The sequence below is a fragment of the Dermacentor albipictus genome, chromosome 4 (genome assembly GCF_038994185.2).
Source record: "Dermacentor albipictus isolate Rhodes 1998 colony chromosome 4, USDA_Dalb.pri_finalv2, whole genome shotgun sequence".
NCBI classification, from domain to species: domain Eukaryota; kingdom Metazoa; phylum Arthropoda; class Arachnida; order Ixodida; family Ixodidae; genus Dermacentor; species Dermacentor albipictus.
Window position 1 is genome coordinate 32293429 of NC_091824.1, and position 72089 is coordinate 32365517.

The 72089-nt window shown below is 45.4% G+C and overlaps 1 protein-coding gene across 1 annotated transcript; it reads right to left on the minus strand.

Moving 5' to 3' along the window:
* Positions 1–23626: 23626 nt before the first annotated feature.
* LOC135900183 (uncharacterized) lies at positions 23627–29636 on the minus strand. Its single transcript, XM_065429626.2, has 3 exons — positions 29563–29636; positions 27250–27424; positions 23627–24161 (listed from the first exon to the last, which is right to left on the minus strand). The coding sequence occupies exons 1-3, from the start codon at positions 29634–29636 to the stop codon at positions 23715–23717; spliced, it is 696 nt and encodes a 231-aa protein (XP_065285698.1). The 3' UTR covers positions 23627–23714.
* Between the last annotated feature and the right edge of the window lie 42453 nt (positions 29637–72089).

The window sequence follows — 72089 nt, forward strand, 5'->3', positions numbered from 1 at the left end:
TGTACTTATGGCAAAATTATTGTCGTTACTTTTATACCTCATTCTGCCTTACATTCTTTTTAACAAAATTATAAGTGCAGTGCGGGTACTCACCACACCTAAAGAACTTGCACCACTACATGTTTGAGGTAAAATTGAATAGCCCCTAAACAACGAATGCACACCAATTTGCAGAATACGGCAACTTACATATGAAACAGCAGGACGGGAGCGTAGAAGAAAGCGAAAACCAACGCTGCCACCTTTCAGAGTTAGCCAAAGATAGGAAGAAGCGCAACAAGAAAAGCGGCAGGAATGGTATCTGCGCCCGCACTCCGATTTCCCTGGCCCAGTAACATCTAGCAGCAGCTGCGCCTCGCTCCCTACTACGCCTTTCCTCGGCCATCCCGCGGCGACTCATAATCCAGATCAAGCCGATCTAGGTCCAGGTCAGGCTCAAGATCGCAATCCAGTTCGCATAAAAGAACATTGTTTGCAGATATTGTGACCTACAAAAGCACGAATAGGGAAGTCGAAGAAATGGAAAGAAAAGCTAAGGCAGGAGTTTCAAGCCAAGCTAGACAGTCAACAAACGTTCATAGGAAAACTTGTCCAACACTGCAAGGAACAAAATATTCCTAATCTTCAACAATCGTTAATATTATCAATATTATTGTTATTGATAATATCATCATCAAGGGTACCAGAGTAAAATCCAGTCACACCAAAATCTTTACGAAAGAAGAGGTGCAAGTGATGATCAAGACAGAAATCCAGCAAGCAATAGGACTAATTGTCCAGCAAGGCGCACAACAGCTACAGCAATGCAAAGCTCAACAGCTGCCACCAATCTAAGGAGCACTTCAAGATATCAGCAACTTCAATACCTAGGTTAAGTGCAGTTTTGCCACAAGAACCGAACTAGAGGATAAGCATTCACTACAGTAGGCGTGAACCGACATGGACGATTCCAACAGACAGGCCACAGGAACACCGACACGGGTGATGAATTAGAACAGAATGGGAAGCCAGATAAGGAAAAAGGCACCGAAATCACCCTCTAAACATCTGGCAATGAAACTGCAGATCGCTTCGAAACAAACTAACAAACCTTAAAGAAATGGCAAAACATGAACAGCCTGAGATCACTGCATCCCAAGAACGATACGGCAAAAACTTCAAAATCGAAGAATACGAGCCACATGCGGGCACATATCGCACTGCTATTCTCATCAAGACGATTTACACGGTCTACACGCACTTCGAGACACGATGAGTATGAGAAAGACGTGGCACAATCTCAAGTCGCTTCTACCAACAAAGCAAAGCAAGACAAAACAGACATACCATTGCCAAACTCATCCGCTACTGCCAAGTACAGAGCAGCAAGTACTGGAAGAAATCAAAAATAAGCACACGGGAGGAAAAACTACAAGCAAAAGTAATCCGAAGCTATAAAAAGGCACACCCTATCAAGGATTAGACAGATATTTTTTTCAATGCAGAGATCGGGAGGGCACTGGCAAAGCGAAATCGAAACACCTCGACGGGAATGGACAAGGTCCCTGTGAAGAAGTACTCACAAAGTAAGGAACGCAAGAACAGACGACAGTGCGTTGTCCTCAATAAGAGGAAAAGAAAAACAAGGGAGGCTTGTGCAGCGAATAAAAAAGAGTCTCGCGCTAGGGAGATCATTGGCACGCCGGCACGACAGGGCCGCAGATGCTATAGACCCCACGTCTACGAGTGAGGTTCACTTGACCGGGCGTCCGCCTTCAGGACAGAGAAAGCCTCTGGTCGTTGCACAGCACAAGACGTCGGCGCGGCCTGCTGCAACCTCGAACCCGCATCTACGCACGAGGTTCAGGAGAGCGAGAGTCTGCAATCGAGACGAAAAGCGCCTCGGGTCGTCGCCTTGCACGAGGGCTCAGATCGGCCTCCTGACATCTTGGAACCCGTTCCTACATGCGAGGTACCGTAGACCAGGCGTCCGTCATTGAAACGAGCGCCTTGGACCGTCTTCTTGCACGAGACCTCGGAGCCGCATGTTCCCGTCTACGGAGCTGTGGGTTGTCTACGTCTTCCTGCCACATACTGCTGCGTCTACTTTTCGACGCCGGTCATCACTCTATCAGCGAGTGTCCCAACTCAAAGATTCTACTAGTCTCACCACGCTCCGGACATCAGCCGCAACCTCGTGAGACTACATTGTTTTTCCTGTTTAGGAACAACCTTGTATGCGTGGTTCTAGTTGCAGATATTGTTCGTGTTTACGTGCAGTCTAATATAATTGTCATGTGTTTCTTAATCATGCACCGTCGCCTCCTTCTTCCTCGCGTCACATGCTTTGCAACGTGACGATCATAATGATCAGTCACTAACAACATCCTCCGAAACCTCAAAAAGGAATGGGCAAACAATCTACTAAACTATATGAATGACTGCTGGGAGAAAGGCGAAATCACTATGATCCCAAAGCCCAATAAACCTCTGCAAATAGGGAATATCCATTACGTTTCTCTGACATCATGTGCAGCAAAGATGATGGAGCACACAGTGCATGAACGCCCCACTCATAATCTTGAAGACAATGACTTGTTGCCCAAAAGATTGTTCGGCTTCAGCCAACACTTTTCCATACAAGATATGCTACTTGAACTCCCTGGGAAAACATCACAAGTACTCCATTCTGGCGATAGACGTTAATGGTGCCTGTGACAACGTGGTCCACGAGGCGGTACTCCGCAACCTCCAGGTGACCGGCTGTGGGGAGCAATCTTTTCGATACGTACAAGACTTCTTGTCAGGCAGAATGGCCACCATTGGGGTCGGCAACCTCAGAAACGAAAACTTCTAGAAGCCGATCAAAGGAAAGCCTCAAGGGTCATTAACCTCGCCTTTGCTCTTCAACATCACAATGATGCAATTGCCAAAACACTAAACGAAATGGAAAGGCTCAGTGACGCCTTTTATGCAGACGCTATAACCGTATGGACCAAAGCACTATCTACGGGCCAACAACATAACGCATTACAGCAACCAGTAAATTGCATCGAACTTTCCTTATACAAATGCTGATTACAATGCGCACCCTGAAATCAGAACTGCTGGTGATCAAAGCGAGAACTCGAGGCAGACCACCAGCCTATGAGCCACCCGACCCGAGTACAACACTAAACGGAATCGGAATACCACGAGTGGATTCGCTGCGAATATTTGGCCTTGTCATACCTAAAGACTGGTCGGGAGCCTCGACCCTCCCGAAGCTACAAACATTCGTCACCCAAGTGCGGCACCTCATTAAGAAAGGTAAAGACCAAAGACATGGCCTCAAAGAACAATGCATGCTGTGCATCGTACAGAGGCTCATCACGAGCCGGATCGCGTATGGCACCCCCTATCTGGCCCTGAAGAATGCAGAAATTGAGAAACTAAACATAATGATTAAAAAAGCTATAAAGGATGCATTAGGAATTCCCGAAAATAGTATCTACGGTACGATTACTCAAACCCAGCCTGCACAATACGTGGCAGAAACTCACAGAAGCGCACAAAACAAGCCAGATTGAAAGACTCAAATTAACTCCCACCGGGAGAAGCATGCTCCTTCGTCTGAGTTAAGATATGGAGGCAACTGCGAAATCGGACGAAAAATTGAGACTTCCAACATATATACTAGACCCAATCTTAGTGGCACCTGTAAACCGCAATATGCATCCAAACTTTCATAAGGAAGAAGATGGGCAAAATAAAGAGCAGCCCACAAGGAATTATCTGCAGACCCTAACACAAGATTCATGAACACAAAGGCCGCTCAACGATAATGGCATGAAATTCGAGCAAGGCCGAAGAGGCAGCAATAGCACTGGCCATCTCCATATGCACCGAAAATGCCGTAATACTGAGCGACCTGCAATCCGTATGTCATAATTTCTGAAAGGGCATGATATCCACCCAAGCTCTGAAACTTCTACAAGAAATATTGAAACGCACGCAAGTTCTCGAGACCTACGGCGCCTGGACCTCTGGCCAAGAGTCACTGGCGGGAACCGAAACGGCACAAGCTGAGCTTCCCAGCATGGGTTTTCCTGCAAGGTGGGTTCAGGAAGCCAACAAGGTCCGAGGGTATTCCCCCCCAAAATGTTCAGATCTCCTGCAGCACTACAAATTTGAAAGAAAGGTGCACCCTTACAGCGCCCCAATCTAACTAGAGAAGAGACAGTTGCTCTGCGGCGTCTCCAAACAAACTCCTATATACACTGTATTACAATGCATAGAAAGCACCCGACCCAATTCTCATACCTTTGCCTATGCTGTGGGGTGCCGGACACCCTTTGTCACATGCTGATGAGGTATCCTAATCATGCTGAGCCCAATAAGCAAGAAGTTCAATAAAGAACAGAAAATAAAAGCACAGAAGTTGACCTCCAAGAACAACGACAGACCATGCTCGCGGCGCCGGATTTGGAGGACCAGCGAAAGCTGGTGAACCAGGCCAGAAAAGCAGGAAGGGCCAATGGCTACCTGCACTGAGGAGGCCAGCCGCCTTGGATGAAGAAAGAAGTTTTTCCCACTGATTCCCATTATTAAATATTTGTTCTCTCTCTCATCACTACTTAAAGTACGTTGTTTTGTTTCAAGCGACAGCCTAAGTTTGCTTTACGATCGTTAGCCAATGTAAATGATTTTAACACTTCTTGACATCACGTACTCCCGGGCAGGATCACTAGTCCCACTGGGCCCCCTGCCATCTGTTTTTGTTCATGAAATCATGCAGATAAAGATATTAGCCTGAGTTTCCAGTTGCTAATGCATCCTGTATCATAATAATAAATTTAGGGGCGCTCACCAAAGGTAAACACAGAAAGCTCCTGTTTTTTAAATGCGAGGGTTAATGCCTCCGGGCATACAAGGGTATGGGATACGGGCGAATAAGGATGATTAAATGAATGAAACATGATTTGTGGATCTAATGAAGTCCAGGAGGAATAGACAATGTGGTGCCCGCGTCCTAACAGTGCAATTACAAGGATTAGGAGGTGAAAGTCCCGCTGCTACGACGTGCCGAAGCCTCGTCGGTTTCAAAGCTGGGCATACCTACAGCCCATGGTGGATGTCAGCTTCAGCCTTGCGTGGCTCGCAGACTGGACACCCAGGGCGGCGATATAAATAGCGAAAATGCCTCCACTTCCGAGTCGCAGAAGGAGTGAGGGAAACCCCGACCCGGATCCTCCGAAGAGCAACCTCCTCTGCACGGTTAAGACCGCGGGGAGGGTTACCGTAGACGGAGGTATGTGAGCGCGTGAGGGCACCGGATGTACTACTTTCTTGTTAAAAGGAGGGTGGCATCACCTTGGTTATGAAGCTGAGGCAGTGACAATGTAGAGGTATCGCAAATCCCCAAAAAGCCACCAGCTATTGCACATCAACGGACTTAGCTCATTCCCAGGAACAAGTGGATACGAAAAACCAGGTGGGATTCCCATTCTTAAAGCCTCTGCGACAATATTGGCCGGACCTCGTGGCGGGAGAGCCTCGAGGCCACGGCCGGTGCCGGCTTCCTCAACAATTGCCGATCATTTTCTCAATAATGGAAATCGCCGTAGAGGGGAGCAGCATATCGGAGGAAGAAATGGATATAAACAAGGAATGGAAGTAGGTTGGAAGGAGGAGATCAGACTGGGAAACCCCCCAACTTCGTGAGCACCTTGTCACCGACGCGGCTCGACAAGCGCAACAATAACCCGTGGAAAGGCAGGCTAGAGCAAATACGCAAGGCAAGCAGCATGCCAAATTTGCCAAGGGGGGATTACAAGATTGTGATCAGACCGCGTGAAAGACTCACATTATCCGAGCACAGTATAGTTCACCTCACAGCGGCGGTATAAGACGTGGCAGACATTCCTCGAGATGAAAGGAAGGAGAACATTGTCTGTCCCAACAATTATCAAAATATCCTGATCGTTAGTACATCGGATGAAGAACGTGCAAACAAATATCAGGAAGGAGCACGTATCAAGATTCAAGACGCGTTTTACAAGACCATTGCTTACGAGACAGTGCCCGACATGACGGCCAAAGGAGTCATCAGAGGAATCCCACTCGACGAGGGCCCAAGAGACATCACAGCAGCGGTGGTTACGAGCAAAAACCCAACGTCGATGGCATCAAAGAAACTCTGGAATACTACCACAGTGATTGGGCTCTTTGATGCACACAAAGTGCCCACGTATGTCTGATACAGAGCAGCCCTTTCCCCCTGTACAGGAAACAAGTAGATTTCTGCCACCAATGCAACAGACTTGGACACAGAGGATATGTATGTCTCAACCCCGACAACAAGATTTGTGCAGGATGTGGAACACCTAACCCAGATAAAGACCATAGGTGCCAACCTAAATGCCAGTTACGCGGCTAGTACCATCCGACCGCAGACAAGACATGCAAAGCCAAATTCAAGAAGCCCTTCATCGTGAAACAGAGACAATTGCACAGACTGCAACGAGAAGGACAAGAAGAACATAAAGATGCTGCCTCAAGAGAAGACAGAGCGGAGTCTCGTGGAACGCCTGCCCTCCCAAACGCCAGGGAAGGGCGCTCCAGATCGAGAGCAAGGTCTCCATCCACCACCAGATCCTTATCCCGGTCCAGCTCTAGGACACCGGGGACACGACCCGGATCCAAGTCCTGAACTAGGCCATCCTCTTCAGCAAACCAGACAAACATGGTGCGCTGGGCAGACGTGGTCGATGGCGTGCGCCCGGGGGATGGCAGGGAGACTGCCATTAATAACGACACAAAGCAACTAAAACATGAGAGCGCGCAGTTGAGGATTTTGCTAGCACGTATGAGCGATGAAATGAAAATTTTCAAGGAAGGAAAAAGCAAATAAATCAGGTAACTCCCGCTCTACACGCGAGCACGAAAAAGCCATATGAAATCCCGGACAATAAGATGGACGGAGGGGATGACCGCCTTCACTCAAACGCAAGGCCCAACGCAGAAGTGATAAACAAGATAACACAGTGGTAGATAAAGCATTAGCCGACATTGAAAATTCCCTAGTAGAGACACAGAAGTCAAATGAAAAACGGGACGGATTGAAGAATCAAATGGCTAAGGCAATAGCAGCAATTATTAGTAGATAATACATCCTTGAGGCAGACCAGCCACCAGGTAATGGACTCCCCTTCGTTGCATCATAAGCACCACAAACCTTACCCACTTCACTAACCTCATAATTATATAAGATCAGCTTCTCTCCAACCTCGCGTTTCCCTCCCATGGTCGAAACCAAAATGTGGTGGTAAAAGTGGGTTCAGGATATGACAGTAGAATTGTCGAAGTTACGAAAGCAGTACATAAAAGACGAGGATACACCGGACGTCATAATTCTGCAGGAAACACAGAGGATTGCAAAGCTAGCAGGATACAGATCTTTTGACTGTGCCGAAGGGGAGACCAGGGCATTAAACACGCTGGTAAAAAGAAACATAACTTTCATGCAACGCAACACAGGCATAACGCACATTGGCAATATTTTATTGGAACTGATCCCCCAATAAAGACAGGACGTAGCTTATTCATCCTCATCATTTATAGCAACCCCAGGCTATATAAACAAAAATTCAAGAACCTATTCCAGAAAACACTCAGATCTGCTGGAGAAAATACGGTAGCTATAGGAGGAGATTTTAATGCCCCACACACCATGTGGCGATACTTATATACCCGAGAATAAGGAAGGGACCTATGGAACGACTCGCTAGAATTAGGCCTCAAGCTCGTCACAAACCCCACCACTCCAACCAGAGTTGGCACGGCGCTAAACAGGGACACAGCCTGAGACCTAACCTTTACCAAGAATATTGAAAGGGGACGTGGCACAACACACTGGAAGATTTGGGTAGTGACCACCGCATATCGGAGTTACACGTCATAAAAGGGCCGAGTAGACCCAAGTAAATACAGATCAAATTAGGAGACTGGGAACTATTTTGTAGAACGCGAGCGACGACACAGCAACGATCAATCGTAGACATAAAACAATAGACTAAGGAGCTCAGTAATGACGTCAAAGCTGTCACAAAAATAACACCAGCTGAACCTAAGTTGGAGAAATGCGACTGCAGACTTCACATGTGGGAAGCTAAGCAGTCGCTTCAGAATAGACTTAGCGGTAAGAAGCGTAACAGAAAGTTAAGAAATTGCATAGCGCACCACAGTGGCAGGTAAACGCATCCTCGAAGAGCTGGGTTACCACCCTGTGGAATTCTCGATGGTCAGTACCCCGATCCCTAGGTGCATTCGAGACAAATTCGTAGTGGCCCCTGTAACCCGAAACGTCCATCCCGTCCACAGCGACGGCAGACGCAAGGCCAGAGCAGCAGCCATCCTCATACTAATCAAGCGACACGACATTAGGGCAAGCTTCGTCGACGCTGCGGAGTACAGCGACGGGAAGACCTTTGCCGTCTTTGTGGCCGACTCGAGCGGAAACATTTCCAATAGCGCCTCGATTCGCACTTCAGACCCCGGAGTCGTCGAGCAAGTCGCCATTGCCCTCGCCCTGCTAGACGGTCGTGGGTACAAAATCTACAGTGATTCCAAAATGGCAGTTAGGGCTTTTCGAAAGGGTTGCATCGCCAAGGAAGCTGTTCGTCTTCTTAGCGGCTCGAGTCCACATGCTCTCACAAACCATTCAATTCACTGGTTTCCCGCTCACGTGGGATCGGTTGAGGGTGCTCCCCCGAACCTCAATGAGTCTGCCCACGAGGTTGCGCGTGACCTTACCGACCGCGCTTCCTCTATAAGGAGCAGTGACTCCCCTCCTCTCTATGGCCACAGGGACGTTCCCGCTACTCACAACGAGATTATTAACTATTTCTACATGTCCAGAAGGGTCTATCCACCCACTCACCCCAAGTTGAATAGGGCGCAAGCCGTTTCCCTTAGGCTCCTACAGACCAGCACATATCCGTGTCTGTCCGCTCTCCACGGGGCTTACCCCGACGTGTATCGCGACGACGTCTGCCCGTCCTGCGGCCAGACCTCCACTCTACCTCACATGCTCTGGGAGTGTGGGTAGACATACTCCAAGTTCATCAAGGAGGAGTGGGACTCGCTTTTGCGTAGCCCCGTTCTAGAAAAGCAAATCCTGGCCGTCCTGCGTCCCCGCGACCGGGCCGGTGGGCTAGACTGCCGGTCCCGACGTGGGACTAGCCGCGTGGGCGACGAGTTCCCGTCCTCGCCGGACCTACAATAAAGTTTATTCACTCACTCACTCAGCGCTCCTCAACAAAAAAGCAAAACAACATGCAAAGCAATTTACCAAACAACAATGGGCCGAGATATGCAATTCCATGGATGTACAATTAAGCACCGCCAAAATCTGGCACATGCTCACGCTCCTGCTTGACCATGACAATAACAAAATCACATGCAAGCCATTATTAAGGTAATGCATGCATATCAGGCACAAAAGATGAATTTTTTAACGAATTACAGCATAAATACTTAGCACAGGCACCCCCTTGCAACTATCCTAGCTACAACGGGAATAAAAATGCAAAATTACATGAGGAACTGAGAGGTCCAGAAATCCGCGCGGCCTTACAATATGTTGAACACCGAATTCGCCCCAGGCCCAGACGGTATAACCAACAAGACTCTCAGGAACTGCGATGACGAATCGATAGCCAAACTAACAGAATACATTAACGAGTGTTGGGTAAGGGGAGAAGTCCCAGCGCAATGGAAGAAAGCGACAATAGCGCTCATTCCAAAACCCGGCAAGAAGCTTGAGATCGACAACCTCAGACCAATCTCCCTAACATCCTGCGTCGGGAAATTAATGGAACATGTAATTTTAAACAGAGCAGACAACTTCTTAGAGGATAATAACATATACCCAGTTAAAATTATAAGATTTCGCGAAAACCTTTCGACACAAGATGCGATGGTAGAACCTAAGCATCAGATCATCGATTATAAAACGTGCTTTGCAGGGGCCATCTTGGGCCTTGATCTTAAAAAGGCTTTCGATAATGCCAACCACGCAACCATATGGAAAAACATTGTGCGAATAGGACTAGGGCAACGGATGGATAACTACATCAAGAGGTTCCTATGATATAGGAAAGCAGTTATCTCCGTCGGAGGGCTCACGTCGCTCGTGATCAACATGGGCGGCGGGAGGGGGGGGGCACACTGCAAGGCATCGTCATCTCGCCGCCGCTCTTTAATCTCGTCTTGATGTCTTGATGGTACTCCCCGAACAGTTAAATCAGATAGAGCTTCTGAATCACACAATCTCCGTGGCCGATATTACTATCTAGACCTGTGATGGCAGCGATGGATCAATACGACAATGACTCCAGACTGCAATTATCACAGTAGAAGAACACCTTATAGGAACAGGCCTCACGTGCTCTGTAGAGAAATGTCCACTTCTCTTGTACCGCCCCCCATTTAGGGGCAGGCCTCCGAAAGGATACGACAGAAGCAAGGCTCATCAGGTAATCAAGCTACGCACCAAGAACGGGCGCAATATCCCAATAGTCAACCAGCTCAAGGCGCAGGTTCTAGTAATCGAGAACAAAGGCACAAAGGGGGAAGGCATTAAGAAGTTAGACGCAAAGGTAACAAACACCATAAGATATTTCAAATGAATTACTAACAAGTACCAGGGTGTGAAGGAATAAAACATCATACGGCTAATGCAATCACTCGTGGTCAATCTGGTCACATACATAGCAGCCTTCCACAATTGGTTTGCAGCTGAAAAGACTAAAATTACCAGCCTGATAAAACAGGCATACAACGTAGCACTAGGGATTCTCACCAGTACGAGCACGGATCTCTTGCTAAAGTTAGGACTCCACAATACACTCGACGAACTCATAGAAGCACAACAAACATCTTTTATTATTTTTTTTTATTCAGATACCCTAAAGGCCCTTGTGGGCATTACATAGGGGGGGGGGGTTAACAACAGGATATTTCAAACACAATTAGGGGGGCAAGGCAATATAGAACAACGTAGTAAAGATCACCGAATACAACAAGAAAATATAAAAAGAAAAAAAAGGAGAGAATTGCATACATTGATGAAAAAATAAAACCAACAACAACAACAACACTCCGTACAAAGCATGTAGATACACTTACATTGCGTCAAAGGCATAAATTTTTGCTTTTACGCAACATGCGTAAAACTGCGCTTCAAATTACTTACAAATGAGTCATGGTCACGTATAGAAACAATTTCTTTTGGCAGCTTATTCCAGTGATGAATAGCTAGAAAGAGCGGTGATTGTCGCAGGAGATTCGTACGCGCAAACATGGGACGCACTTTGAAGGGATGGTCGAGGCGGGCGAAAGTCTTTTGTGGGGGTTTGATATGGGATGCTGTAAAGGATGACGGGGTATGATACAATCTGTGGAAGTGGGAAAGTAGTGCTAACAGTCGTCGTGTTTCTAGAGACGGTAATTGGAGGGACTCTTTGATAGCCGTGATGCTGGATGTTCTAGAGTATGTTTTAGTGATGAAGCGTGCTGCTTTATTTTGTAAAGATTCCAGCTTGTTTATTAGGTAAGTCTGATTTGGATTCCATATTATGGAAGCGTATTCAATCTTTGAGCGAACTAGAGCTGTGTAAGCTAATAATTTAGTTGACTGATTTGCTAAATACAAATTTCGCCTAATGAATCCAAGTGTTTTATTTGCTTTCGAAATTATTTCATCAATGTGATCATTCCATGTAAGGTTAGAAGTTAAATGGACTCCCAAATATTTTAATGTAGACGCATTCTCTATGCATATGCTGTTCATAAAATATGAACTTAAGTGAACGTTACTGGCTCTGGTAAATGTCATTGTTTTTGTTTTAGAAACATTAATTTCCATTTGCCATTGCTCGCACCAAAGTGAAATTTTGTTTAGGTCGGCCTGTAAAATATTAGTGCCTTCAGAGGTGATAATTTGTCTGTAAAGAACGCAGTCATCTGCAAACAATCGAACTGTTGAGGTCAGGCTGTGACTGATGTCATTAGTGTAAATTAAGAATAAGATTGGGCCAAGTACGGATCCCTGAGGAACGCCAGATTTAACTTGTGCTAAAGCGGAAAAGTGATCATTTACGGAAACAAATTGGTAGCGATTGGTTAAAAAACTTGAGATCCAATTAACAATTTTACCATGTATGTTAAGCCGGCTAAGTTTCATTACTAAGCGAGAATGGGGAACTTTGTCGAATGCTTTCTTGAAGTGAATAAATATGGCATCAATTTTTATGGAATCGTGAACAGCTTGATGAAGATCAGTTATAAGTTCAAAAAGCTGTGTTTCACATGAGCGTCCTTTCTGAAAACCATGTTGATTGTTAGAAAAAAAGTTATGTTCAGATAAATATTTCATAACTGCGGAAGATATGAGATGCTCAAGTAATTTACATGGAATACTAGTCAAGGATATAGGTCTATAGTTTGAGGGCTCTGATCGGTCACCTGATTTGTAAATGGGAGTGATACGATCGACCTTCCAGTCATCTGGTACAATTCCTGTATCTATTGATTGCTGGAAAAGAGCGGCTAATACGGGAGATATTATAGGTTTAGTCATTTTAAGCATCTTTGTGCAGATGCCGTCTGGACCTGGCGCTGAGTTATTCGAAAGTCGATCGATGGCCGATTCTATTCCCTCTGGTGTAATTATGAGATCGTTCATAGATGAGTTAATTGAAGGAAACGTAAGGTCAGGTGGAATTGGATTTTCGTTTGTGAAGACAGAGCTGAAAAACGAGTTTAATTCAGTCGCAGCTTCAGATGGTGAGAGTAGCACACCGTTATTAACGATTGGTGTAGTGGATTGGGAAGAGTGCTTAGGGTTAATTACTTTCCAAAACTTTTTCGGATTGTTCATTATCATGCTGGCGATGTCACCGTTAAAAAACTTGTCTTTAGATTCTTCAATTTCAGCTTTACATTTATTTGATTGGTCTCGGTATCGCTGCCAATCACCATCCGAGTGGGACAACTTAGCTTTAGAGTAAAGGCGTTTCTTTTTATTTATTGCTCTCTTCACTTGGGACGTGAACCATGTGCTCTGTGTTGATGACGTGATTCTAATTTTGGGAACGTGCTTTTGTTTCAGTTCAATAAGCTTTCTTCGGATAGCGAGCCAGTTATCATTTGTATTGCGATAAGCCATGGTTTCCAAGAACCACACAGAAAAATATGACAGCTCTGTAAGAATTGCGTCGATATTTGCACGGGAGTAATCGTAAATAGATTTCGTTGCCTTTTCTGGTTTACTACTTTGTAATTGGTATTCACAGTGTACTACGTTGTGGTCGCTAATACATTCAAGGACGTGAACAAGCATATTTTCCGGTTCGGTTGTGAGGACTAGATCTAGAATAGCGTTTCCACGTGTTGGTTTGCAAACTATTTGATGCAGATCAAATGAACAAAGAACGTAGAGAAATTCCTTGCATTCGCTCTTCCTTGCGCAACCTAGGGGCGTACACGTCTGCCAATTTATTGTGGGGTAGTTGAAATCGCCAGCAAGGATTATAGGTGAAGTTGGATACTTGTCTTGGATTAAAGTTAGGGAATTATTAAGACTCTCGATGAATTCAGAAGTAGCATCAGGCGGACGGTAACAGACCCCGACTGCGCAAGTCACAGAGGGACAGACCTGAAGTGAAATCCACAAAATTTCAATATTTGACTGTGTGTCAACAACGCGAGCACATAGATTAGATTTCACGGCAGCTACAACACCGCCTCCCCGTGCGCCCACCCTATCATTTCTAAATATAGTAAAGTTTCTAGAGAGCGACAGCTCGTTGTCCCCAATATCTGGTGTAAGCCAAGTTTCTCTCCCAAGAACAATATCTACAGAACAAGCCTCAATAAATGCACATAGCTGGTCTTGTTTGTGAAACATGCTTCTAAAGTTACACAGCAGGAGTGACAATGAATCGCCTTGATTAGCATGACTGTGTCAATCATTCTGGTTAGTTTCGCCCCCTCGTGCGCCAACAGTAGGTTGCTCACTCAGCCGACATACTGCGGCTCCATTGCGCGTTGAAAGACAGGTTACATTGTTTTGCGATGAATCAAAGGTGTAACATTTGCTTCCAAGAAGAAGTTTATCGTAGACCACAGTATATTTTTCGTTAGGCTTACGTACTTCGCGTGCAAAATCTCTGAGTTTTTTTTCTGATGAGCTGAATTCGGGCCGAGAAATCTTCTTCAATCCACACGCGTTGCTTCTGCAGGTCCTTCAATTTGGAAGCATTTCTTAAAATGATGCTCTTGTCTTTAAAACTCAGAAATTTCACGACAATTGGTCGGATGTGACCTGCTTTAGGTCGTCCTATTCTGTGGGCTCGCTCAATTTCGCCTGCTTTGAAGCCTAGCTTAGTTAACACAAATTGGTTGATGATGCGTTCAGTGTCAACCCATGTTTCTTTTGGTTCTTCCGGGATTCCCTTAAATATTAGGTTATTTCTGCGCATGCGGTTATTTAGGTCATCAACAACCAGATTGGCCTGCTCCAACTGTTTAGTTTCTATGGTCTTCAGCTGCTCTTGCGATTCCTGAACGACTGAGTTAACGGTGGTGACGTCATGACACAGGTTATCAACTGCTTTTAGTCGCTCTTCGACACCACTGAGTCGCCTTTTGATGTCAGTGACGCTCGTTTGTATATCCTTTAGTTTGTTTGAAGTGTCTTTCTGAAATTTTTCATTTGACAACGTTAACTCTTTAACAAGCGCGAGAACTTGGTCCACCTTATCCGGGCCTGGGTTGGTCTCTACGTCGCCAGCACAGAGTATCAAATGAGCAATACAAAACAAAACCAAGGAACAGCGTCCACCCATGCGCCAGCAACTAGTAGCCAAGGCAGGCCTAAGCCATATTGGCGAACAACCACTGGCAAAATGGCCATGCGCTACAAAGCGGCCTATCCGCGCACGGTAAGTACACAGATCAATGCCCATGGTGAATCAAACGACACTCGGGATTTGCAGCCTAAACAGTACCGAAGTTGAAGAAGCTCTCGTCACAACCCACTCACCTATGATACATGAAACAACATGCGTGAGCTGCGAACAGTCGGCAACACTCCGACAAAACACTCAGACAAAATGACTAACCAAAACCAAACGGGACGACATATAGTAAACAAACTAGGAATGAATTACCACAATCTATACGGGGAAAACAGGACGATAATGAGAGAAATTCGTGACGAACTCCTAGTACGATATATACCCAACAACATGCATCCAGGCTACAACGGCAGGAGACGCAAGAGTAGAACAGAGAAAATGATCCGAAGCTTTGGGTCAGACGACAGAGCAACCTTCGTAGACGCGGCTGAATACCCACACAGAAATAGCTACGTAGCAGCAATCGTAGATTACACCCAAAAACCCCTTACAAGCGTATCAATTATTACGAAACATTCCGAGACAGCAGAGGAGGTAGCCATTGCACAAGTATTGGTCTTTACGAATGCTCAGTACATCATTAGCGATTCTCAAGCAGCCATTACGAATTATGCAAAAGGTAGGATCTCTCCTTAGGCATGGTACATCATCAGAGTCAATGAAGCAAAATTCTCCAACGCAGAGAAGAAGGGCAGGCAATTGCTGTGGTTCCCAGCGCATACGACTCCATGCATTCCCGCAACCAACCTGAACGAGGTAGCACACCAACAAGCTCGAGGTCTTACTCGCCGAGCTGAGCACAGAGTGACTTCCATCGGTCAGGCGAACGCGGAGGAGGAAATCTAGAGCGAAAAGGATATATTAACAAGATTTAGCGATATTACCAAATTCTATGAAAATCGGAGGCAAGTATTACCACCACCTCACACTAAACTGAACAGAGCTGAGTCCGTTACTTGGAGGCGATTACAAACAGAAACTTATTGGAGTTTCGTGCAACTAAAAACTTTCTACCCCAGTACATACGACAGCGATATGTGCAAACTATGAAAGTCTGTCAGAGCCCCCCTGTAACGCGTGTTGTGGAAATCTGAAATATACCAAGATAAAATGGCAGCCTCCCCGGAAAATCTACGGGCGCGGTGGTCGGCCATGCTGCTCAGCTCAGAACTCCAAGACCAACTTTGGGTCGTCTAGCGAGCCAAGGAAGCCGCACGGGAGCAGCAGCTCCCAGCGGCCATCAACGCGGCCCCAGGCCCGGGCCTCCCAATCGCCGGATTCCAAATAAAGTTATCCCACAACTCAGAGTTGGAATCGGTTGGCACAGGACAGGGGTAATTGGTGATCGCAGGGACAGGCCGTCGCCTGGCAGTGGATATAAAATCAGCTCATGACGATCGGATTCCCGCTAATATTCCGCACATCCACTCTAAGTATAGCTTAGTTTTATAGGCAGTGCACTTGACAAAGCACCCACATCACGAAATTACGTGCTGGAAAAATGCGACGACTTTTGTGTGTCCTCATTTATTCTGTCTATTTTCTTCTCCAAATGCGCTACTATAATTAAGTCATGAATTACCATCTAGCTTTTCAGGATGTCTTCAGCTTTAAATCAAAGTTCTCTAAATGATGTAACTCTACAAGGAGACTTTGGTGTAAGCAGATAACGCTTTTCGAGCGCATCAGTTTGCTCTAGTTTCTTTTCGATGCAAAACTTGCAGAGCAATGTCGATAGCAAGGTGAACATTCAGTGCAATATGCATTGCGATATGTAAGCTGTCCGTATACCATTGGAAGTGAAGATTAGTTTGTTGCTAAATTCCTCTTTAATATGTTGTCCCGTCGACTATCAGCATCTGTACAAATAAGGTTAAAATATTATTTATTAGAAAGCGGATCACACCCACACGAACAATTGACTAACGAGATTTTATTCAATTGAAAAAAATGAGCAAGTGACAAGTTAGGAAACGCCTAAAAGAAACCTCGGATGTCGGCGACAGTCCTGGCAATGGAAAATTGATGCGCAGAGTGGGAGACGGAGTATAGATATCGGCATCGCCAGAGGAGGAGGCTCTGTTCTTAGAGAAAACATCGGAGAGGGCTTGAACCCCCAAGACTGCAAAGTGTGCATGGCCACAAAGTTCTGTGCTCCATTTCCTTGGATTGAGAACGGTGTGGGGCGCATAAACACAAACATTGCATGAAATCAAAGCAGTGGCCGGTACGGTGGATAAAAATTATCATCGCCTGAAATGACAGGTAGCATAGATGCTAATAAAAACAATGCTATGCATCACATTTTGTTTTATGGCATTTAACAACCACTTCACGGCACATTTGCTTCACACAGTTTACAATGTGTGAACTTCATTTGTAGGTTGTTCTTTTTTTATTTGGCATCAAAGGTTTCAAGGTAAGATATTGGACAGGATTTGTCAATGTCAGGATTTCCGATTCCTGGATTTCTGCGCATACTGGACCTTGTACTGAAGTGCATGTCATGCCAGAAGTTCAAGTGCCGATACCGTCGGCCTAAGGCTTTAGCTTTAGCCACCTGTGAGCCCAACTAACTCAATTTTCAGAAGAGCAGGAGTTCTATAACACAAAACTATTCCAATGTGTTTATTCCCATTCCCGGATGTCAAACTTATGCAACCACCGACGCAAGCATTGCGCAGTGGCCCACAGCACAGTTTGAACAACCCAATAAAACGCTCTACTCGTTTATAGGCGGTCACATCTGCTTGATTTTTAAACGAATACCATTGCCTACATTGACGGATTCTTCTTATTCGTTTGGCGGTCAAGACGTGAGTAACACGTAGAAGTGAAAAGGTCTTGGTAGGCAGACCTAGCGAATGCAGTGAAAGTATACAACAGAGGGTGCGGCCGGCATCTGCTGTTGACCGGCTTCTCCTTAATTAGCTTGCGGTCGCTTGAAGAAAATCCGTCGTGCAGTGGTAGGCTTAAAACTCTACTGAAACGCATCCTCAGCGAAGAAGAGATGGGTGATGTCGTGTACATGTCGATAAGGCTTGAAAACGTTATACTGCCATGCAACATTTTTTTATTATGCGCAAATAAATTTCTGCTCCCTTGAAGCGCTGAGTAGCCAGTGCCAGAGTGATCGTCGGGCAGCGATATAATCATTTTTTTGAGAACGCGACAGTCCTAAGCTATTCCGAAAAAAAAATGTCACTTTTATGTGGCGTAATGACGCATCTTAAATGCGTACGCGTCATTTTGACGTGGTGAGCTTTCGCAGTTTTGCAACGTTGCGAGGTAGCCTGGCTAAGTGGGAGCAGCCCGAAAACGTTTTATCAATACAGGAGGGCTAATCACAGAAGAGATGTAGAATTGAAAATGATTAGTTTTCTCTTGTATGGTCTAATCATCCATAATCAGTGTGTACACGTAATACACGTCGTAGTTTTCGTGGTATCGCGCGAGAGACAGGCGAACTGCAGGGGGGGGGGGGGGGCGGGGTTGGACGAAAAATGTTCGTCTACTTGTGCAGGGATAACTGCACGATTGGAATAGAAATGTTTGGAATAGCTTTACGTCATGGCGCCCCAGCGCTCAACATTGCGCCTTGTGGGACATGAGGGCCGGCCAAATGAGCGCCATCTTCGGTTAGAACGAGAACAGACAAAGCTTGAGAGGCAGCTACCTGCTCAGAAATACGCGACCTTGAAGTTCTGCTACGTTAACAGCTTCGAAGTTAATCGGTGCAGTGCGGTAGTATTTCGGACAAAAGACGCTGTAAAAGACATCAGCGAACCAGTGAGGAAACTCTCGCGTGTTCATCGACCGAATTCGCACGTAACATATTAAATACGAGAAAGAGTCTCCGAAGGTAGGTGGTAAAAAGAAAAGCAAAACCAAAAATTGATATGAACGACATTAATCAAAGTCGTAAATACATGTCTACTTTCCCAACGACAGGGTTACACATTTTCATCAAGAAATTTAAAGGCGCCTGCTCCCCGCACAAACCAAGTTGTTTTCGTCTGTTTTTCTGAAATATCAAGTGAAAAATTATTGTGGCTTTAATGCAATGCACCGTGTACTCTCATGCACTGCAAGGCAAAGAAAGTATGTTTTACTTCAAACATTCCATGAGCCAGTTGTCCGACTATTTTTATTTTACCATATTAACTCACAGTAGAAGGCCCAACAGGGTTCTACATACAGAAAACTGAGCTCTATGGGAAAATTATAACGCAAAATTCGGACGCTATTAAGTCCAACTTTATTATCGCTGACACCGGTTGACATTATAGCATTCGATGGGTGACATCGCGAAATCAGGAACCATTGCTTTAACCATTAAAGCTGGCTGTGACTTTCAAGACTGCAATTTTTAAGGTAATTTGAAAAATGGTATTATCGCAAACACTAGTTTCAAGAGTGGTTCCTGTTACGCGAGGGAGCAGCTTTTCTAAACGCTAATTCAATTCGTCACTACTCAGTACCACTCGACTGCTATACACTTCAATTGTGGCATAAAAAAAGCAATACGAATTTTTACCGCGCCGAATACGCTGAAATTTTGCCAGCGCGATGTGATACGTGTACCGTTATGCATGCAATGCATAATTCAAGCTTGAAAATTTTGTAACCACCGCGGTGCTTAGTGACTAGTTCACAGGATCGAGGTCGTAGGATTGAATCCTGGCCATGGCAGCCGCATTTCGATGGGGCAAATTGCCCAAACATCCGTGTACTTAAATTTATGTGCACGCTAAAGAACCGGAGTCCCCCACTACGGCATGCCTCATAATCAGATCGTTGTTGTGGCGCGTAAAACCCCATAATTTAATTTCAATTTTGAAAATTTGATGTCTTGTTGCCTTTAAGAACACACTTTCTTCCACGATCTTCTATCTTAACACATGGGAACGGGGAACAAGTTTTTGTCACCTTCCACTGTACCGAACTTCATGATATTTGTTACATTAAAAAATCAAACCTTACAATCTGCCGACTGTGGGAAGCATGTTCTTGTATTACGGTGCCAATATTTCTACAGAAATTCGTTGATAACTACAAATACAAAGAAAACTGAGCTATCAAGCTTACAACTGAGCAGCGATGTCACAAAAGCGAATAAAATTGATTTCTGCGTATTGTACATTTCTTTGAAATCTAGCGTAGCTTTTGGGTAGGACATCTGAAAAAAACTATGGAGCTGCGAGATTTTCTTCTGTACCGAGCAGCGCCTGGAATATTCCTGCTTCAACTTTTAATTTAGGAATTTTTTCATTGTCTTTATCAGTAGTATTCGGTACTAAGGCAAAACTTTCCTTCCTACATTTACATTTCACTGCTAATTGTGACAAAACTTGCTCAGACGGCTTAAAAGGTTGTTTCTAGATAGCGATAGGAAGTTTGAGTCGAGAAATTGAAGTTGGCCTGGATCTAAAAGCTTTCTCTAAATAATGTAACAATTTTAGAAGTTTTGCAAGACCGTGAATCCAGCCGCTGCACTGGATGTATTGCTAAGGTGCCCTCCTGGTGCACACGAGCCCTATAGATTGATTGGCGTTGGCGTTTCGATGCGCCCAAAACTCAATAGCACTTGTATGCTTGTGAACCTCAAGTGGTTATAATAAATCCGGAGCTTTTCACTCCAGCGCCTCCGTAGTCCTGCTGTTCCATTCGGATAATAAATCCCCTTACTCACTCGCTCGCTCGCTCACTCACTCACTCACTCACTCACTCACTCACTCACTCACTCACTCACTCACTCACTCACTCACTCACTCACTCACTCACTCACTCACTCACTCACTCACTCACTCACTCAATCAATCAATCAATCATTTAATAGCTCAATTAAATGCATTCTTTTACTTTCTCTGAAAGGATTACTCATTCAATCAGTTAATGAACCAATCAGTCAGCCTGCGAGGAACACGGTGTATTTGATTACATGGCTTCGAATTCCAATAGACTTATTAATTCTACGAACTACTAGGCACTTCGTGTTCATCATCCCCTGTGTCACGTTATTGCAGAGTTACAGCGTCTAGTCTGACAAAGCAGATGAAGCCCGTACGCTGTCTTATACAAATTGCTAAATGGTTGCTTCTTGAGAGCATTTTGGGTTTTAAGTTGAGTACGCGCCGACTAGAACACCATACATACCACCGCCTTCTTGAATGCAGCAGAATTCTTTGTTTTCAAGATGAGACAAGGGTTAATGGCCACTTAGCGTCTGCGACCAATCGAAATGAGTGCTGCGAGCAGTTGCCTTTCAGTACGAGGTTGTGGTTATCAGAAATCGGAAAGATTCAACAGAACAATGTCACCGTTTCCCCATAACAACTGAGGTTATAGTCACCAGTCAGGCTTTCTGTGCACGAATTGATTAGATGTCATTGCTAAGTAATGGATTTACTTAACGCTTGCAGCGTCTGGACTACCCGGAAACACCAAGCTGAGAAATTCTGTGGTCCCGTCCCTCTGAGTGTGGTGCTACTTGTTCCCAGTATAAACCTGCCACGCCACTCTGCTCTGTTTGGGAGGCGTCACTGTCTGCGAGATTATCAGTTATCCACACAGTGTACATTTCTTTTTTTATTTACTTACCTTGAAATGCTCCTGCTGTGGGGTTTTACATGAGGAATTTAACGCAGGAATAATTCAACAACGGGAAGGAATAACTAGATACAAGAACGGAAAATAACTATAAATAGGAAATAAAAACAAACAGTAAGTACAACGCGCCTAGCATCAAACCAAATAAACGAGGACATGTGTAATATTTTGCGTAATAAAAAGAATATTACTTCCATTCATGTATACGTATAAAGATTTCAGTGCGGCGTGTTACAAGATGGAAAGAACGAGGAAAGCCTAACACCATTTAATAATGTTTGTCAGAACCGCTTTAAAGTTATCAGTGCTGGTGTTGTTTACAGCATTTAGGGGCAACTTGTTCCAATCCTTCTCACGAAAAATGAAGTCATATGCACAGACGTGTGGCCCCACTTGAACGGATGAATGACTTTGAGGTGTCTGGTGTGGAGCGATGGTCGATGAGCGGGAGTGATGACAGTGGGGTTAAACTGCGAGTGATAAACTTGTGAAATGTGGAAAGCCTCGAAACTTTGCGGCGGCATTGAAGACTGAAAAAGTTGGCCCGAGATTTTAGTGCTGTGACGCTACTTAGATATGAGTATTCTGAATAAATTAAGCTGGCAGGGCATGTTGGACTGATTCCAACATGTCTGAAAGGTTAATCAGGCGGGGGTCCCAACTACGCTGGAGTGCACGGGTTTAGGAGGCACCAGTGTTTGGTGAGCAGGTATTTTCACAGAGAAGGGGGTATGACGCAAGTTCCTCCATGAATAAGCGAAAGTGCGGTTAGCATAACTTCTGATGTTAACTACGTGAGACGATCATGTAATATCATGAGCCGGGCAGATGCCAAGATATTCATATGAGTGTAAGGAAGATATGCGGAAGCCATAAGTTGCGTTGTGAAATACGAGGACCAACGATGGAAAGGAATGAGCGCAGTTTTCATTGTGTTGAGGCACACCAACCACATGTCGCACCATTTTTCGACGTGAGGCAGTTAATTTTGGACTTTGATTGAGCAAAGGTTGTTGCTGACGCTGCGGTAACGAAGTCAGTCGTGGGCGAATAAACGAATGTTAGAGGAGATAGTATTTCGAAGAATATTTCTCAAAATTAGGAAAACTAAAGGACACGCAAACGGGCCCTCAGGCACGCCGCAGACAACCGGTGTGTTAAGAGAGGCACTGTTGTTAGCCAACACAAACTGTTGACGAATAACGAGGAAGTCACGCACACCGTTTAGGACAAGGGGGTTAAGGTTTAATTGCGATGATTTCAGCAAAAGGCTTTGGTAGGCGACTTTGTGAAACGCTCTCTAAAAATCTAGAAAGTGTGCGTTCTCCTTGTTTTAAGATTGATATTGCGGAAATATTGCATTGGCTACCAAGAGAGATCAGGTTGTGACATTCTGCCGCCACGTCACCCTGAGTGTGGTGTTCCTAGTTCTCAGTATAAACCGGCCATGCTACGCCGCTCTCTTTGGGAGACATGACATTCAGCGAGATTATCGACCTTCCACGCAGTGCTACATTTTCGCTGAAGACCGCTACTCCGGAAGCCTTGCCTAAAATCAACGGCCACTATCTGATTCGTATATGTAGCTATTAACGAAGTTTAATACAACCTAAATGGTTGAAAATGATTTCGTTCAACAGTCCTATAAAGCAGGGATAAGAGTAAAAACGTGAGGTGTTTGGAACGAACATATTGAACACATTCGAAATTTTATTGCTATTTTTTTAAATTTGGTGGTGGTGTAAAATGCCTCTCGTACACAGTAACATTAAAGGCCGGGAGCTCTCAATTGGCGTCCGTACGCATAAATATCATCCCCGCCTAGTATCGCGCAAATTACGTTGTCCTTTACACTAGGCAACTTTAAAGTTTTTTTTTTTTCGTGAGGTGCCCACCTATGTTATGAGAGTCGCCTTGCCGCACACCTTAGATAACCCGGTGTAGCCAGCCAATCTGTGGACGCGAAAACAGAAGGCTTGAATTACATTCACTTTCTTTATTTCTTCACGGTACTCTCAGTCTCTAATTTCGAAAACGTGCTGTGATCGATTCCAGTCCTGAATGAATGAGTCTGCAGAATTGATTATTCCAACGAATTCTTCCTCCCGAGTCCCACGCATGTTTCCACCAAGAGGCAAAGTCTCTGAAGTTCCTCCGATAGGTTCACAACACGGCCTCGTTGACATCGTCCTTTCCGCCAGCCACGTTGCCCGCATCCCTCTGCTCAGGTTCCGCGGCCACGGTGCCTTCAACGGGCTTCCCGACCAAGTTCACGTCGTCGTTGACTTCGGTGCCCACGACGGCTGCCTGCGTGAAGGTCCCAGCATCAACAGAGGGGGGCGCTTCTTCTTCAACTTTGGTAGCATCGCTCTTGCTGGTAACGGGGGCATCGCCTTCGGCCGCTGGCGGGACCTTCTGCTTGACTACCTTCTCGTTGACTACCTTCTCCTCAACCACAATCTTTTTAGTGGTGGGTTCGGCTGGTGTTGCAGCCTTTGTGGGTAATGTTGGGTAGAGCGGCACGCAGCTTACATTGTTAGCGTAGTCGCAAACGTTGAGAGCGTCGTTGAATAGCAGGCCAGCCGGGCACGGCATAAGCACGGGAAGTCCCTGGGGGTAAGCGGGAAAATAGGACATATTACGAAGACATGGTTATTATGGCGTGGAAGTGGTGCCATCTGAGGCGATACAATATGACAGGCTCCGACAGAAACACGGATTACAACATTGTAAATATGAAACAGTTTAGGAAGAGCACTTTAAGATACCCTCCCATGAAAACTCGTTGCAGATCTCAACAGCATGACCGAGTGTTCACAGGAGCCTGTTTGATGTAATCTAAAGTAGTAGTGCTGGCTAACTCGAAGCGCCGTGAAGTGTTTCAAGCTCAGGTAGTTAAGTGTTTGTAAAGGAAAGTTTATGGGCTAAAGAGAAATGTAGATTAAGCGTAATTAATATGTGCATGTCACATATGCCACAGAGAGGACCTTACTACAACATGTCACACATCACATACGTGGAAATATTTTCACTGGTAATCTGACGTTAGAGACGATCGCGTACGCATGTCATCGATCAATAATGAGCATGGCGAAGTTCTTCACATAACGCGACTAATGAGTAGAAGAAACGCGTGCTAGACAGCGCAAACTGTTGTGAATTTAGCCGACTGATGAAACTAGGCCATAATCCAATTATGGAGCTTAGATACAGACGTAGAAAGGACATGGTTTTGTGCGTGCGAAAGTTGCACTAACAGTAAAAATGTATAGTGACGCTACTTGATACTAGTCATGAACAGACACTGTGGCTTAGGAAACAAAGACAAAGGAAATTGATTTACTTAACTGGGAGAAAGTGCGCACGCACGATAAACGTTTTAATTGCTTTCACTTTGTTGCGAAGCAGTGTCTTCGTAGTAGCGAGCATCCCGAGCTGTTCTTTTTGATTTATGTACGGCCAGCCAGTAGTTCAGCCATTCCGTTAGGGTGGTTAATAAATGCAATTCACACTAATGCATCACAATATGCGCTACATGAGCAGCGCTGCGTAACAAACATGCGTCAAAATCCAGTACAAGCATATCAACACAAAAAATTAGATTTCACGTAATCAGGAAGGATTATACATCTTAAATAGAAGAAAGAGCAGCAAAATATTTTTCTAATAGAATCTCTAAAAAACGGTAATTACAAATTTTATTACAAGCTTTACAACACAAACCACTAAAAAACGTTCATTCCTGTAGTAATATTGATTAAAGTATATAGTTAAAAAAGTACGGGTCTGAAGAAAATGAGTATTACCACAGGAAGGATCAAATGAAATAACGCAAGAATATTTAGAAGAGCACCAAGCTGTCTAGTTATAGATCTTACTAGATTCCGTGTGAAAAAAGTACTAGCAGACAGTTCGCAGTTCAATATTTCTGAGTGGTTTGAAAAAGTACATAAATTGTTGGACTCGTCACCTCATCTGCACGCAGTACATTCCAGTCGGAGATAGTGCGAAGGAGGAATGAGTTTTTAAAAGGTTTCACTTTGCATGAGGACTCGGACATTTTTTCGGGGTCGTAAGAACATATAATGCGGCATGCTACACGTTCAATGAGCGTGTTTTTGTCAATTTCTAACATGTCATGGTGTAGTCGTTAGAGAAAATTCAGCCTGTCGTGGTACCGCCGCGTTTTGAGTTGCTCTAGCTAGGCAGTTTGCAAAAGCGCCAAATGTAGTGATTGAAAATAAACCTGCCTGTACACTTTACATCTGCGCAGTGTTAGTGTCGGTCAAAAGTCCCATACAGATGCCACATAGTCTAATATTGGTAGGATAAATGCTTTGTATGCTACAAGTCGTATATTTGGCGTAGAATCGCCCAATGATCTTCTAAGAAAGCAACATTGTTTTAATGCCCTTTTTTCTATAGACGCTAAAATTATATTATTGGGCTTTACCTGCCAAAAGCATGATCTGATTTTGAGGGACGCCGTAGTGGGTGACTCCGAAAATGTGAACCACCTAGGGTTCTTTAACGTGCACCGAACTCTGAGTAGCCGGATGTTTTCCCGTTTCGCTCCCATTGAAATGCGGCCACTGTGGCCAGGATTAAATCGCGCGATCACGTGGTTAGCAGGTCAACACCGTAACCACTAAGCAACCACGGCGGATTTTCAACATAAGCTACATGCTCGTTCCATCGCAGGTCAGACGTGATAATTACTCCTAAGTACTTACAGCTATGCACGACACTCAAAAGTTGACCGGTTAGGTTGTATGTGAAATTTAGGGGTTTCTTTTCGCGGGTTACTGCCATCGCCACAGTCTTTCGATTATTCAGAGACATTTGCCGCGCGGAGCACCACTCTTTTATTCTGGTCAATGTATTATTCAGTAATGCCTTATCTCGTCCCCAAGAAATTTCTTCATATAGTTCATATAGTATACACTCGCCTGCGAAAAGCCGGATTTTAACAGAGATGTTCTCAACAATGCCATTTATGAAAAGCAAAAAAGAAAGAGGGCACAGAACAAGAGAACAGACCCCGGATAAAAAGCGGACTTCAATGGAGTGGAATTGTAGCTAGTGCCGTGGATATTCGCACTCTCGGTGCGGAATTGATTTTTGTTATTTCTTTACTAGAGACACTCTATTTTGTGATTTCCATTTGCTCACCACTGTATTTCCCACTTATTTGTCAATTTCTTGGGTTGTAAACTTGAAAAACATGAGGTCACAGATCTGATTCAACGCTGTACCTGCCACGTTCGGTAAAGGTTTGGGTCAATGTACGCAAGACGGCTCATGTACAGATGTTTCAGCGCGTGTAGAACAGCAGTTGGCGAATTGAAGACTTATACACCTGGAAATACCTTGTGTGATGGAGGATGGCTACATATGATTGCGCTTCACTTGGGTAAAATGTGGGTTATTATTATTATTATTATTATTATTATTATTATTATTATTATTATTATTATTATTATTATTATTATTATTATTAAGCCAGTTTCTTGGGAGTGCTTCTAGCACCAGCAACAGGCTGGTAAAAACTGCTATTCTCTGATGGTATCGGTGCAGCACACCTGCTTTTGAAAATTTAGGAAGATGAGAATTTAGGATTTCCCCTCAGCGCAATCTAGCGAAGGAATGCTGTGTTATAAAAGCACATTATTGCCTGCCCAGAGCACCCACCGTATACCTGTTGGCACACGAAGTAAGAGGAGCAGTCGAGCGGGTTGGCGATATAAGTGGCGTTGGAGTCCTTGTAGTCCACGGGCGGGCACCCCGAGAGCGCCCGTGCACTGCCCAGCGATACCAGGGACAGGGTGACCAGGGCTACCGGCGACAACACGACACCACGCTGTGCCACCATACTGTTTAGAAGAGCATGGGAAAAAAAGTACATGGTTAGGTTAGGCTCTTCAGTCGGCGAAGGGCTTATTAACTTGGGTTGAATATAGATAGTCTACTAATAGTCTCTGACAGACAGCGTTCCGGCGATGCTGGATTGCTTATTATACGTTCATTGTGAGCCAGTATTCTTACGCTAGGCACTGCTGGATAAACAGGGCAAATATTTCAAAGCTGCACATGCGCTCTTTCTATCTTATAATGGTAACATCCCGAACGGGATGGACTTGTTACATGTCCTCTCTCCCCTCACCGAAGCCTTCATTTGGCATTATAGTTCAGAGAAAAAGCTTACTCGAGCCAATTACAGACACACCACCCGTTACGTTAGAGTTCAGGGGCCATGCGTTAAGTTAGAGCAGCTATAACATGACAGCTGCGGCAGTCGGTAGAAGTGCATTCCTCCGGTGTAACTTACTAACCTATGTGATACCTTCAAAAGTAATAAATATTGACCGAAACACCGAAACAAGAGAGGCTCCTACTGTATTTCAATGTGACAGCAGGAGGTACATTTAGATGTCATATTTCGCACTGTACATATATCCTAAAATCAAAGAGTACGCGTCTAGACGGTAATAATAATAATAATATTTGGGGTTTTACGTGCCAAAACCACTTTCTGATTATGAGGCACGCCGTAGTGGACGTCTGCGGAAATTTTGGCCACCTGGGGTTCTTTAACATGCACCTAAATCTAAGCACACGGGTGTTTTCGCATTTTGCCCCCATCGAAATGCGGCCGCCGTGGCCGGGATTAGATCCCGCGACCTCGTGCTCAGCAGCCCAACACCATAGCCACTGAGCAACCACGGCGGGTGCGTCTAGACGGTGGGCAAGGAAATGAAGAGGAATATTATAACTGTTAACAATGTGAAAAAAAGGCAGGAAAAAGAGCAAGGTTGTTAGAAAATACTATCATATTCCGTGAAACGAATTGGTGCTACCATTCACGAGGAATTTGGTACGCTAAACGGGCTCGTTAGGCAGGCGCCATCCAAACGAAACGTCGGACACTACAACGAAGGTAACTAGCTGATGACGAACAGTTTTTGCGAACAGAAATGTTGGCGAGCACAGCCTCTGGACATATCCTGACGCATCTTTAATATTTTTATGAGTATACACTCTTAAACATATGTAAAAATGTACAGCCTTTAGGTCGTATCTTGCCACACAACAACAATCGTCAGCGGTCTTGCTTGTTTTATTTCTTGAGAACACTGCGCTTTCTACTTTCCTGTCAAGAATGCTCTGTCATGCTGATATCGCGCGAGGTGTGAGCCGCACAGAGTCTGAGGGGGATGACAAAGCGCTGCTAAGGAAGGAGAGTTTCACTGAATGTAGTGCTTTTATTGATGTCGTCACTCTATTTCGTCCATTCAATTTTGATGGACATGCGTTTATTGAGATTTAAAATCGACAATAAATTTCCGGGCTTGACGCAAGAAAATTATGATATGGGGCACGCCATGGCATGGGGGGGGGAGAGGGTTTGGAACCTTGACTTATTTTGACCAACTGGAGTTCTTTAACGTGCACCCGATGCATGGTACACCCGTGTTTTTGCATTACGCTTCCACCGAAATGCGGCCGTCACGGCTGGTATGTGATCCCCGGGCTTATCGAGATGGCTGAAGGCGCTTGCAGGCACTTAAGAAAAACTACGAAATCGTACTGAACGCACAGTTATTTATAGCACCATTTAACACTGCGACTTAGTTCTAGTACTCTGTAAGGGCCTACTCACTTCCCCAACTTAACTTTAGCTGCACGGTAGAGGCGGCGTTACAGGCGGCCTAAAATGACCTGGGGTCGCCCACTATGGCATCCCTAACCATAAGATTTTGTTGTTGGCAAGTAAAGCCACAGAACTCAATGAAATTCTAATCTCTGTATCGAGACCTCTCTCTCTGTGTAGCACTCAGAACGGTTGGCCTCTGCGAAAGTAGCCCCAATATACTGCATTGCACATATCTTCAGCGAAGTGCAGGTAATGCACTTACCGATTGAGAAAAATCTGTGCACTGCATGCATCATTGCAGCGCACGTCGTGTGCCAGTTCGTGTCAAAATTAGTAAGCAAAATTATTTACACTCACCTGAGAGAGATATTGCTGCGAATGGTATCCGTTGAGGAAAAGCTTCTGCTTTTCTGCAGCTGAAGCTTCAGCATTGGGCGCTTTTTATTCTGCGACGTGGGGGAGACATCGGTCATGAACCCAACCGTTGCGCCAGAGACCCAATAAAAGGAACCGTGCTACAAGTCGGTGGGCTCGGAAGCTGCAATCTGGAGCAATATAGATCTACTGCTGCAAGAAGGCATTTACGGTTTCGGTGTGCTAAATTCACAGTGCATAAACCTGAAGTCTCTATGTCACGGGTGATACCGATGCTCAATATATGCTAACGAACACGTGCTGAAACCGTTGTTTCTCTAGAGCGCTTCTCAGGGGTTGGGGGGAGGGAGCGCAAGTGTTCCTACTACAATAGTCCGTCATAGCTGTGTCAGATAATGAATTGCGCCCTTGGACATTCCCGCGAATATTTACGAGAAAGGTCGCCTTGATAAGGCGAAAATAGACGTCTCAAACTGGGTTGAAAGGTCAGGGTCGTAAGAGTCTGCGTATGCAACACGCAAGAACAGCTCGCACTCAACCAAATGTAGGGGTGCGTGCATGCTTCCGTTGGTTTACATTTTTGTTAAGCTGCTCGCATTCAGCTTGTTTGCGTATCATCATTGTTAATAACTCGGACCTGTTTTTCATACTATTTACCCATGTGAATGCAGGCACGTTCAGGTACGTGCGGGATGCAAATATTCTCATTGCTCAGGATAGAAACATCCCGAGCCTCCGCCAGCCGGCTTAAACAAATAACCTAATACGTAACTTCTATTTCCAAAACGCATCACCGTAAGCAGTCCTTTGATAGCACGATGTTTGATTTTAGAACTACGTCGAACTATAAAGTTCCAAGCGTTGAACGTTGTACGGCTTTTGCACTCAGGAGTGGCGACAGCGTGGAGGCGACGGCTACGTTATCAAATTTCTTCTGCTTGCTTTGTAGGTTAATTTATTTGCTTTTCATGCCAGTTGGCACTAATTTAAGATGTTGAAGCAATATAAGTGTGTGTCCTATGCAAAAAAAAATAGAGTGCCATAGGGTATCATGGTAGCAGGTCTGTCTGTGCTAAGGATACTAAAAATTCACTATGCATGAACAAGTACCGTATCGGTATTTATTACTACATTTCTCTCGAATCCTAATTCCGCTCGCTCCACAAGCAATGTAGCTTGCTTTTTCCTAGTATGCGTGGTCATTAACGAAAGTCCACTTCACCGTTCTTTTTTCTCCGCATCAATGTTGACTCGCTTAAACACGAATATGAAATCTTTATAGCCTCCTTGCTAATGTAAAAAAATCCTTTTTAAGCCATACTTGATTCCGTCTACCTGTGATTCTGTTACCTTAATAACATGATGTATTTTTCTAATGTATGTATTTTTCTAATGCAAATTTCTTTTGTTTGCTTTGGTTTAAACTGAGCCGTTTAGCTAGGCCGGCATTGCCACCAGCGAGGGCAGGTTTGGCACCCGGATGTGTTCGACAGAGTGTTGTGCATTAAACCAGTCCAGCACGACTTTTTGATTTGACACCAGGCCGTTCGCTCCCCTAGAAGGCAGATTTGAAGGTCGATGGCCAAGACCTATCTCGTAGGTAAAACCGCTCACCCGCGTTTGCTGTGGAAGGTGTGATATCGACGATTGCGTTTCCACGACGACAAACTAAGTATCCTCATCGCGCAAGCCTCGTGCACACTATGGATGTGCTGTTCATTACCACAACAGCCACGAGAACAGAAAACGCCTGGTCACGCCAGCGAAATTCTTCGTATTTAAGGGAAATTCGCAAATCAGTCAAGCGCATTGCCGCACGCCGTCTGGTTGCGTGGTTTTCTATTTCCAACCCTTTCTTTTCACAACTACCGCTTGGTGAGTGGCCCTTACATGTACAACGATAAAGCTTTGACAGCTTCACACATACGGGTGCATCCACTCAATACCTGCTGCTATCAAGGGAAGGGCACTGCAGGACTAGCTCATGAGAAACGTTATCCTGGTTTTGTTCCCAATGCTTTTTTTACACGCTGTACTTGCGATAGCACATAATGAGGGAATGTAAATAGTAAATATTGTTATTAAAGAGAAGCTTTCCTTGCCTACCCACAAGTCTGGCATTGTTGCCTGCTGGGTCGCTCAGTGTCTCGGCCGATATATTTGGGCACTTATATACGAGGGCGTACCATTCGCTAGTATGACACGTAGTGCATACCGGGACCATATGTAGAGCAAACTAACGTGGAGTGGGATAAAACTAAAAATGTCTTCTTACTTTATTTTGTCACAGCAATTGTAGAAACCGAAAGTAAAACTCAATGCTCCGCTATATCTAGGCTTCGTGAAAAACTACCGCCATTAATCTGAACGACCTAACGAAGAAGTCCGCGTCGAGGAAAATGTGCTTCTATTCATAACGTGAACGGTTGATTGTCCAAGAGCGGCGAAACCAAAACATCAAGAATGCAACGAACAAGTTAGCAGTACCCTTTCATGCACGGAGAGTTTGCGTTCAAACAAAGAAAATAAAGAGTATCCCTTACTCTTTTCGAAGAGTGTGGACTCGTCACGTATACGACACACTTTGTGGGAGACACCCGAACTCTCTTTTGGCAGAGAATCCCGAGACTATCTGTGCTCGATAAAAGGTGTTTACGTGACTCCGTACACAAGTCATTCATACTGTGTTGTAGTAGTCGCCTATACCCTCTCAAAGAGGTTGCAAGACTAGTGCTGAGGGAGTCCGTTAACTATTCTAGATGAGTCAGATGACTCCAGCAGTGTGTGTCAAGTTACCCTTAGTGCGTGGTGCAGGACTCTTGCAAATAAAGTAATATAGCTAATCCATGTAAGTCGTTTCACTCTTGGATGGCAGTGTCGAGCCGCCTTTCAAAATGTGTCAAATGAAACCAAGACACTTCTAATTACTATTAAACTGGAATCAATAGCCAACCAAGCAAAACAGTCTTAAATAAATATCCAATATGTAGCCTGCAGCTGCATATGCATGACAGTGCAATGCCACTCAGAACCATAATGAGACCCGACAATATTATGCAACTCATGTAGAAGTTCAATTCACCACCGCACATGTCGCTTATATTATGTCAAAAGATTCATAAGTTCCACCTATTTCCCTGTTCTAAAAGACTTAACTTACGACTTGACATTCTAAGCAAGTAAGCTACGCATAACAAATAGGAAAGGCTGCACTTATGTACAAAGGCGACCCAGATAATGAAGTGCAATAAAAACAATATTTCAACTTACATTACACAATCTATGCATTATACTAAATTGCTGAAAACAACTGGTTGGCAATTGATAATCCAATCTAACAGTAAAAACAGCTGTCTTCCCTTATAGTACTCTTGCTGGCACATTTTCCCACATAATTTGTGCGTGTTAGCAAGATATGAAAATTGATCTGAAAAGCACCACATTTAAAAGTTGCGCATCAATTTTATTCTGTCATACAACATGCAACAGTGTATCAAAACTTCATAACTGACGAAATTACAAAAATAAATACAGCCACACTTGTACTTATCATTTATTTACGTTGAGAAACACACTTTAGCAAGACTAAGTATAATAGCTGACACAGACAATTTCTCAGGTAGGAAAAACCGCTAATACAAAACTTTCCATAATGCAAACTCATTGACAAAGGTAGTAGCAAAGTAGCACAGGTAGCTGTATTTTGTTATAGCGAAGATAGAGCCTGAATGATGAGGACAAGGGAGGAAGCAGAACACATAAACTACACCCAGCTGCATGCCTGCAGCTGTAACAATACACATAGTGCACAAAGATCCAAAATAAACAAAGTGGAATATATGAGCAAGGCTTCTTTTACTCATCACAAGTCATCCTGTAAGAGCACATTATGCACTGGCTGTAATCTATCCTCAGCACATACATGAATAAGTTACATTAGGTGCCACATTTACAAATCACTCATACAATGTTCTAGTGATTTTTCTTATTCCAAACTGTAACTTAGCAAGCATGACTGAGTTACGTAATGCCTCCCTGCAACTTGGCACATATACAGAAAGAAGTGTTTCTATAAACACCCTTTAAATTATTTTGTGCAGGTCATATAACATAGCATGGTTCCCGGCACACATGAACGATGCAACTAACCGAGCGGGTTGCAACCCTAACGAGCGGGCCAACTGCCTGGCGCGTGAATTCACGAACCGCGCCAGAGCTAGCAGTCCGGCTCTCCCGCAGGATTGCCCCTTCAAAGATAAACTTACAACCTTTCACGAAATTACGTCACATTACAGACACAGCAGGAGAAAATTCCCTCCCCCCAGTCCGAAACTGAACAGGGCTCAGGCTGTTACTTTCAGGCTTTTACAGACGAGATCGTACCTCACCCCGAGAGCGCTTAGTTGGATAGACCCGAACTTTCCGCAATCGTACTCCAAATGCGGTCACGCGTGCTGCTCCTTCGACCACATGCTCTGGCTGTGCCCGTACAACGCGGGCTCCGACTTTCATAACGAGTCCAAGTGGGACGCCTTGCTGAAGAGCTCGGATTTCACAAGCCAACTACAGGCCGTCCAGAGGGCCCGCGACGTCGCGGAGAGTCACCATCTCCCTGTCCCGTCGTGGGTGGAGCCACCAACTTGATCGGGGAGCCTTCGGTTGCCCCCTAATCAAGTTCCTCAGGACACTCCAATAAAGTTCTTGTCACTGTCACTGTCTTTATGATTATCTACCACAGTAGTCTTTTGTAGAGTGAAACACATCCAGGTAATACACTGTGGGCAACCAAGTGCGAATACCTGTTCTCGATTTCTACCTTTCTCCGGTGTCCGGCTAAGGTAAGAATTGGCGCAAAGGATTGTCTTCCCAACGTAGGAGCAGATGATAAGCCACATTATGGTGCGTGAAATAAAACATCTGTGCTTAACTTTCCACTGCCGCTCCAATCTGGAGTGATTTTTTTTCTTTGTTGTGTACTCTAGCACAGGTGCTACGTAGTCCCCTTGGTGCCCAAAGCAACTCTCACTCCACAGCAGGATGACATTTTTTCTTAAATTCTAAGCGAAACTCTGGTTACGGGGGACGATTGGGAACTTATATTTTTGCTTTGTATCTTAATTATGTTGACCTTTAACTTTAGCCACTTTGCTACTTTTCTGCAGGTGCAGACAGGCCATTGCACCAATGCTAAGTTTAGAAAACACCAGAGCAGGGTAGAAAGCAAGAACAGATATTTATAATTTGGGTGCCCACTGTGCATTGCGTGGATATGTTTCAATGAACGATAAAACTACTTGGTAGATAAACATATGAAAGATAAGAGAATTAAGCTCGAAGCCTATCAAATTAGTAACTGGGAATTTTATACGTAAATTAAATTTCGTGATTCCCAGTGATGAAGAAACACTTTTGAGAATATGTGCTAAGGCAACCAAGTCGCTCATACTCATAAAATACAACAGAACCAAGTCAACCAAGTCACTCACTCATACAAGGGCAACAAAATAAAAACAAGCAAGATCACAAGAACTTCGAACTTGCAACCTAAAGTAAGACACCTCACAAGACTGATTTATGCATTTGCTGAGCATAAATTACACCTTGCGCATAATCTGCTTGTACAAGATGACTAAGTATGAGGTACTGTTGCTTTCTCTCTGGGGCATTTCGCTCTTCTGAACAAATGCATATTGTATGGCACAGCTGCGTGGATGTAGCTGGGCATAGTTATGAGTCAGCATCAACTTGTTTTTATGGTCCTGCACTATTATCGTATAATTTATAATTAGCAAAAAGCCCTACTATCGGGTTGATCAGATGTATTTTAAACAAATCATACTGACAGATTTCCCTATTTCTTGCTAACATAAGGAGGCGGGTACATCATTTCAGATTTCAAGAAACAGCTCTGCAACAGAACAAATGCTGGAGACAGAAAGCCTACAATGACCAGTACCTGTATTATTAAATGTCATGTACTAGCTCTTTCTGCAATGAATTCCTCTATTACCAAAAATTGTAGCCTGAAAACATAAATGGAAAATATATACAAAAGTGAGAGAGATTAGAACTGCATCATAATTGCAAATGTCTTCTGATAAAAAAATTAAATTATGGGGTTTTACGTGCCAAAACCACTTTCTGATTATGAGGCATGCCGTAGTGGAGGACTGCGGAAATTTCGACCACCTGGGGTTTCTTAACGTGCACCTAAATCTAAGTACACGGGTGTTTTCGCATTTCACCCCCATTGAAATGCGGCCGCCGAGGCCGGGATTCGATCCCGCGACCTCGTGCTCAGCAGCCTAACACCATAGCCACTGAACAACAACGGCAGGTCTTCTGATAAAACATCGCAATAATTGAACTTTTATTAATTTCAGCAAAATGGCTGACATCCCATTATTGAGGCTTGTCAGTGCTGAAGGTATTGTTAGTTTGTAGGAGTCCTCAGATTGGCAGCTCTGAAATATTTATCGCCATACTTGGTGGAACATGCTTTGCTGTTGCAGATATTATTTTGCCACAAAACATTTTGTAAACCTTGTGGGACAAGCCTGTGTGGAGGATAAGCCTACTTGATCATTGCTTTTTTGGGGTTGTGTATCTCAGAACTGGTGCTAGTCTGAGTTCTTACAAACTAGACGCTATTGAGTACTGTAATTATATTGCCTGCCACTGCTATAAATTTCTGTTAGCGAAAATTGTCGCATTATCATGAAACAGTTATGTTCCATTTTTAGCTGCAGTCACTGCTGAAACACTCAGCACAAAACACAAAACAAAGATATGGAGTCAAAATGTAAATGTCGAACAAAGTTATAGTATACTCTGCACTTCACAGAACTGTTCTTTTTTTCTGTTGGTGTGTCAATACCAATTGCACATTCACAAACGCTTTAGTATTCCACTTCTAGCGAATGCAGGAAAATTCAGTGTTTAACGGCAGCCCCTGGAAAGACAGCCCAAAGTCGCTTCGCCAAAGGACTTGCCTTCAACTTTGCGTCACTATGTTGTAGGTCACTATAGCAAGGGGCATGTTTTGCTGATTGAATATTACTCGAAACAGTCCTATTATTTGTACTAGAGATTTGAAAAGAGAGCCAATTGTAGAGTTCTTCATGCAGATTTCATATATGTCAATAGTATTTTTTAGCTGCTTCTTGAGTTATGTCCTACACAATGGGAAAATGCAGTGATCTTTGCGGGCAGTTTCTTGTGTAATAAATTTTCACAAAAAAGCAGTGTGCTGCAGCTAACTCAGCTCTTTGTAGACTGCAAAGTGCTGATATCTATTCAAACAGCATGTAAAGCTGCTAGAAGTATGCAAGATTAGAAGGCAGGCAGACAGGCCTGCCTACTAATCTTCCATACTTCTCATGCTATTTCGAAAATAATTATTGAATATATTTCAATAGTTTTTTTTTCACAATAGCATAAGAATTTGGCATACGTAATCTTCAAGATATGCAGAATGCTGATATCTAATTGAAATTGCAATCTGTAAAATTATTTAAAGTGGCCTAATATATTTTGCAAAGTTCCAGTAATTGTACAAGCCGTTTGGATAGGTATCACCATTTTGCAGTATACAACTAGCTAAATAAGATACAGCATGAAGCTATTTCTGAAAATTTTATACACAAGAATGTGCCCACAAAAATATTTTGCCACTGTGTAGGACATAACTAAAAAAGAGCAGATACACAAAAATCAATGACAATTGAAATATAATAAAACACTATCTGAATGACAGTATATTCAAATCTCTAGTACAATTATATTAGAAATTGTTTCGAGGAGTATTTCCCCTTAATAAGTGGGTATCCGTGTAGGCTACCAAAGTTTTCGCAAATGCCTTCAGGCATACTATGGGGAGTTATATAAATAGCACAGGCACGCATCTGCCTAAAAAGCCCCACGCCCTACTTGCATTTCTTAGTCATTCTTGCACTCTGTTGTATGTCACCATTTGCATCCGTTAACATTGAGTGCGCAAAACCAAGAACAGCCTATTACCGTATTTACTCGCATAATGATCGCAGCGCTAAATTTTGTCGTCAAACTTACATTTTTTTTTTATTTCCCGTGTAATGATTGCACCCCAAACTTGCCACCGTGATGTGTGAAGTCTAGCTAATAATGATCGCGCTTACTATCTGTCGACTGCTATGCGAACGACTCTTCAAGACAAACCAAGCATTCTGCGCGCACGAAACATTCTTAACCAGATGCCCTATTTCGTTCCTTTCATAACTTTCTGCACTTCTATGACAAGAAAGCTACAACCAAATTTGCCTGTATTATGTGTAGGCTTTATAATGGTTGTGGTCAACAAAAACAAAAAACTAATAAGGCGCCTTTCGATTCTTCTCGTCTGCACTCGAGGGCACGCAACAAATCGCGAGCGCCAACGATAGCAGCCACGTTTACACTGATACGTTAGACGTGCACCCTGTTGGTACGCCGACGTTTGTAACACAGCTAAGATATTCGCCCACCCTTAGCGGAAACGTGCCATATTAGGACAGTGGTGAAGACAAATACCGCAGTTTCCGCAGCATGCCCGCCATGTGTTCCTATGTCACTGGCAGCTCAGCGCGCTGATCTGTTTCTGTCCCCTCAAAGTGGGCATGGCTATGTTAGTGCCGCACACTTGCCGATTCAAAGTGTTGTTTTCACTGGCTTTACTCAACAACAAAGTATAACAAAAACATAGACGTTTCGCCACCTACGCGGGTAGCATCGTCAGTACACAATGCGGGTGGCGAAACGTCTATGTTTTTATTATACTTTGTTGTTGAGTAAAGCCAGTGAAAACAACACTTTGAAGCATGACTTCCCCTGGCTTTTGGAACATTTTCTCACACTTGCCGATATTATTCATTACTGATATGGAAGAAACTGTATGAATGCACGTAATGAACTCACGAGAAGAATAAAAAATCGCGTTCGGCGCATTCGGTTTGCTCCGCCGGCCGCCATTTTTTGTGTGTGTGTGTGTCACGCACTACATACAGCGGCACCCGCCTATTTGTTGACCTGTTGTCATCCCGTAGCAAATGCCAGATGAATTTTTTTCTTTTTTCTGGAAACTTCAGCCGCATAACGATCGCACCCTTGAATTTGAGTCATTTTTTTGGACAAAAAATGCGATCATTATGCGAGTAAATACAGTAACACTCTGAATTTTTAACCTGTAAAGGGGTTGTATACAAATGGGGGCAGCCAACTCTAGCGTGACAGTAAACAAATATTTCTTCTCGCAATAATGAAACCAGTCATAAAATATAACCTCACAAATTTAGAAATAAATGCACAAAGAACCTTGCTGATTGTCCCATTAGTGTCCTAAACAAGATGATTTTATGTTTATAATTCCTGGTTTAATTCACTTTCTCTAGTAAATGGAGTCTGACCTAGAATACTCAATGTAGGAGAGTAACCCACACCTGGAAGCCAATATTTAAATCTGAAATAAGGACATTCAACCCATGGCCATGTCACTGCTATGTCATCAGAAGCTTGCATCCGTGGACATATAGCCAGTAAAATTATTTTTACATATGTGCTGTTACTCTTGCACTAATAAATTAGGAAATGCATTTGCAATTTAAAGCACTGCTGTAAACGTTTGTGTTTGAGAAATGCAATACTCAAAAAGTGTAACACCACCACAGTGTGCATGAAACCTACAATACCTTTGACATTCGTCAGTGTGGCAAATAGGCACTGAGAAATGCCAAGGGCATTATAGCTTTCGTGTCCCAAACCTTGTATGCGAGTATTACTGGTATCTTTGCAGTGAAACGAAGTCATATATTATCAGACCTATGAGGGGAACTCATGTTTCTCTAGTTTATTATTAGCTTTTTTGGGCTCCTATATTGTTGACTTTTCCAAAAATAAAGGGTGTTTGAAATAAGCACTCTATATTGCTCTTGAACTTTTCCTGCACGAGATCCCACGTTAAGTTACATTCATGAACACTTTGCGGGGCTGTAGGTTATCAAAAAGAAGAAAAAAATGCCGTAAGTTTGCATTTTAGCCTTCTGTATAACAAGAATTATGAACCTATCAATTACATACACAAGTACAAACGAACTACGGAAAACTGGGCATAAAGATAGACATACATTATAATAGCAGGAATCGATGGTGAGAATTCTAATAGAAAGGAACAACTAAAAACTAGGTACTAAAGACACATATGAATTATAATAATAGAAGCATTTGCTAAGAGTTTGGAGAGACATACAGAATGTATTTTCAAATCCCTCCAGCCCAACATTCATCCATGGTTCGATAAGTGACCACAGCTGGTGATGCTGTTTGGATAGATGGGTATTGAGAGACAGCTGTAAAATAAGTGGAACATGTAGAGGGGACACCAAAGGTTGCACGCTGGTTGCACAACAGGTTGCCTTGATCTCCGGACTCACTCGGCACTCATGCGTTGAGCCTGGTTATGCGTCGTTTGCAAGAGGCTGGGCCCGAGTGTGTGGCATGGCTTGGGTAAAATTTCGAGGCAACCTGAAAAGCACAGATCCATATCTATACGCGCCAAAATATTCTTCACCATAGGGCAAACCTGAAGTTTACCATCGGCAAAAAGCCGATAATGAATACAGACGCAAGTCACCACACTCGAGCTATACAAATCTGCAAAAGTGTAACCGAATGTGAAGAGCTGCTTATAGGATGAAATGTTTCCTTTTGTCTTTTGTAGATGAATAAGAGTATCTTAACATAAAGTCAAGTGTACATGGCCCTCCCTAAAAAAATTTAATTTAGGGGGTTTTACGTGCCAAAACCACTTTCTGACTATGAGGCACGCCGTAGTGGAGGAATACCGAAATTTCGATCACTTGGGGTTCTTTATAGTGCACCTAAATCTAAGTACACGTGTGTTTTCGCATTTCGCCCCCATCGAAATGCAGCCGCCATGGCCGAGGTTCGATCCCGCGACCTCGTACTCAGCAGCCCAACACCATAGCCACTGAGCAACCACGGCGGGTATAGCCCTCCCTATTTCTGTAAGTAGGCTATTCCATGCGAGCTGTCCCAACCTGGCCCACGACAACTGGAATTTTTTTTGACGAACTGGCAGCCCTTCAATATTGGACAAATGTTAATTTCAAGAAATACTTAACTTAAAAAGTTTTTTTACTGGCGCAAGCACTAAGTGAGATTTTGTAACTATGCATCAAAAAAGGCATAGCCGAAAAACTAGTTCCTTCATTAAGAGGGCCAAATTATTCAGGACAATAAAGAGAGGTCTTACACCAACAATTGAACTGCTTATTAGCCACTGCTCAGTTGATTATGGGTCGCTGAAATGCACAAAGTGGCCTATTAACATTATTTTCATAGAACTGGCTTACAGCAAAAGCTGCAAAGTTATGTAATCCACGTGTTTAGGATTTGTGCTGTATGCAAAAACTGGTTGCTGGAACATAAATTATGCAGCAGTGCACAGAAATGAGGATAAACTAGTAAAAATAGTCAGTTTTGGTGTAAGTTTATCGGCATACTTACTATTGAGGCAATCTTAGTAAATTTATGCCCAATATCATGCATGAGAGTACATTGTATTGCTTTTAAATTGCTAAAGCTTTATCAAAGCAGTTCTAATGTTAAGCAAGAAAAAAAATTGTGCTAGTGGTCTCCCACTTGTTTCAAAATTTGCATCGCATTTCGTCTAATCCACATAGCCTCTAGGCGGCTAAGACAAAATGCATGGACTTGAGCATTCCTGCACCGATAGCAGGGATAACTGCTTTGAATTCTTTCACTGCTGAGTGGCTACAAGCCACTACACTCAAAACGTTTCCACTTTCTTACATGTATTTACCCTAATCTCTGTCGGCTTCCAGCCTGCTTGGTGTCGTCACTAACGCTGCCAACTCCCTAGTGGACGTAACTGGGACACGGTGGTGGCAGGACGTAGTCAGGATACAGTGGTGGTAGGATGCAGGGGTGGGGCCGCCAGAGTGTACCTGCAGATAATTTGCACAAATGCTCTTAGTTCTACCATGCCCCAATTTACAAAAAAAATTCAGCTGCCTGTGTAGCATGAATACCAACACAAATAAACGTAAACAGTTAGGTCCTATAACACAAGTACAACGTCGACAAAGAGGAAATGGTACATTTGTTTATGAAAATCCCAGCAATGACAAAAAAGAATGCGCATCCAATCCGTGCATGGAGGCTCAGTGGAAGCGTGAGCTCATACCATCAAGTGACCTGCCAGTCAACTGCAAGCCTCTTAAAATATCATTGCATATTTTTTACATGCATTATGTTAAGCTGCATTAAAACAAGTTCAACATCTCTAAACATGGTTAAATCACTAAGCTAATTCAATATAATGAATTCCAGTGGTCATTATTGCAATAAAGTGCAAGCTCTGAATGAAGCTGGCTAAACTGGGTTGTGAAAAATAACGATGCGGTTCTCTATATCTTCTTTTTCTGGCTTTTGTTGTAGCATTAGAATACACAAGTTTCGCATTCCTGACATTTCACCCTGTCAATTTTTATTCCATATTGCATAATACTTCAGCAATAGCCATAATGCTGTGTTTTAATGGTAAATAGTGATAGAACAAGACATTTCACTGGAGCCACTGTTTTGACAAGAAAACTTATCTCTGAAGCAGCAGAAGCTTGATGTGGGCGAGTTCATTTTGCATACTTGATGAAAAGAGCGCTACGAAGACGCGGACTAAAAGAACAACATGTACGACGGACAAAGCGCCTTGTCCGTCGTACGTGTTGTTGTTTTAGTCCGCGTCTTCGTAGCGCTCTTTTCATCAAGTAAACTTATCTCCTTCTCTTCGATGAAACATTGGCTCCAGCGGTGCTCCTTGTTCTACGGCTCTTCATTATTTCAAGTCTGTCTTCCTTTGTACCTCTGTGCTTTCAACGTTGTATCGATGAAATTGTAATAACGGAGAATTGGCAAATGTAGCTGATGAAGAACTTGGGCTTGTTGTTAGATAACGACAGAGTAACTGCGCAACATTGAGATACGGACGAAGGAGGCTTATGTGTGTCGTCTCCTCCAGCCATGTCTCGCCTTGTGGCAATTACTCTATCTCGATTTAGAAGTATTACCCTTCTATAAAGGCCAGGAAAGTGGACACAAAAATTACAACAAATAGCATCATATGCATGCTATCATCATAGCATCATATGAGATATGCGAAAGTGTCTGCTACGATAATAGTAATAATATTTGGGGTTTTACGTGCCAAAACCACTTTCTGATTATGAGGCACGCCGTAGTGGAGGACTCCAGAAATTTTGACCACCTGGGGTTCTTTAACGTGCACCTAAATCTAAGTACACGGGTGTTTTCGCATTTCGCCCCCATCGAAATGCGGCCGCCGCGGCCGGGATTCAATCCCGCGACCTCGTGCTCAGCAGCCCAATGTCTGCTACGATCTGTCGCACCCATAACATGCTGGATAAGATGGCGTCTTCTTCTGGATGTTGCCCCCCATTTCTTGGATACCTAAAATAAAGTACATTTCAAAATTACAAAAATACACAGAACAGCAATAACAGATGAGATAACGCATTGTTTAGTAAAATAATGTAAACTAACATCTGATACACGGCAGACAAATTTCCTTTAATAAATTAGTAGAAAAATACACAATTCATTTCATTCAATGCTCTTAGCGTTACTTGGTACAAGAAAAAAGGTATTTCAGCATGAAAACAGTAAAACAACCATAGCCTTCTACTTTTGGAAAATACGCTATACCGACTAAGCCAACTACAGCTGTATATACTTAAAATTGTTATATGCATATTACCAAGAGAGGATAAACTTCGCTTCACATGCACCCGCCGTGGTTGCTCAGTGGCTATGGTGTTGGGCTGCGCAGCACGAGGTCGCGGGATCGAATCCCGGCCACGGCGGCCGCATTTCGATGGGGGCGAAATGCGAAAACACCCGTGTGCTTAGATTTAGGTGCACGTTAAAGAACCCCAGGTGGTCAAAATTTGCGGAGTCCTCCACTACGGCGTGCCTCATAATCAGAAAGTGGTTTTGGCACGTAAAACCCCAAATATTATTATTATTATCGCTTCACATGCAGCTCACCGGGAGGTACGACTTTGCGATCAACTCATTTCTGCTTGCCAAGTATATGCACTAACATAAGCCTACAAATACAAACACCGTTTTCTCATAAAACGCCGGACCCAAAATAAAGAATCCAGTAGCAATTCTCCACATAACATAGCCAGGTTTTGTAAGCCTAGTAGGATTTACTATACAAAGGTTGCAGCAAATTCATGCTTTTAAATATTTACAACTGTGAAAATAAAGATTACATAAAAATAACAACATTATAGATCGGCTTAGATTCTGAGCTAATGTGTTTGCGACTTGCAGCCAAATGCACATTAAATTTGTTCTGCTTCAGCACTTTTAAAGCGTTGTGTCTGTTCGCTTGTGCATGCAGCCGCCTTACAGGTACGAAAATATTTGTGCTGCCACGTCGCCTGACACGCAATAGAGCATTGTAGCGCTTTCATTATTCGCGGTAACATGCCTAAAGCACTAGTAAATCTTGAGAATACAGCAGCTCTCTTCAATGTTTTCGACGACCTGTCTTCGCCAGCGAAAGTCACACTGGTGCTACTATCCTATCTAGACTTCAAACTAGGCAGTACTTGATATTCTATGGATTTTTCGATGCGACAGGCGATTCGTCACTAAAGTCGTTAAGAATGGTGTTTCCCCTGGCAGTACAGCTTTGCTGTAATTTCAGATGCTCTCCTGAGGCTTCCGTGTGCCAGTAGTATTTTCACATACATACGCGCACGCATGCCTAATCAAGGTCATCAAGATCTTACTAATGGCTAAGAAACGGCTGTGAACTGCCAAGAGAAACGTGGCGCAAAACATTGCCATACCGGAAGGGCCGAGTACGCGCCATTTGTAAACTCCGAACAAAAGCTGATATGCTGATCTGAGACATTAGGAAAAATATGGCACAGGTCACTCTCCGCTTGTAGCCTTTCGTATGCATCTGGCCGTCTCTGTGCGTTGCGATCTCTCATATCGCGCATGATGTGCAGTAAGTCTTTCTCTGGCTTACACGGTATTTGTTGAGATCAGCGTGCGCAGGTACACACGAAGGAGTCTCATATGGATAAGAACACGGAATGTTTTGCATGTATGGCGCACTCCGGCCGCAAAGTGGGGAGACGTAATGATTTTTTTCCGCTTGTCTACTTATGCTTTACAGATCTTACTGCTAGATTGTCTTAAATGTGCGATGCTTTACCAGAAAGAGCATGGGCCTGAAGAGCTAGGATTGGCTGACGCGTTATGATTTGCGGAAGCTTGGCAGCAATGAATAATAATAATAATAATAATAATAATAATAATAATAATAATAATAATAATAATAAACAGCCCCGAGCTGAAAGAACATAAGCGACGCTAGTTGCAAAAAGCGAGAAGGAAGTTCCCAAATCAAGAAAAAAAACAAGCCCTATATCTCTCGATTCCACCAGTGGTCCCGCGAAGTACATGAAGCACCAGGATTACATTTCACTTTCAGGGACCATATAACATGCTAAAACAATGAGTGGGCACAAATCACTGGAAAATGAACGTATCGCTTTTTATTTGCTTCAAATGTTGGAGTGCCTGAGCGCGCTTAAATTTCGTGAGTTGTATGTTTCGTGTAACAAACCCTTCTAGCACCCTAAAATAATTGGAAGGCTGTACTAATCGAACATGTTATGCTAACAAGTACGCACATTTTGACAATTCTCAGTAAACTTAATAGTAATGAAACTTCAGTTGGCACTCTAAAATGGAAAACCGACTAGCCCGAACCATCACCCTTCTAGGACCAAAAAGGATGTTTCGACATCGAATCAACGCCCGAGGATGTTTACTTTTGTGTGTAGCGTAGCAATAGGAGGTTTTACCGCGACGCTAACAGGGAGCAGTGCGCAGGTGCTGAACATGTAAGGTTAAGTGGCTTAAAACTGTATAGGTTTCTACCGCAATATTTTGTTGTATTTTGGCGTTTCAAAATGTCTATTTTCTGCATTGCGTACAATCTACGCTAGCTGTTTGTCCAAACGTATTTAGCACATAAACCCTCTAATAAACGCCACTTTTCCAAGAGAAGTGAACTCCCCAACAGCACTGGCACTGACTGACAGTGAAGTGAGCTTCTAAACTAGATTCTCCCTGCTATTAGCGTTCAATCCCACCTCGCAATTGTGATTACGGCCAGGTATGTGCGTACGACGGACAGCTTGGAACGTATTCTAACCGCCGTTTTACGGTTGGCGTGCACCACCCCAGGCAAAAAGGACGCTCGAAAGGCCCTGCTCAACCAAGACGGAAGATGACTACCTAATTTGCTATGGTTGTCCCGTGGGATAGCCGGTCTGGCAGGCGCCCAGAAGTGATGGCAGGCCCCTTTGTGTGTGCGACCAAGGGGAGAACGCTTTCCGCGAACCAACGCCGCCTACGATCACCGACGCACGTATAGCCGCCAGCGGACAGAAGCACGTGCGAGCGTCAGTAGGGACAGGGATAAGCAGCCCGTGCACAACCAGACTCAGTGCCAGTCACGTGATATCGACGGGAGCAAAATCCCGCATACGGTTTTTGAAGGCCTATTTAAGCGGCCCCGCAATGTGCTTTTTCAATTCCTTCTCTACTTATCCTTTACGAGCCATTGAATAAACAGTGCAAGTTTCGCACTAGAAATCGTCTGGTCCCTGCCTGGTCGCCATGGTTTACCGAACGCCTGCAGCCCGCCGACAATGTCACGCTACCCATAAGTAACGCTGGTTAAGCGGCGAGAAACAGGCGTCGCAACAACTGTCGGCAGCGGTGGGCTACGCTACCATGGATAACGCAACAACTGGTGGCAGTGGTGGGATACGCTACCCTGGAGGACGCAACACCGCACACTGAAGGCAGGTGAACCTTCCCGGGATGCGGCTTTTGCGGAAAAGCTTCCTGCTTACGGATGCAACGTATCGTTCAGATCCACTGAATTCATCGGTAGTAACCGGAAAAAAATATTAGGCGATCATTTGAACTTTCGCCTAAATGTTCGCCGGGCCTTAAGGCGCACTGTGACACTCCTCCAGACTTTTTACCGGCAAGGCGAGCACGCTTGTCTAATCTACAGGAAGCCTGTAATACTGGATGTGCTAGTGTTCTTGCAGAAGAAGGCGTACATTAGCCGCGTTTGGCTCTATACATGTGCAGACGCTGCATTTGGGTGACGACTGCACGTGTTAAGTGTTTGCGAAGCCATGGATATTGCATTTTCGTTTAGAGGTTTATAGCACGCAACATTGCGGCGTCCATAAATTCATGTGCACCAAACATGTATTGTTCTAAAAATTATAATTATACGTTCAGATGTAGGAACTCGTGATACAGTTTCTGCGAACACTGCTTTCTCCTATGCCAAGCCAAAACTACGCTACTATAGCATTAGAGAGTCTTGGCTGAGCGTTTAAGACCACACGGCCATGCATCTCAACAAATTGTACCCAGCTACACAGCGGTAACGCCAATGGAGGTTTCCTATCGTACCCGTACTGGAACCAGTGCAAGTTTACAGTACCTGCACATGTGCTTTTGCGCTGTATTTACACATTCACTAGCCTGACGATTCAGTATCTCTTAACGTTTGCTGTTTTCGTGAATTTCGTCCTATACAGAACTGAATAACTAATAAAATATCACAGCCATGAGTGAGTGGAGGGCTTCTTTTTCTTAATGCCATCAATGTAAAGTGGTTTCACTCCTCGATTTGTTTCTTCTAATGTGCTTTTAAGTAGAAAATAGGAGCTCCGCTCGCTCACGAGCAAGAAACATTCACATCTCAATTGGCTTTCCTTATAAGCTGTAAAATATGCGGAGCCTCGCTTGCTAAAGACCTGGTTATGCCAAAAGCTTAACAAAACAAAACAATGGCAAGCACTATCGAAACTACACTTGAAGCCTTCAGAAAAATAGTGCAATGTGGATTTTTGAATGTGCAAGAGCCAAACTATCACGAACGGGTCATAGTAACAGAGGAAATAAATCATGCATAACTCTCTACTCCAAAAAATGAATTTTGTCATTGTGCACACAAAATATTCTAAAGCTTTACGGGCTAATATTTATTTGGATACAACCATTTAGGGAGCACTTTTTGCATACAGAAACTACGCTGAACTCAAGCGTTTAGGCGACTGCGACGGATCTTTCATGCTCGCGTCGCGGACACTGAATAAAACATTACTCAACATAAACTTCCGCCGTGCCAAAGCTCGCGCGCTAAAGTGAGCTTTTCCTTACGCTATGCAGGAAGCACTGCGTACGGGACCCATCGAGCAGTAGTGGATGTACGGGACGCAGGATCTCCCAAGGAGCTGAATTCTGGCGAAGCGCTGTTCCACAGCCTCAATTTAAGCAATCCGCCATGTAGTAGCCTTCGCCACCTACACCATGATTCATTAAATTAGAAGTGGCGTGCCTTGACAGTGCCGCAATTCACTTTTGTACAGAAACCGTATCCCGTAAACTTTTGCTGTTGATGTGCGGGCGCATCTAGCATGTGGTCGATCTTGAGCTTTACAGAGAATCGAGGCGAAAGTTCAACGCTATATAATAAAGACGGCTTCGCACATTGATCCAGCTTTGTCGCCTTGTATAACTTGCATCCCCAGTCGCAATGCAGAGGCTTTTCGTCGGATGGCGAGAATGCAACAGTGTCAGTGTCGTTCGAAGACAGTGTCTTTCTTTACGAGTTGCGCCCCTTTCTCCTATTGGGTATGTCTGTTTAGAGTCTCTTGCATCTCCGTGGGGCGATCCAAATTATAGAGTGGTCTGTAGTGTGACGAAAACGATCACGATGATGAACCATATCATTTATTGAGAGCCACGCTGATGATGATAATTATGATGAATAAGATGGCGACAACAACGGTAATTTGGATGGATATGGCGGTTATGATGGCGTAATGGTGATCGTGATTACGAATGCAATAATGTTATCTTGTTATTATGACTACGTGCTTCTATTCTTTTAAGCTATTTCTGTGCCGGATCCTGCAATTCTTTCTTCATTGATTTATTTACCATGGATCACGGCAAAAGCGCGAGAAAAAACATCAACTGGAAGTACCTGGCGAACCAAATTTCTAATACTGTTTTGGGCTTCCCCCAAGTTAAATTCCTATTCTATCGCTTCGACCCTAACCGCACTGCTACTGCCGCCTACGTTTAGCAGGCTGAAGCACGCATTATTGATGCGGTTTCCCTTCTAGAGTTCGACCAGTTTCTACAACAACCCTGGTCCTCAATGTGGGTACAAATGACTTGACCTCAACTACTGGATGCGTAACCTTCGAAGACTACCGTGCCTTGCTGGAGATCACAGCCAAAGAACAACCAGATATCCGCCATATCTACGCTTGCCTTATCCTGCGAGAACTTCAGATCGACATCGTTGGAAGCGAAATGAAGTCGCCATTCACCACTTCAATCGTGAGGCCTGTACATTCAACAGCCCGGTGCTGAATTTTTGCCGACATTCTAGGTGTGTGAACTTCATCGACCACGGGTTTGAATGGTTGACTTCTACTCGCGTTCTCTCTGCTGATGACGTCGAGTTAAGGATTACCCATCTGAAAACACTGTGCTTTAGGAGAAACAACGCTTTTTCTTCCTTTTGGAAAAACACTTCTCCTTGCCTGCCGATCCAGCAAAACTACTCTTGGCTGTCTGTAAGACAGCTGTCCAACGTATCAACCTTTCCGTTTCCAAGCGAATTCCCCGCAATCAGTGGACGAATGGTACAGGAACAGCCACCAGCGTCATTTTTGTCCAGAACTCATTTTTCAACGAGCCAGCTGGCCAACTGCCCAAGCTTCCCACCAACCGGACAACGTCCCATGGACCAGGCCCCGACAGTGCAGCCATCGGATTCCGTCTCTCTCTCGTGCAACATGGAGTCTTCAACAAGCCTACAGATAAATGAACCAGACTGCGTACTCGACCGGTACCCATGAGTACAAATAGACAACGAAGCTTTGAAAAGCGGTGAAGCTTAGCAAAGTAAAAGAAAAGCGCATCCTAAAGGAGCTGCATGCATCTACTCATAATGCATACTTAGCAGCTCGTGCTGCACCTAGGGGACTGTCTTTTAGTAAAAGAAGGTGCCCATCAAACGTCCGATAAGAATATTGCTCAATTGCATGAAACTCAAAGAGCAACCTGTTTAGATCTTACGCGTATCAATATTCACAATCATTATCAGCATGCTTTCAAGGAGTCACTAAACACCGAACGACAATTGTGCGCAAGTATGGACTTCAGTTCGGATGAAATCGACGAGTTAGAAACTTACAAATAAAAATTTAGTGACGTTTCAGTTCGTGAACACGGGTGCCGCGCAAGCGTATTGGTGCTATAAGTGCACACTTCGCAATCGGAATTCGGTGCGCTTAAACGCCTACACTGTCCGCATGGCAAATCGTATTCAAGACAGGGCTCACGTGGCCAAGCCACATACAGCAGCCGCAGGAGTATAACTACCTTACTAACTTACTAAGTAAATTAACTAGCACGGTGTCAGCACGCACAGGCAAACTTTACCCTGGATAACCGCGGACACTCGCTGTCAGAACACTGGCCTGAGGAATTGCGGCAGCAGCCACCGAAGTGACCCTTCAACGGAAACTGAGGGATGAAAACACAGCGTAGGCAAAGCTACGAGCCGACTGCCCACTCAAATCAAATCGCTTTCAGGATAAAGCCTGTGCGAACGCGCGCGCAGCCCAAGTACAGCGCGCCGTTTCTTTCCTTTCCCCCGGTGCCATGCACGCGACGGAAGACGGTGCGGCTCGTTGCTTGCGCACGCGAGATTGAGCCGCCATCTCCGGCTCACCGTCGCACGCTTGCACTCGCCCACACAGTGTGCGGCGCGCGAGGACGATATTATCTCAGTACGTCTGTATCGCAAAGAAAAACCTGCAACAACTGCCAGAGGAGGTCAACCCAAGCTTGCCTCTGCCTGCCTACTAGAGTGCACTCTGCCTACCTTCGTCTTCCGTGACGCTTCGCCTCCTCTGTCATTGCCCCATTGAGACACCGTTACCTATGATTTCCTCTAGGTGGCGTTACGTTACCACGCGCCCTTGAGTCTATATATGTTCCCACAGGGAGCAAAGTTGCGGTCCGGCGTTATGTTCCAGTTCTGCAGTGAAGCCACTCCTCGCGCGCGCAGGAGGCAAATGCCGCGAGGACTTCCATTTGATTTTTTGTCTGGTGGTCGCGAGCTACGTGCCGCAATAATTCGCAAGCGCTGAGCAAGGTGAGCCTTTTTAACTGAGGCTACGCTCGAATGATTGGCGTAGCCGAAGGGGTGCCAACCCCCCAAAAGTTTTAGTTTATATGGACATATACACACGCACATATTGAAACACACGCACGAACGCACTATAAGAAGCAGGGCCGCCCTCGATACCTCGAAATAAAATCCTGACTACGCCCGTGCCTCGAAGAGCTCAAAAGTTCGTGAGCGAACGTTACCTTGTAACAAAAAGCGGTGTGGTTTTTCAGCAGGCATATGAAGTTTTCCCGCGGTGGCAAGAAATATATTAAAGGGTGTTTAAAAAAAACTTCACACACGTGTCTTCGACAATTATGTGAGCACATTTTGGCTACCGAAACCAAACGAATAATGATTGTTGCCAAGAGAAATATTGCACCCGCAATTACGTCAGGGACCGTTAACCGTGACCGTCGTTCATCACTAACCGTTGTTCACAGCAGCTGCACGTTTTCGATATATGCGGTGCAGAGAGTTAGATTTAAACGCATTTCAAATGTTCACATGCGCACATTTTATGCATGGCTTATTTTTTATTATTCATACCGCAGACTTAATAGCAGCTTCGTGATCTGCAAGAGGAAAAAGATTCAAGATGGAAGAGCTTCTGGTCAAATTTATTTCGTGCAAGGGAATGGATGAGCAATGGCTGATGGCAGCCGCGGATGAATATTGATTCTTGGAACCTCGGAGGGCACAATTTAAAGCCACCGGAAAGGCAACAACTCATTAAGAGTAACAACAGGGTATTTTTATTGCACTAATCACATAAGATGGCAAACTTACAAACTAATTATTCACACATTGCAGACTGTCATATGACAATAGATTTTTCTTCATCTCTTGACATTTCTCAGGTTTATTTACTACAACACAGTGCTTATGAAACGTACAAAAGGAATTTTACAGTCCTCACGTCGACTAAGGCTGGTTGAACAAGCAACATATTGCGGGTGGCAAAGCCTGAAGTTATCACGGCTGTCTTATAAGCGGGAGCACACGATGTTTTCGCTTACTACAGAAACAATGAACACCAGCACATCAATCGACCTAACATGAAAAATGAGTTCGCTGACAAAAAATTAAAAAGAAACAGAGTAGAGAAAAACCAGGGTGCAGCGGGCTAATTGTATCTGGTAGTGTTTACTCTGTTTTGAACAAACTGTTCTAGAGCCGCTTAGTTAGCAAAATCGTACAAGCAACACAGCGATTTGGGCGAGTTGGTAAGTTAACATTCTTGACCTATAGGCGCAGCGCGACAGGGACGTGTCGTTCATTCTTTGTAGCGCGTCTGTGTCGCGCTGCACGTGTACAACAAAAATTGCACAATTGAAATACCTCTCATGCCAGGTGTACGCATTATCAGCGTGTACAGGAGTCTAACTCGAGATAAATCCTGCTTTAGTGCAAACAAGCCGAACTCACCTCTGTAAACAAGGCGAACGCACCTCGCATATTCTGGTTCCTTGCGGACTCCGCCGGTCTCGTCCGTCTGCATGGCACCGCGTAAAAAGCTTTGCCACCTTCCGTTTGATCTGTGCAGTTTGGTGCGCCGCGCCCCGTCATACTGGAATACAAGTGTCAAAATGATGCGTTGCCTATCACTTCACTAAAGTCATTAACTTAATATAGTCGAATACCGTACCTGCAATCCTGAGCCGATTGGTGCAACGCACTCTAGATGGTCCGCTGATTGCAACTGAGATAGCACTGATGGAAATGAGTCGGCACCGCACCCGTAAAGTTGGTTTTGCAGCCGTGCAGTCGAACATTTGGCGTCATTTTACACCACGTGATAGCGCTCGGCAAATAACAGTGCGAGCGGCGCCTGAAAAGTTATGCGAAACTCTGCTCCCTGCGGGAGTATATACAGTGTTGGAACCGCACCGATGTCACCAGCTGTTGGAATCCCACCGATGGCACCGGCTGTTGGAACCTCAGTGCTGACGCCCGTTATTGCAACTGGGTCGCAAGCCCCAAGGGTAGCGTTGGCCTGGCGGCCTGGGGCACACTGGAAGCATCCGAAGGTCCCGGCAAAGCATGAGTAGACTGCTAACAGAACAACTAGTTTATTCTAGCATCGCAAAAGAGCGGCCGGTCAGGTCGACCGAAGTGGAGAGACGGGAGAGCACGTTACTCAACAGAAGAAATCGGAGCCTCTCTCCTGGCGTCCGGGGGCAGCTGCTCTTATACTCTTGGCGTCGCGGGCAAGAAGGAAGGTCACGAGATGACACCACGTGACAGCGAGGCACGGACGGACTGAGAGACATGTAGAGACGAGTGTAGTGACGCATCAGACGGGCCGGCGCCGGTCAGGCCTCCTCGCTTCACACTTGGGGAGCTCCTCTCCCCGGCTGCCGCGCTTTGACAAGCGTGCGCACACACACACACACGCACACACAAAGACACGTGGCACTGAAAATGCCGGGACGCGCTTGGCGGGGATGCGTCGCGGCCGCTCCGAACGGGCCAAAATGTCCGCCGCTTTGAACGAAGCCCCGGGGTCCGTTGCATCCGCGCCGGCTACACCGCGCGTCGTAGGCGAAACGTAACAACAGGAATACTCGTGCTCCTTCGTACTCCCCGGCGCACGATTTTCTTCATCCTCAGGCGCCTTCCTCATTGGCTTGTTTCGTTGCTTCAAACTTATATTCGCTGATTTGGCGAGCTGGCCAGTTGCGCTTGAGCGTTAAAAGCTAAGCAAGATTTATCAAACAGACTGTAATAAAACCTAAGTGTCTTTCCAATCTGTAAAGAAGGATGACCAGCGAAGCTGTCTATGTATTATGGGCACCTTAATGCCAAAGTGCACCTCCACCAAGGGTCCGCCCAGTATTGCACTTCTCTTCGGGATCGGCCCATGTATGGGCAGCGCTTAATGCCTGCTTCACCTCCGCCGCAGGTCGGCCCGGCATTGCACAATATTTGGGACCGGCCCACGTATGAAAAATTGTTGGTCTACGCACGGACGCGATCCCCCAGACCCTAGCCATAGACAGCTTCGCTTTAAATGTTGCTCCGTGATGGAGGGGACCGCTTGTTGTTTCCAAGGCAGCTAATAACGGCGGACCCGATGAAATCCTTTCCTAGGCTAGTGTACAGTATGCCGCCTCCTAACGTGCCGAACCTCTCCCATGTAAGCCTACCTAGGTATGACCTTCGCATTCTATCGCGGGACTTCAGCCTTTGTCCTGCAACTGGCGAATACGATGCTTAATATTACACTAAGAATTTGGACAGCTGTTCATGTAACATCCGCCTACGATAATTTTCGCACGATCATCCATCGACTGCGGTAACGCAGCCATTTATGCCTTCTAGCAACCGTTGCACCCCTCTGGACCAGCTTGATAAATACGTCGACATGTATATCGTCACCGTCCAAGGTGATGTCTTATATAGCTTATGCAAAACAAAATTCATTTAGAACAAATAACTCCTTAGAAGAAAAGAAACCTATCACGTCATTGGCCAAACGCGGTGATATCGCCATAAAGCCAGCAGACAAAGGCGGTTCCTTTGTAATCATGAGCAAAACGTAATATATAGGCGAAGCCCAGGGACAGCCTAATGATCAGGCTTTCTATCAGCGTCTAGACTGTGATCCTACACAGATTTTAAAGCGATTGTCCAAGATACCATAAAAGGTATCGTAAAAAGTAAGCAATTAAGCGATAACGCAGGAGTTTCACTCGTCGCACTCAGTCCCATCTCTGGCAGGTTCTATTTTCTGCCTAAATGATACATGTCGCGGACTCGCCATTGTGATGGGCAATGGCACTGTCATGGAGCGACATTCGCGTTACGTTGATGTAAAAATCAGCAGCCGTCCATGTGCTTTCTCATCCCATCTTAAAGATAGGAAGCATTTTTGTTTGTCTGTCGACGACCTCCTGATATCAGGTAACTCCCTGCTCGTGACATCAGATATGGTTTCACTCAGTACGAACATCCCCCGTATTAATAGCATTCAATCAGTTGTTCATCCATATGACAGATCGTATCGTGAAAAACAACCGGTGGTAGTGACACACTGTCCAGATTATTGAAATTATTTTAGAGCCCAATAATATTGAATTTGATGGACCTTCAAATAATCGGCGCATCAATGGGCACTAGCATTGGACCTAATTATGCTGGCATTTTTGTCTGTTCTGGAGAATGACTTTCTTAACAAGCGCGAACTAAATCCTCGTCATTATAAGCGGTTTATAGGTGAAATTTTTCTGATATGGCCTCACGATGAAAATGAACTGTTATTCTTTATAGCTGATTTAATACTGCCCAGCCGTCCATTTCTTTTTGCATGAGTACTCTCGTTCAACGATTAACCTTCTGGACGTCACGGTTCCCTCTCTAATAGGAAACTAACCATTAAACTGGACAGGCATTGTTATCACACGTAAAACAGTGAAAAACCAGTATAACATACAGGTGTATAGTCAGGCTCCCCGCTTTAGGAAGCTTTCCTCGGGACAGTCATAATTCTATGAAAACTCAACAGCTTCGCGAAGCTGCAATCCAGCAGGAATGCCAACGTCATATTGCGGATGATGCAGTTAAAAGGGCCGATGCGCTGAATCGGAAAGACGTTTTCCGCGCAAAACAGCAATCATCCATTCAGACACGGAGGACCCTCATTCTAACACACTCAGCTTTGGTTACAAATCTTTCGTCAATCCTTAGAAAACATTTCAGCATATAAGCGCAGAGTGATCAGTTTAAAGATATTAGTTTAATGTCCCCAGCAGCTGCGAAGCAACTGACTACGGTGGCGCTCAGACCTGTAACGTAGCAGAGGGCGCTAAGAATCTCTGGGTCCGGACAGGCCGCCATTGAAATGTGAACGTGACAACGTTTAACGCTAGAACGTTATCTCGTGAGGCGAGTCTAGCAGTGCTATGTGAGGAATTAGCGGGCAGTAAAAGAATCATAATGGGGCTCAGTGAGCTTAGGAGGATAAAAGAAGCATATACAGTGCTTAAAAGCGGGCACATCCTGTACTACCGGGGCTTAGCGGAGAGACTAGAACTAGGAGTCGGACTTCTGATTAATAAGGATACAGCCGGCAACATACAGGAGCTTTAGAGCATTCAGGAGAGGGTGGCAGGCCTTGTTGCGAGACTTAATAAGAAGTACAAATTGAAGGTCGTACAGGTCTACGCCCCTACATCCAGTCATGATGACCAGGAAGTCGAAAGCTTCTATAAAGTCGTGGAATTGGCGATGGGTAAAGTAAAATAAAGACACTATAATGATAGGCGACTTCAATGCCAGGATAGGCAAAAAGTTGGCTGGAAACAAGTCAGGGGGGGGGGGGGGGGGGAATGGCATAGATTCTAGGAATAGCCGGGGAGAATTATTAGCAGATTTGCAGAATGGAATAACATGCTGATAATGAATACCTTCTTTCCCAAGCGGGATAGCCGAAAGTGGACATGGAGGAGCCCGAATGGCGAGTCTAGAAATGAAATAGATTTCATACTCTGCGCTAACCGTGGCATCATACGAGATGTGGACGTGCTCGGCCAGGTGCGCTACAGTGACCATAGGATAGTAACAACTTGAATTAGCCTAGGCTTGAGGAGGGAATGGAAGAAACTGGTACATAAGAAGCCGATCAATCAGTTCACGGTGACAGGAAAAATTGAGGAATTCCGCATCAAGCTACAGAATGAGTATTCGACTTTCACTCAGAAAGAGGACCTTAGTTTTGAAGCAATGAACGACAATATTATGGGCATCATTAAGGAGTGTGCAATAGAAGTCGGTGGAAACATCGTTAGACAGGATACTGGTAAGCTATCGCAGGAGATGAAAGATCTGATCAAGAAACGCCAATGTATGAAAGCCTCTAACCCTATACAGCTAGAATAGAACTGGCAGCACTCTCTAAGTTAATCAACAAGCGTAAGACAGCTTACCTATGGAAGTATAATATGGATAGAATGGAACATGCTCTCAGGAACGGCGGAAGTCTAAAAGCAATGAAGAAGATATTAGGAATAGGCACGAATCACGTGTATGCTGTAGGAGACACAGCCAGCAATATCATTACTAATATGGATAAGATAGTTCAAGAGGCTGAGGAGTTCTATAGAGATTTACACAGTACCAGGAATCTGAAATCGTATAAGTAACGCCGGAAAAAGTAAGGAATGCCTTGGGAGCTAAGCAAAGGGGCAAGCTAGCTGGGGAGGATCAAGTAACGGCAGATTTGTTGAAGGATGGCGGGCACATTGTTCTATAAAAAGTGGCCACCCTATATACGCAATGCCTCATGACCTCGAGCGTAACGGGATCTCGGAAGAACGCCAACATCATCTCAATCTATAAGAAAGGGGACGCCAAAGACTTGAAAAATTATAGACGGATCAGCTTACTGTCCGTCGCCTACAAAGTATTTACTAAGGTAATCGCAGATAGAATCACGAACACCTTAGACTTCTGTCAAGCAAAGGACCAGGCAGGATTCCGTAAATGCTACTCAAGAATACCCCATATTCACACTATCAATTAGGTGGTAGAGAAATGTGCGGAATATAACCAATTTTATACATAGATTTCATTGATTACGATAAAGCGTTTGATTCAGTTGAAACCTCAGCAGTCATGCATGAATTACGCAATCACGGTGTAGACGAGCCGTATGTAGAAATACTGAACGATATGTACAGCGGCTCCACAGCCACAGCAGTCGTCCATAAAAAAGCAACAGAATCCCTATAAAGAAGCGCGTCAGGCCGGGAGATGCGATCTCTCCACTGCTATTCACAGCGTGTTTACAGGAGGTATTCACAAACCTGGATTGGGAAGAATTGGGAATAAGAGTTAATGGAGAATAGCTTAGTAACTTGCGATTAACTGATGATATTGCCTTGCAGACGAGGATGACGAAGAGCAAAGCACAAGGACACGCGATGCAAGTAAGAAATAAAAGGAGCCAACTGTGGGACTCCGGTTCAGAAAAAAACAGAGGTATGTCTAGGGTTGCATAATTTATTATTTACAAACCTTACGTCTGCCCTATTCTCTTATTTGGTTTGGTCGTTTTTGGGATACGCAGTATACAAGCTAAAACCTGTAATAATTCTTGCAAGGCAAGCTACGCCGTTGTGTCTCAGACTGCCATGTTTTGAGGCTTTTGCGCTAACAATGTGCTTTATCTAGAGGCTGGAATTATTGCACTTGATTGCAAATTTAGGCAACTTACTATGTATTTCTTTATTTGAATACCTTCAGGACACGTAGGGCGTTATAGATGAAATTGTGAATATTAGGTTAAATAAAACACCGCCCGGCCTTTCCTGAAGCCTTAGCAGGCGTTTCTCTCTGCTTTGCAATCAGTTTTTCATCACTTCTCATTAATTTTCCAGAACATGCTCATGGCATTTTCAGCAACCACAGTTTTTTACGCGTTGTTATGGAAACTTCAAGTCCGTCTACTGCGCCTGGTTTCTCCAAAAATAGTTTCCTTGAAGTTCAAATTGTTTTTATGCCATTATTCCAAAAGAACACGAAGTTCTTCCAGCGCACATACGTAAAGGTCACCTTAAAGTTCATCTGGGTGAATTTTCTTCTCCCTTTCTTGCTTTTACGGGCCAAATACAGAGTTTAGAGAAGGCCGGTGGTGGCATTTCTTCTAATCAACTTAACTGTTCTTTTGCTTTCAGTCTCGCTGATTACACTCCAATATTTATTGCAGAATTTTGCACAATTATGCTGGCCATTGGAAAATGGGGCCCACAAAAATTTAGCGTCGACGAGGCACATTGAGTGCCTCGTCGACAATTAATGGCCCAGTCTCAAATGTTCTTCCTTGTTTCAGTTTTATAGCATGAGCTGTATTTATATGCGTTTTATTTCTAAATTGTAATGAATCATCCCTGCTTTCGGTTGATGATTTTTGACATCCAAAATTTCCGTGGAACACTAGCAAATGCTTGTCACGAAAATGTGAAGTGATCTTATCAAACTTCTCTTGTAGAGCTCCCAGCCAAAATTTTTACATTCATAAATCTGGTTCATCTATAGCTGACACCTGCTGTGTTCGTGTCAAACGAGAAGCTATTGCCCATTTCTGTCTTTCTCGCCGCCGCTCCTTCTCCCACACAGAATGTTCCTCATAGTTCCGACTGGTAATGAGGATTTAGAACTTACAACAGCAAACACATTGTCCTTTATACCTGTCAATTAGGCAAAAGCCACGGGTGAATGATTACTGCTCTCTATACGTCGATTGAAGCGTCCAGAAGATGATGCCTCGATAGGGCAACCATGGTGCATTATATTCTTTCTTTGTGTGTTTAAGAAAAACCTCTCAAAATCTGTGTTACCCTTTAGTTAAGTAATGCTTTGTTTTGACTCTATCTTTAACAGCGAAAGTGTGTATGACCTATGTTGCCGTGTATTTTTCGCCTGCGTCAACACAAACTATCCTCATTTTTGGCTCGTACCCCCGTAAGCAAGGAAGAGATGCAATGGCTCATAGACCCGTAAGGCAGAGGCTGCAAGTACACAGAACAGTGAAGCGAACAGAGCCTACATTCTTTCTAGTCAAGCATGCAAAAAAGAGTGTGCAGCTTGTGTAAAACAGTCTTCATCAATGGCTCATACCGCCGTAAGCAAATGCTCATAGCTCCATACGCAAGCAAAAAACGCAATGGCTCACAGCTCCGTAAGGTCCATGGCTACTGAATGTGTGTACATTTGTCCTCTTGACTCGCAATAGGACAATGCCACTCCCGGTGGCGATAGACGCCTGTGCCGTCCAAACGAAAGACGGACTTCCATATCCATTGTGCGTATATCTCCAAACCCACCCAAGTGTGCTATCGAGAAGTTCATGATCGCGCACTTTGCATGGGTGGTGACACTTTTCTTGTGGTCATCGTTGCCGACTTCAATGTGGAGCTTTCAAAACCAAATAAAAATGGTTCACTCATTTTGTGCAAGAACAGTTTGATTTGAAGTTCCACACCAATTCATGTCACTCAACTACTCAATAACGTTCATATGTACATTCAACTTTCACCAAGATTCTGTCTAAGGTTGCAACCGAACCAATCAGTTTATATACAGTAATCATAAAGCTATCGTCACTAGCATTACCAAATGATAAAGATAAATTCATGTACCCTTGCCTAACCATGTGTGATACGCTACACTTTGGCTGGACGCCCATCTTCACAGAGTGGAATGGCTCCTCATTATTTTATCCCTTTTCGTGTTTTGTTGGGTGCACTTTTCAATTAATCCAGTGTGGGAAATACCCTTCTTGGCTACGGGTCATGCCTTGATGCAACTACAATGAACATATGAACAACACTCAACAAAGTGAACTTGCTTTAAACTAACAGAACATACAAAATTGGTGCGATGAGAGGGGTGTAGCTTTGAACAAAGATGAAACCGTATGTCTTCACATAACACATAAAAAAGCCCCCTATTATACCAGTACACACTGGCCTCTGTCCCGCTAAGACAAGTTGAATGTTTGGAGGACGCTTAAGTTTTGCCTTTAAGAGTGGAATGTGATAGCATTCGAAGATTCCTAACTGCTTCTCACGCTTCCCGGCCACAGTAGCTCATATAACCATAATATTTTCTCGGAAATGCCGGTGGCGAACGCTATGCATGAAGGCGAGCTTTCAAGGGCGCGCCGCTCTTACTAAGGCAGACCTCGAACGAGAGCTAGAGAATGGGTTTGTGTTTGAGTTGCCACGTAACAGAATTAGGTTTTCTCGTATATTCAAATTAGAATCCCGCGCTTTATGTCTGAAGGTTGTGTGTAATGCTATGTTCACACTACGGTCGTAACGCGCGTAACAGCTCTTTTGGCGTATCGAACGTAACGGCTGTAAAAAACGTTACGGCAGTTAAGCCGGCACCTTTGTTCACATTTACTGCTGCTTAAATTACGGCTTTTACAACAGGCCAATCAAATTTGGAGCTGCAGAATCGACGTCACCAGCGGTCCAATATGGCTCCTGCCAACATGCGAGCGCTGGCCGAGATCGAAGAAATTCACGCTCAAAACAAACTTATAGTCATGTATTTAATCACCCAAAGACGACGAAGGCGACGCAGAAGGGTTTGGGTGCGGCAAGTATTTCTCGACAGGGCCGCGGACGGCGATGTTCACAACCTTTTCGCCAAGCTCCGAGTGATGACGCTGCGATGTTTCATAACATCATGCGCATGTCGCCCCAGCAGTACCGCTTCCTTGAAAACCTAATGAGACCACTCATCGAAGTTCGGAGCACGCATCTGCGGCCATCGATTTCCTCGGCGGATAAACCAGATGAACTGAAAACAGTCTCGCAAGGCGCACTGCAAAAATTTTCACGAACACAGCCAATTGTGCGCACGGAATGGCGGAATGGCACTTCCCGCGCCCGGAGCTGTCTGCAGACGGGAGGACGGAAGTGTCGTCACCGGTTGTTGAAAGCCGAAAGCTTATCGGTCATTGGCTGTGTCGCAACGGTCGTAACATAACAGTCGTAAATGTTGCCGACCCTTTAACACTCTCACCCACGATTTTTGCGAGAATTGCGCACGTTGGTACCTTTACGTTCGCAGTCTGAACTAGACGCATACGCTTGTTGCACTTCCGCTTACGTTTGTTATGAAAAATCGGCGCCTTACGAACGTAGTCTGAACATAGCATAAGTTGCACGTTACGAATTTTCTGACAAATTTTACTTTGAGAAACTCAGTTCCCTAGCACCTATGCCCCACCCGGAGGGCCTATATGGATCGGGATATGTGATTCGGGATTATTTTTCGCATACGATGCCGAAGCCGGCGCCGATGCCGAGAACGGATTTCCAGCGACACAGGACCCTTAAAGCTCTCGCTTTAAAACTGCACATGGCTAGGTGTAACATTAACTAATACCCTTTCTTGGAATATACATATTAACAAAATTTGCTCTTCCGCTTTTCGAAAACTGCTTTTAAGGCACAAGCTCAGAAATTCACCTTCCAACGTTACATCTTTATGCTACTTTTATTACACACAAACTAGAATATGCTAACATTACCTAGGATCCGTACACTCAACATTAAAAGAATTCATAGGAAGGCTGTTCGTTTCATCTATTGTAAGTTTCAACGTACCGATTCCCTTACACAGCTAATGGTCGCAAATAGTATTCTCCTCCTCGAAACAAGGGGAGAGATGCTTCGTCTGAATTTGTACGATCACTCAATAAGTGCTGAATATACCATGCCCCACTTTATATGTAACCCCTCTGTCCCCAAGGAGCATACGTCAAGACCAGTCCAATGCACTCACCCCTATTTTACCAGGACCAATACTTACAAATTTTATTTCTTCTGTTAAACAGTATCAGAATGGAACTCCCATTCCAAGAATACTAGCTTACTTTATAAGCGAAGCTGTATTCTTATGTTGCGTGAATGTATATTTCTGTACTTTAATAATATTGTTACATAGGAAGACGCAGACGCAAAGCTATGCACAAATATATTTACAAGGAAAATACGCTGCGCTTGGCCAAGAGGCGACAGCCCGCGCAAGCTTCTAACCGTCGTCGTCGTCTTCACACTGCTGGCCTTTCGTGATCGCACATATTGTGCCGTAGCACTACCCCCGGCTGCAAAAGCGCCGTCCCGGAGCGACTAAAGATCGGACTCGGAAGCAGTGTAGTAGGCCTTGAGCTTACTGACGTGTACGACATCACTAGATGCCACAGGAGAGGACGAGGTTGAGCCCACAGGAGCAATTTCGTAAGTCACAGGCGTCACCTGGCGCAGCACGCGGTAGGGCCCTGTGTATCGCGAAAGAAGCTTCTCTGAAAGTCCGACGTGACGAGAGGGCGACCACAGGAGCACGAGCGCACCAGGTGAAAACTGTACGTCACGATGGCGGGCGTTGTACTGACACTGCTGAGTGGTCTGTGAGGCCGTAAGTCGAGCACGGGCAAGCTGGCGTGCATGGTCGGCGAGGGCGATGGCGTCGCGCGCATACTCGCTTGTTGAGACCGCAGCAGGAGGAAGTGCCGTGTCTAGGGGCAAGGTAGGTTCGCGACCGTACAGTAGATAAAAGGGAGAAAATCCGGCGGTGTCGTGCCGGGAAGAATTGTACGCAAATGTTACGTAAGGAAGGGCAATGTCCCAGTCGTGGTGGTCCTTGGAAACGTACTTGGCCAGCATGTCGGTAAGAGTACGGTTTAACCGCTCTGTCAGGCCATTGGTTTGAGGATGGTATGAAGTAGTCAGTTTGTGTTGAATGGAACAGGAACGCACAATGTCAGCGATAACTTTCGAGAGGAAGTTTCGACCACGGTCAGTAAGCAGCTGTCGCGGGGCGCCATGAAGCAAGATAATGTCACGCAAGAGAAAGTCCGCGACGTCAGTAGCGCAGCTGGTAGGGAGAGCCCGAGTGATAGCGTATCGGGTGGCGTAATCAGTCGCGACGGCTACCCATTTGTTCCCAGATGATGACGTGGGAAAGGGACCGAGCAGGTCTAATCCAACACGAAAGAACGGTTCCACAGGGACGGTGATCGGCTGGAGATGACCGGCAGGTAGCACCTGAGGTGTCTTCCGACGCTGGCAGGGATCACAGGCAGCAACATAGCGTCGAACGGAGCGAGCGAGACCAGGCCAATAGAAGCGGCGGCGGACGCGGTCGTACGTGCGGGTTACCCCAAGATGTCCTGCAGTGGGTGCGTCATGCATCTCAACAAGCACAGTCTGTCGTAGATGTTGTGGCACGACAAGAAGAAGAACAGGGCCATCAGGGAGGAAGCTCCTTCGGTACAGAATGCCGCCCTGGAGGACATATCGGCGAACGGATGCGTCGGTAGGTGTAGAGCGCAGACGCTCGATGAGTACTCGCAGCGATAGGTCTCGGTACTGCTCATCGGCGATGTTAGCGAAGGCAGACACAGAGAAAATGCCGTCGGCGGTACTACTGTCGGCGTCGTCAGGCTCGTCTACCGGGTAGCGAGACAGGCAGTCAGCGTCCTTGTGTAGTCGGCCAGATTTGTAGGTGACAGAGAACGAATATTCTTGGAGGCGTAAGGCCCAGCGACCAAGTCTTCCGGAAGGGTCTTGCAATGAGCATAACCAACAAAGCGCGTGATGGTCTGTGACAACGGAAAAGGATCGGCCATATAAGTATGGGCGGAATTTCGCAACCGCCCAAACTAGGGCCAGACACTCACGCTCAGTGATGGAATAGTTGCGCTCCGCGGGTGAGAGGAGCCTGCTGGCGTAAGCGATAACACGGGCGTGGCCACGCTGGCGTTGTGCCAGTACTGCTCCAATTCCGTGACCGCTGGCATCAGTACGGACTTCGGTAGGCGCAGAAGGATCGAAATGGGCCAGAACGGGAGGCGTTGTGAGAATGTCGATTAGATGAGAGAATGCAGAGGCCTCGTCATCGCCCCACTGGAAAGGAGCGTCTTTTTTCAAAAGGTCGGTTAGTGGTCGTGCTATGGCGGCGAAATTCCTCACGAAACGGCGGAAGTACGAAGAAAGGCCGATGAAGCTGCGCACATCCTTGACACACTTCGGAACAGGGAAGTGCGCAACAGCATGGATCTTGCCTGGGTCCGGTTGCACTCCGTTCGCGTCAACGAGATGTCCAAGGACGGTAATCTGGCGACGGCCGAATTGGCACTTCGATGCGTTGAGTTGCAGACCGGCTCGCCGAAAAACGTCCAGGACTGCTGAGAGGCGCTCAAGGTGCGTAGCGAACGTTGGGGAGAATACGATAACGTCGTCCAAGTAGCACAAGCACGTGGACCATTTGAAACCGTGAAGAAGGGAGTCCATCATGCGTTCAAAAGTGGCAGGAGCGTTACATAGGCCGAACGGCATCACCTTGAATTGATAAAGACCGTCGGGTGTGACAAAGGCAGTCTTCTCGCGGTCGAGATCGTCCACGGCAATCTGCCAATAGCCGGAGCGAAGGTCAATAGAGGAGAAATAGCGAGCACCGTGGAGGCAGTCAAGGGCGTCATCAATCCGAGGTAGGGGATACACGTCCTTTTTGGTAACCCTGTTAAGGTGCCGATAATCCACGCAAAAGCGCCATGAGCCATCCTTCTTTTTTACCAGCACAACCGGTGACGCCCAAGGACTACATGACGGTTCAATAATGTTCTTGGCAAGCATTTTGCGAACTTCTGCGTGAATAACTTGACGCTCAGCTGGGGACACTCGATACGGGCGGCGATGAATAGGAGGGGCATCGCCGGTATTAATGCGATGTTTGACAGCTGTAGTTTGGGCCAAAGGACGATCGTTAAAGTCAAAAATATCGTGGTAGGAAAACAGAACGCGGGAGAGTTCACGAGCGTGCTCGGAGGGCAATTCGGGGGCAATCATTTTCCGTAAGTCAGCGATGGTACAATTTGTCGACTGCGATGGTAGAGGAGTATCGGATGAAGTGTCGTCTACTGCAATGGATGCTACTGAGTGATTGTCGAATGAACAAAGCTGGGCCAAAGACATCCCACGTGGCAGCACTTGTGCCGTCAAGCCAAAGTTGACCACTGGCAGGCAGACGCAATTCGCCGTAATAGATAAAACTGTATGGGGTACCGTGATCCCGTGTGTAAGGAGGACGTCTTGCATAGGAGCCGCGATGTAGTGACCGTCGGGGACTGGTGGGGATGACACTAGGTCAACGTAGGTCAGCGCCGAAGGTGGCAAGCGAACGAAGTCGGCGGAACTGAGGCGACTGGGGTGGGGTTCAGCAGGATCCAGAACAGGCAGGTCAAGGCGGAGAGTACTGGCGGAACAGTCGATGAGAGCAGAATGTGCGGAGAGGAAGTCTAAGCCGAGGATGATGTCGTGGGGACAGTGGGCGATGACTGTGAATAGCACGATTGTTGAGCGATCGGCGAAGGAGACGCGGGCGGTACACATACCAATTATGGGGGCGGATCCGCCATCGGCGACACGGACAACAGGCGTCGTGGCGGGCGTGATAATTTTCTTGAACCGGTTACGAAGGTCAGCGCTCATTACGGACAAATGCGCTCCAGTGTCTATGAGAGCAGACACAGAAACACCGTCGACTTGCACGTCAAGAAGGTTCAGATGAGTGGGCAAAGTCAGTAGAGGATTTGGCGGCGTAGGGAGCAATGCAGCGTCACCTCGGGGCGCTGCATCGTCTAGTTTTCCGGCTGGGAGCGGCGTCCGAAGGGAGTCGGCGAGTAGGAGCGACGGGGCTGGGGAGAGCGAGATTGTCGTCGTTGGGGCGAAGGCGAACGAGAATAGGGGCGGTTCGTTGCAGGAGAATCAGTGGCTGCATTATCGGAGCGTGCGGCATAGGGACGAGAAGGGCCACCTGAGGGGCGAGAGTAGGCAGTATAAGTAGACCGGATCGGGGAACTCCAGCGACTACGACAGTACCGAGAAATGTGCCCGATGCGATGGCAGTGGAAACAAATAGGCTTGTCGTCAGCAGTGCGCCATTCAGATGGGTTGCGGAAACGTGGTGGGTAAGAAGATGCGGGACGGGGCGAAATCGAAGAAGCCGGGCGGGTATCAGGGCGATGGGCCGAGCAGATGGTGTGAAGACCCATGTTTTCAAACTCCTGGCGGACAACTGCCTGGATCAGTGAGACCGTGACTGCAGAGGTGTTGGTGGGACTGGAGTCGAAGGCAGCCGGATAGGCGGCCTCGATCTCACGCCGGACGATCCTGGTAACATCGGCAGTGTTGTTGGGACGAGGAGCGTCGGCACAGGAAGATGTCGCTGGGGTGTTGGGCAGACGGGCAAACTGCTGGTCAATACATCGGCTTTTGGCGAGCTCCAGGCGGCGGCACTCTTTGATAACAGCATCCACCGTGGCTACGTTGTTGCAAACGAGCAAGTTGAAGGCGTCATCGGCAATGCCTTTGAGGATGTGGGCAACCTTGTCTGACTCAGTCATGTTGGTGTCAACTTTGCGGCACAGAGCCAAGACGTCCTGAGTGTACGTGACATAGGGCTCTGTTGACGTCTGCACACGGCCGGAAAGCGCCTTCTGCGCGGCAAGTTGTTGACCGTAGGGGTTGCCGAACAAGTCTCGAAGCTGTGTCTTAAGTGAATCCCAACTGGTGAGCTCATCTTCGTGCGTGCGATACCAAACTCGAGGTGTGCCACCGAGGTAAAAGACTACGTTGGCGAGCATAATAGTAGGGTCCCACCGGTTATTGCGGCTGACGTGTTCATACAGGCTGATCCAGTCATCGACGTCTTCCCCATCGTGGCCCGAGAATACGCCAGGATCACGGGGAGCGGGGAGAGTGATGTAGGTCGGCGAAGGGGCAGCAGGTGTCGGAGCCGGCGGAGTCGGGTGGTCGTCACCGGGAGCCATGAAGGAAGGCTCGACGTACCGTCCACTGCGAAGCTCCGTGACGAGGTACAGGGAACGTCCACCTCCACCAGATATGTTACGTAGGAAGACGCAGACGCAAAGCTATGTACAAATATATTTACAAGGAAAATACGCTGCGCTTGGCCAAGAGGCGACAGCCCGCGCAAGCTTCTAACCGTCGTCGTCGTCTTCACACTGCTGGCCTTTCGTGATCGCACATATTGTGCCGTAGCAATATAATTGCTTCAGACATTGTTTCTTTCTTTATGTTTTTCACTGTCTCCGTTGTTGTTTATTATATTGAGTCCCTATCCTGCAAGGTCCAAATTTCGGAATGAAGTGTCATAAATAAATATAGAATTGAGGAGCCATTCCACTCCGTGAAAGTGGATGACTAGCTAAGTTGTAGTACATCACACCGGGTTAGACAATGGGACATACAATTGTTTTGATAATTTGGTAATGGAAATCACCATAGCTTTGGTGATCACCATGGCATCTTGGTGAAACTTAAATCTATACACGACCACCGTTGAGTAGTTGAGCGACGTGGATGGTATGGCACTTCAGAGCAAACTTTTCTAGAACAAACTGAGTGAACTATTTCTTGTCTTGGTTTGAAATGCCGACATTGAAATCTCCAACAATTATCACAGCGGTAGTGTCTGCACGCATAACCCATGCAACGTGTATGTTCATGAACTTCTCGACATCACACTTCGGTGTGCCTGGAGATATATGAACACTGGATATCACAATTTTGTGTTTCGTTTATACGTCATAAAAATCCATACCCACAGCCGCTGGCAGTGTCCTCTTGCGAGTCAAGAGGGCAAATGTACATTGAATTTGCATTCATGAGGCTTACGGGGCTATGTGCCATTGTATTTTTTGCTTGTTTACGGGGGTACGAGCAGCGTCCACCTCCAACCTAGTTGTCGAAAAATAGCTCGTACACTGGCCTTTGGAAGTCGCTGAGCGCCACCAACTGCCGGCCACTTCACTCGACCAAGAGCCAGGCCAATACTAGCATTTAGACATAAGGATCCGTGTATTTATTAACGTTTTCAGCACCCCCAGCCATTGCTTATGGGGGTATGAGCCACTGATGATGACGAAGGCAGGAAGTAAGGAAGGAAGGAAGAAAAAAGTGGAGAAGGAAAGGCAGGGAGGTTAACCAGCTTAGCTTAACCGGTTTGGTACCCTACACATGGTAGTCGGATGGGTGGATGAAAGATGGGGAAGGGAGAGAAAGAGCACATAGCAAAGCACGCACATCGTCCGTTAGAGTCCATCACTCTTGCGTGGTACGTGATATTACTGTTACTGCCACTTGTCAAATCCCGTCTCTTTCAAAAACCGAAGTAGTCTCTTCGTCGCCTTCAGCTGCGATGTCTTCTGTCGGTGGCATGTGAAAATCGTTTCGAGGGCCAATGGTCTAGTGTCAAGGTGCGCTAGAACGGATGCCAGGGACTGTCGCTGAACATTATATTCAGGACTGTCGCACAGCATGTGTTCCAGCGTCTCCTCGCAAAAACAGCCATTACAGAGAGCGTTGTCGGCCATTCCAATGCGAAATGAGTAAGATTCTGTGAAAGCCACCCCTAGCCATAAGCCATAAAGCAGAGTCGCCTCTCTTCGGCGGAGTCCAGATGCCAAACAGAGATGCATAAAGGGGGCAGATGGTTTGGACGCTTCCTCCGGTCGGTCTGGCTGTTTGGTGTGCACCATAAAGACAGCGGGATCTCCTGTGCAAGCACTCGAAGCCTGCTAGCTGCGTCGGACCGTGAAAGTGGTATGGCCTCTTCTTGTGCGTCTTCAAGAGCTGCCCGAGCGGCATTATCGGCGTCTTCGTTTCCTATGACGCCGCAGTGACTTGGCAGCCACTGAAACGTCACGTGGTGTCCTTTCTCCTGTGATGTATGGAGTAGGCATCTAATATAGAATACGAGCTGTTCGAATGGCCCGCAACGCAGAGCTGATAGCACAGATTGTAGGGCTGCCTTTGAGTCGCTGAAGATTGACCATTGTCGAAGTGGCTCCCGATTGACGAAACAAAGTGGAGCGCGAAGAGCAGCTAGTTCCGCAGATGTCGACGTTGTTGGGTGTCCGTCCTAAAGCTGATGGTAATAGTTCTTACTGGGGACAACCACAGCACCGGACGAACATTGCATGTTTGTAGAACCATCAGTATAAATGTGTTCACTGTCCGCGTACCTCTCGTGCAGAGAAAGCAGAGACAGTTGTTTCAGCACCGGCCACGACAGTTCAGACTTTTTCCCTATTCCTGGTATACTGAGATGGACTGATGATGACAGTTTTCGACATGCTGTTCTCTAAGTTGTATGCATGATTTGGAAAAAATTAGGGACAGTGCGCTTCAATTTGCTAAGTACTTGTAGCCTCTATCCTAGGGAGATGTATGCCACTGCATTTTTTCCCTGCTTAAGGAAGTATGAGACATAGATGATAATAGTTTTTGTTGGCGCACACAAGAAATATATGGAACCCTAGGGATACAGAGCTTCGGTGCAAAAGAATGAAAAGCAACATGCACGGACATCACAGAAGTCAATCGTTACAAATTGTGGAGCGTCGATAGGGATTAATCCTGCAGAACCACGAAACCCCGAAGAGAGGAAAAGTCCAAAGCGCGTCGTAGAGCGCGGCGGACTTGAGGGAATCACCGTAGGAAGAAGGCCCGGAAGCAGAACACGGGCCGTCGGCCTCCGGATCCGAGCCACGAGGGCCTCACCGGACCGGGAATATCTGTCAACTGGTTCCTGCGCTTTCTGACTGCGCCAGTCCATGGACTTCTACTACGAGACCTCCGAACGTAGGTGCCTGTTTCAGCTGCGGCGCCTCCTTCCTCTGGACCAGCCGGAACAACTGCGCTCCAGCTATCACCGACTCACTACTCCAGCCTATCACTGCTTTGGGGAGATCATCGCCGTGTCCTTCATCGTCTCGGCCCGCCGGTCAAGTTATCATAGAGCGTCCTTTCTTAGACTTAAACGCATGCTTCCTAATTCTTTTAAGGCGAAAGCCTTAGATGTCAGTGTTGGTGGTGCCCTTGACGAAACTGCTCCGTGACGAAAAGTGACCGAAAGCGCAAAGAGTGAAATCCCTTCAACTAATGATCGAATTGACGTCATATTTGTCAGGGAGGTTCCTGTATGCAAAGTAAATTACTTACTTAGAGAAACGAGAAGAAGGGGGGTTAGCCGAGGGGCCTGATCTTTATTAGTCATATCATAGGAAGCCAACAAACACTGACACCAAGGACAACATAGGAGAAATCCCTTGTGCTTAATAAATGAAATAAAGAAACGATAAATTATTAGAAATTAAAGTGGATGAAAAAAGAACTTGCCGCAGGTGGGAACCGAACCCACAACCTTCGCATTTCGCGGTCTCGGTGGATGTGGAAACGGGGCCGTGGTAGCTCATATGGTAGAGCATCGCACGCGAAATGCGAAGGTTGTGGGTTCGGTTCCCACCTGTGGCAAGTTGTTTCTTCATCCACTTTAATTTCCATTAATTTATCGTTTCCTTATTTCATTTATTAAGCACAACTGCCCCTATGTTGTCCTTGGTGTCAGTGTTTGTTCGCTTCTTATGATATTACTTTGAAAAGACAATTTCTTGCATTTTTTTCTTGGTGGGAATCGACCCTAAGCCTCTGGGGCGCGAGACGAGCACGCTTCCCTGAAGCCATGGCTGCTCCACAGATCTAGCTTACTAAGGGTGGGCCCAGTGCTTGCCTGACCGCACACCTCACATCATCACAAAGACGCTTTCATGCCACTGCTCGCGCGTAGGTCGTCGTCGTCCTCGTCGTCGTCATCGTCGTCGTCATCTTGCACAGCTGACTCCGATGCCGCTCATGATAGCTGCGTTCTCATACCGCCCCTCCCTTTGCGAAGGCGCTGACGGCACTGGTCCACCACAGTAGGTGCGGCGATTTTGGTGTTTTGTCTTGCGCTCCGATGGACAGTTGCCACAGTTCTTCATAAACGCATGTTAATCGTGATAAACAGTGTGCCAAGTGTTCAATCATGCTTTCTCCTTAGCGTTTTGCAAACGTGTAACACTTGCTTAATTTTGCTTCATGTTCTTTTATGTTCTAGCGTCCCGTTAACGAGCTTTCACTACACATCATGCTGTTAACTGTTGACTGAGTGCAGTCTGTTAGCGGCGCCATTTCTTGTGTGCATAAATTGTCTTGAGCGTCCGCGTGAACAAGCGCCTTTGTCTTCTATTGGCCACGCTGAGGCTATATGGCTACCCACTATGTAGACCTTAAGTGAGCCTCCATCAAATACAGCCCTCTAGTGATTAGGCCATAATTAGTAAGAACATCAAGTAATTGCTAAAAGTATGCATTAGCCTTCCATCACCAGCCACTTGCGTGAACCTTGTGCACATAAACAAACTAGAAATTCTAAACTTGCTATTAATTACCGCGCTATCTACCAGCATTACCTTGACCTTTGCACTTAAGGGAATGACGCGCCGATAGTTACCACATAGGAAGAAAAATTAGTTTTTTTTTTAATTTTGACTTGCAACCACCTCAGGCGAACTTGGGCGACTGTCTTGACAAATTCATTGAATATTTTGTTTATGTATGCAAAATAATGGAGGCACGTCAGTACCTATGCTCTAGGCTCATACAATTCCAATTGAAGCACGCAATACACACAAAAACGCACGTGCCTACGTATAGGTACACTGCTCAGCGATTGAAACGCAAAACACGGACCGCAT

Coding starts and splice junctions, on each gene's coding strand:
- LOC135900183 (XM_065429626.2), bottom strand. CDS start 29,636: ATGCTGAAGCTTCAGCTGCAGAAAAGCAGAAGCTTTTCCTCAACGGAT. Junction 27,425..29,562: donor CGCAGCAATATCTCTCTCAG/GTGAGTGTAAAT, acceptor TCTTCTAAACAG/TATGGTGGCACAGCGTGGTG. Junction 24,162..27,249: donor CTTACTTCGTGTGCCAACAG/GTATACGGTGGG, acceptor GCTTACCCCCAG/GGACTTCCCGTGCTTATGCC.